Here is a 72,089-nt window from a genome sequence, read left to right as displayed (position 1 = left end):
TCGTGCGGATGTCTTCGCACCACGCTAGTGTCCCGAGGATGACAAGTTGACAGAGTTGGTAAGATTCCAGTCTGGAGCTGATGAAGCGATCTAGGTGGGTAAAAATACAAAAGCAAAAGTACATGACCTTCGATGGCATGGAGGAAGGCACCATTTGTTGCGCTGAATTGTACGAGGTGTGATTTTTTATATTACAACTCTATATCTTTTTTTTAAGCTTTGTAGCTTTAATAAATTAATAATTGTAACGAAGAAAGGTAAAGATCCGTTTTGTTTCATAAAAAATTTAGGTTTTTTAAAATCTTTAGTTTATGGTTCACCATTTTGGATTAGATATGCTTGACATGAATCAATTTTCTAGTCTCATATTTGATTAAATAATTTTTTTTTAAAATCCAAATTTAAAATCCTTGCTTTACTTGTTTCTATAATATTTTAAATATATTGCACATAATAAAATAAGTTAATAAGGAAGTCTTTTATTAATTGGCATTCTTATCTCTAGATTGTTTCTCTTTGTAGAGATAAGTTTGCTTAGGTGTCTTAGTGTTTGCATGTTTCTTTCTTTGTGATACATAGCTGTCCCATGCACTATATATATTGTGCAAGTTTTAATCATTTGAAACTTATTTTCCTTAGAATTTATTGATTTTTTAGAATATTTTATTTATAGCATTTTTTTGATGAGGTATCTTAAAATAATTACAAAAACAATTTTAATTAATTTCAAGATGTATTTGACAATCTTTTCCATGTCAAAATCTTAATATATAAGATTTCCAAAATATTAATGTAACATTTATGTCTACATGTATCAACTTAAACAAGTCATTATAAATTAAAATAAAATAACTTCAAATTGATATCTCTCAATTTTTGTTTGAATAAATGTATTTTAGATATCTATCCCACCTTTAAGAAACTGTAATTAAAAAATTTAAACAATTCTCTAGAAGCTTTGAACCAATCAGTGTGAATAGATATGAAATAGGCACATATAGTTAGCATTGGCATTTAAGAGTCTTTCACACATAAGAGATAAAAGCCAAGACAAAGTAGAAAATGTGGAGAGAGTGATTGTCTCACTTATTTAGAATGATGTAAAGTTGTGAAAACCTAGTTACTTGTTACATAAGTGTATGGATAGAGTTGAGGATGGAGCGTGGGAATAGTAGTTGCAGGGATGGATGAATAAGCGTATGGATAGAATTGAGGATGGAGCGTGGGAATGCTGGTGGCAGGGATGGATGAATAAGCGTATGGAAAAGTATGGAGTTGAGGGTAAATAGCAGGAATGGTAGTTGTGGTGGTGGTAGTGGGTGAGGGGCGATGGATTGTGGTGAGTGGAAGTGAGGTGGTGTGCAGTGAGAGAGGTGGTAAGTGGTGTGGCACTAGACCAGCACCGAGAAATGCAGTATTATGCCCCACGCCGCAATAGCTGCAGCATGATGTTGGATCTGCCTTCACCATCAGCATTCCAAAGACCAAATTGCTTCCCAAACAGACCAACATCACCAATGCTGCCACACTTGCTTTGTACTCACCCATCTTCTGTGCGCGCACACACACACACACAAACACACAATAAACTTAGTCTATGTATTATGCTTGTATGCTATAACTCAAATGAAACTGAAATGTTTATATTCCTATTCTTAGATTGGTTATACCATAGGCTGATCTATTATACACACTGCAATGCTTGCTCTTTGCTTGTTTGCTCGATTACTAATGCCCATGTCATTCATTTATAGAGAGACAGGTGCACTGCTAGCAGTAACCCTATTGTTGGCCATGTGAATAAACCTGTCTCACCATTAATTTGCATTCAAGAAGTGGCGTCATTGGAGTGACATCATCATACGGAGGATGATTGGGTCGATGCTGTAACTTACCTTTTCTTCAAGCAAGTACGTACATTTCATTATTGAAATTTACAAGCCATTTTGACCGTCGAGAGTATGGTGGGTTTGTTAGAGTCTAGACCTAAAAACAAATCAATAGCTCACCGACTTGGAGAAGAACAAAAATTTAATGCCTCTCGGTTAATACAAAAAGTTAGTTACAACATATTTAAGTGGTGAGTAGGTTATCGTGTTAAATGAGAGATCTATTGAATTATCATTCATGAAATATGTGTCCCTAAAGATTGACTTAAAAATTAATAAAATATTATACAAACAATTGTTGTTTATCATACAATGATAAATTTATATATGATGGTAAAATGGAAATAATTAGTAAATAATATTGTAGTAATTTTATTTGTGATTTTTCATGACATGCATATGGATTACAATTTTGTACCATGGTATGGTAAGTCACTTTTAAAACTTTGAAGACTTTTATAAGTGACTCACTAGTAATACTTGGGGAAAGAACAAAATATGTCATTAATTAAGACTTTGAAACTTGATTTGTTTAGTTTCCAATTTAGCTTTGGTAGTCTACATTGACTTATGTTCATTTTTGCATCTAAAGATAGTGACTCTACATACAAATTTCCCTGAGATGCATGGATGGATGGTATTTTTGCACCATTTTATGATTAATCACTTTTAGTACTTTTAAGATATTAATACTTTTAATCACTTTTAGTACTTTTAAGATATTAATACTTTTAATCACTTTTAATACTTTTAAGACATTGATACTTCTAATAGTTGTCATGATGATATTTTGTTGTTCAAAAAACTATTTAGTAATATTTTTATGGTTAATTTTATGACTAAAGTCAAATAGGTTTTGAAAGGGCTTGGAATATCATATATAAATAGAAGAGAGCTACAATAGAGAAATAGTCAAACAACAAAATTATAGTATAGAAAAGTGTAATGGCACAAGTATAGAAAAGCGTAATAAAAATATATTTTATAGAAATAAACCATCAACCAAAGCCATTATAGATGAGATAGATGGTCTAAAGTTTCATTTGTTTCTAGCTCTTGATAAAACTTGACATTTACATTGATGAACTCATCTAGTTTCTTTTTTTTTTTTTTTTACATATTTTGGTTTTCTTGATACTATTTTTGGTTTGTCAACTGGCATTTACAAAATCAAAGTTCATTTTACTTGAGCTTAAGGATGCACAATATCTTGAGAGGTCTTTTTCAAAGTTTCATTAAGCATCTTGATTCTTAAAGCACTATTTTTAATAGTGTACTTACTCAACTCTAGCACTTGGCTAGGCTTTCCTTTGATATTTTGAAGATCTTATTCAAACACATTAGTTCATTCCAATTGCTTGAAATTTTTAGCACAAAGTTTGCTAATCTTTGTCATAGTGTTGCGAACCTTTGTCATAGTGTTTTAGTAATTGAATAATACTATGTCTTCTTTAGATGTAATAAGGATCTTCCCATCATTTTTTTTGTTAGTAAAGAAGTTTTAATGTTGAGCTTGTTAATTTCCAAGAATGACCATTTTGTGAGGTTATGGTGAATTGCAGATTCTTCATGAAAAATAAAAATCAATAATTTGATCAACAGCTTCTAGAATAGCTTACATATGTTGAATTTTGCAACACAAGCTTGCAAGATCAAACAAAAATCTAGAACAACTTCCACAAATGAGAATAGGAAGAAAAATATGCCATATTCCTTGAAAGAAAATATTACAGGATGAAATTACAATGCATAATGATGTGCTTTTATAGAGAGCACAAAGAGACCCCCAGCTAAATTTAGGAGAACTAAAGTGAAAGACCGGAGAGATAAAAAAAAGTTTAGCTAAATTGGAAACACAACTAAGTGAACTTAAGAAAAAACACATGAATCTAAATGCAAAAGAAAAGCTTTAGATTAAAAAGCATAATTCTAGTTAAAATGCTCTAACACCCCCGCTTAAATCAAATTTAGGGAGAAGTTAAAAACCTCTAAATGCATGAATGCTAGAAAGGGTTCTGGTAACAAAAGGCTTGATGAGATACCCATGTACAAACCAATACAATGTAATATTTCACAAACTAAGAAAAGGAGAAAAACCCAATGGGAGAAAACTTCTCTCCAAAAGAGAAAAAAAGAATGAAGGACTATGAAGCCTTCAGTAAAATGTCCCAAAGAAGAATAGGAATATGAAGAACATTACTGAAGCATAAAGTAGTTGTAGACAACTATCGAATGATTATTGCGATGTCAAATGTTTTTTTTTTTTCCAGTTTTGGAGCAAAACGAGCCTCACCATTATGCTAATAACGTCTAAAAACCATAAGATCAATTGCCATTTTACCAAAATCTAAGAAGTTTAAATTTTGGGTCAATTTGGTGGAGGGCATAAAAATTGAGGCAAAATGATAATTGTGTTGATACCAAGTTGAATTTTTCAATACAAGCCTGTAAGATCAAATAACAAACTAGAACACCTTCCATAAAAGAGAGTCGCAAGAAAAATATGCCATATTCCTCAGAAGAAAAGATTAACTTATAGATAAGCTAAAGAGCTAATATGGTGAATGTAAATGCATGTCAATTAAGGCTTGGAAGGTTTGAAGGGTTTCTAAAAATGATTTTTTTTTTTTTTTTTTAAATTTAAAAAATATTAGGCTTCAAAAAATAGATCCGAAAATAGTATGTTTTCGAAAATAGAATTTTTTTGAAAATAGAAAGTTTCAGAAATGGAAATTTTCTAAAAAACTTTTGATGCTTGTTTTGCTCCAAAAGATAAAAAAAATTGTCCACTTCCAAATCCACACAAGAAGGAAAACTTGGTGACCTTGCAATGCTTATGGGAAAAGAAACTCTTAAAGATAGAGAAGGGGTTTACTGAATCCACGTTTTGATACCATGGCAAACTTTGTAACACAAGTCTACAAGATCAAACAACAATTTAGAACACTTTCCACAAATGAGAGTAGCAAGCAAACTATGCCATATTCCTCAAATGGAAATATAACAAGATGAAATTGCAATGCATAATGATGTTCTTTTATAGAAAGCACAAAGATTCCCGAAGGTAAAAGCATGAGGAGCTAAAACAAAAGCTCAATTCTAGCTAAACTAGAAGGACAACTAAGTGAACTTAAGCAAAAAAATATGACTCTAGATAGAAAATCATAACTCTAGATAAAAAATCATAACTCTAGCTAAATTTCTCTACCATCATAGACATTAAAGTGTAGTGGGAAAGATTTGGAACTTGAGGAGGCCCAAGATAGGGGTTCACGATTCCAAGATAAGTAACACAAATTGTAGGTTCACGGATGTTGGCAGTTAGCTGCCCCCTTGTCAGTGAAGCATTCAACATTGACCTCGGGATTCATGGCATGTGCTTCCTCCCGCCTCCTGTAGATCCTTAACTCAGGCCCCCATGGCATTCATTGCTAGCTTGAGCTTTTGGCGTAATGACAACGATGATTCCAACAAGTGGTATCAAAGAACTGGGTTATAGGTTTGAATCCTATGGATCACGTTGAGGGGGGGATTGTTGGCAGTGAGCTGCCCCCTTGTCAGTGAGGCATTCAATGATGACCTTGGTATTCACGACATGTACTTCCTCCTGCCTCCAGTGGAACCTTAACTCTGGCCCCTGTGGCATTCATCTAATTTCCCCCCATACTCCTCTTACCATGTCCAAGTTATACTCAATCACCTTCCTTTGAATATCAATATCAACACACCTTTATTTATTGAAAAATTTCACAATCTCTTTAGACACATAATTTGAGACTTAAGTATTAACATTCTCTATCTCCAACTCATGGGTATCAACATCCTACTCCTAGTACTTATTTCCATCCTTATTAGAATAAAGGCTATTATTTCTCTCCTTTTTTAGGCATATCACAATTATTCTAAAGTGTGGATTCAATGACCATAGTAGCATTTGTAATACTTATCTTGGGGACATGGGAAAGAGGATTAGATATCATATTATGAGATTAAATGAAGTTTGTTATCACTAAAATCAACCCTTACAATTTTTGAATTGTGAAGTCTTATAAGGGTTTGATGTTAATGGATTTGTCAGGAGGGGGACCCACATAGGTGCCCCATCTAATGTGGCCATTTTTATTGCAATTCTGACAAGATCTAGGAGGAATAAGGTATCATCATCTTCTGTGGCTAATGGTCTGGAAGTAGAAAGGGCTCCCACTTCTCCTCCATATGGCCTAGACTCCTTTTCTAAGGAGGATCCTATATCTTATGTTGATAAGTTGGTGGGGGCTACATCTCCAAATATGAGTAGAGATAAGGTTTTGGGTGTTGCTTTGAAGGTCTCCCATATGAAGGAAATTTTGGAGGTTGTGGTCCCATACGATCTATTAGATTGAGTGATCACAGTGTTACAATTGTCTCTAGTTTGTAAGTTTCTTGCTTTTTGATCCAATATTGATCTAAGTGAAGAAATGGGCAAATGAAATTTGGAAGCTAAATGGTAGTGTCCATATCAAAGCTATGACTAATGGCCTTTTCTTATTTAGCTTTGTGGTTCAAGAAGACTTTATGAAGGTGTTAAATGGAGGTCCTTGGTCTTTAGATAAAAATTTCAAGAATTTCCCCTCTTTATATAAATGGAAACCTAGTTTTGATCCATTGGTTGATCTTGGCTTGATATGTCCAACTTGGGTTCATTTCTTGGGGCTTCAATTGGAGTTTTGGAATTACAAGTTTTTAGGGTATTGCAAATTCTTTTGGTAATCTACTAGCTATGGATAAAGTCCCTCAACATAAATATAGATTGGTTATTTGTTAGGATCCATGTTATTGTGGCTATTAACACACTTTTGCCAACTAGTACAACCCTAAAATACCATTTTGGTTTATGGAATCAAACTATTGAGTGCAAAAATGCAAGGGCTTTTTGTTATATCTATAAAAGATATGGTCATTTGAGCGATAATTATAAGAAGGAACTTATGGCCACAAACAAAAAGGTGGTCAACCAAATTGTAGATGCTGTCCTTAAGACTCTTGCTTTTGCAATGCACATGTTTAAACATTTGAGGATATGTAGGCAAATGATTCAGTTTTGGATTCAAATTTGAATCTAGTATAGACTATGGAAAAGGTTATGAAGACGTTTTTAATGACTCCACTAAGGAGAAAGACAAGCTTGAATTACAAGGAAATCTACAAGAGTTGCCCCACTGTAGTTCCCTATCACTAAAGGAAATAGTTGCCATCTCAGGTAACTGTGTGGGTAAGGAAGAAGCTTTGATGAAGGTTTCTAAATCTTTAAGTAAAGATCCAGAGAAGGTTGATCCATGAGAATATTTCATAGAGAAGACTCATTGTGACTCTTAGCTTGAAAAGGAAGTGGTTATCGTTGGGGATGATATTGTCTCCCATTCTCCCTTGGAAGATGGATAGATCAAAACTAAAAGTAAGGAAGTTCAACAAGATGTAGATGTATCTACTTCCCTAAATCTGGATACTACAAACATGATTACCGAATTGGAAGATGTTGACTTGTTATCTTATTATTTGGAGGGTCTAAATAGAGATTTGTAGGAATATCTCTCTCTGCTTGTGTTTGGGGCTAATGCTATTCATAGCCCTCATTATTTAAACCTCATGGATGAAAATTTGGAAGAGGAATAGACTCAAGTTAATTGTAAAACTAAAAAGAAGAAAAAAAATAGATGTTCGAGGGTGGGGAGGTGGAGAAAACAAGGTAGACCTTCTTAGAGAGAAATCAAAGCTTGAGATGCTACTCATGATGTCACTTTAGGAAAGAAGAAAACCTTAGATAGCCTTTCGGGGCCTAGAAAACAAAAAATGTTATGTTGTTTAATGGGAAGGCTTTTGCTAATTGTTGTTAGTATCAAGGTTGTACTAATTATTTATAGTTCTTTTAATTTGTTTAAATGATGTTTCCTTCATGGAATATTAGAGGGCTAAATAGTCCTTTTGACTCGCATCTTATTAAGAGCTGTATTGTGGAGTTGAAGTTGACAATTCTCCTTATTCAAGAAACTAAGATATAGGGTTTAAGCTTTGCCTAGAGTTTTAAGAATATTTGGCCCTTAGTTGATTTCTTTATTTGTTTGAGTGAGGGCGCTCCTAGAGGTATTATGAATTTGTAGAATCTTGCCAAATTTAAAGGTGTGAAATGTTCTCATTGCAAGAATAGTTTAACAATTTCCTTTGAAGATTTATATAACATTGTCCAATGGAGTTTGGTTAATATTTATGCTCCTAATTTGAGAGCTTCAAGAAAAGAGTTATGAGAATTCCTTATTCTCCTTTATTTTTGCAAGACATACGGAGAAACAGATGCTTGGAGTAGATCTCAATAGACCATTGTTTCCGCTTGAAAAATTGGGTGTTTTGGATGACTGCTCAAATAATATGGTTGATTTTGTTGACTTCCTTTTGTTAGTTGGTCTTATAAATATTGAATTGCAAGAATATGTGTTCACTTGGTGTAATACAAGACAAGGAGATAATCACATTCAAGTTAAACTTGACAGGGTCCTAATTTCCCATAGTTGAAATATTCTTCCTAGAATTTCTTTGTCAAGACTTCCTAGGACTGACTCTGAGCATAAAGTTATTTCACTCAATTTGGATGTTACTACTAAGGGTTCTTTTTCTTCTAGGTATGAAATTATGTGGATTTACTACCTCAAGTTTAAAAAGCTTGTTAAAAGTGGTGGAGCTTACCTTTCCATGGTACTTTGATGTATTATTTCTCTAAGAAGTTTAAATTTGCTAAAGAGAACGTTCAATGATGAAATAAAATATATTTTGGGAATATTCCATAAAAAATAAATCACTATAACAAATTTTAAATAAGTTAAAGGGAGGATGGAGGAAGGGTTGATCTAGAAACATGTGCAAAAGAGAGAGCTACGTATTGAGTGGCTTAAACTCTCAAAGATTGAGGAGGTCTACTAGAAACAAAAATCTAGGTTTTAATATTAATAGAGAGAGATGAAAATCCAATTTTTTTCCATAAATATATGATGGGACTGTTCTCTCTATGGAGCATGATATCGCTAAAGCTATTATTTCATTTTGGTTGATTCCAATCCCGATTTCTCTGGTTTGGAAGATTTGATCGATGTAATTGACAATATGTTGACTAACCAAGACCTTGGATATAGGGAGGGTTATTTCAATAAATGAAGTTAGAATTGCTACGCTCTCCTTTAGAGCGTATAAAGCCACCAAGCCTGATTAGTTTCCGCGCTCATTTTTTCATGATTTTTGGGAGCTATAACTATTGATCCTCTCAATGTAGTTAGGGTTTTCTTTAAATCAGAAAAACTCCTATATTAGTTGAATTATGCCTTTGTTGTCCTATTCCCTAATAAAGTTGAAGCGTCCTCTATGCAAGACTACAAATCGATAATCTTATGTAATATTGTCTACAAGATTTTCTCTAAACTCATTGTCAATAGACTTAAACCTATCCTTCATTGACTGATATCCCCCAATAAAGGGTTTTTTCAAAGGTTTACAAATTTTGGATGCTTCTTTATCCACTAATGAATGCATCCATTCAATGGCGTACAGGAAAAAAACAAAAATGGTTTTAAAATTTGGGTATTTCGAAGGCCTATTATAGGGTTTCTTGACCTTTTTTTATTGTTGAGTTGTAGAAGTTTGACTTCAAATACATAATTTAGAACCCGGTAAAATGTTGTTTCACTAACCCAAAGTGCTTTATTCTATTAATGGATTTCCAAGGAGATATTTCTCTTTTGGTAGAGGGATAAGACAAGGTGATTCTTTTTCTCTTTATCTGTTCATAATTGTGGTCGAAGTCCTTGGAAGGAACCTTTTAAAGAAGCTTGCATTAATTTTTTTTAGAGGGGTTAAAGTTGCTTCATCTTTGCCTCCTCAACAACAATTTATGGATGATTGTTTGTTTTGGGAATGCTTTATCTATTGATAGCAATCATTGGAAAACTATTCTTGAGGATTATGCTAGGGCTTTTGGGCAATACACAAACTATGACAAGACTATGTTATACTTATTCAAAATGGATGTACAATTAAAAATATATAATTGTGAGGATTCTAGGGTACCAATCTACTGTCCTTGTGGCAACTTATCTAGTTTCTCATTGACTATTAAGAATCCATCTATAAAGCGGAAAATCGAACCCTCGGTGTTCCCCCACTCCAAGGAGAGAGAAAGGAGGTCACTAGGATTGACGGTTTTCACTTAGGAGAGACTTTACATTCAAAAGAGGGTTTGAAACTCACAAGATCCAATCCCACACAATGCAAGATTGAATTCTAAATGAGTTTCAAGGGTTGAGACATCAAGGATACCCTCTTTTGTAAAGAATGTAGATAGAAGGATTGAACTAGGAGTGTATGTAAAAGTAAGAAAGATTCGCTTGTAGACGGAGATAGGGACACGGGATGAAGCTACGGACCTGAAATTAACAGTAAAATGTCGAGACAATGCTGTCCTGCAAGTTTGAGCGAAAGTTGACGGGATAATGGCGCCCGGAGTGCACACGGTCCTCCGAAAAATCCGCAAAACGAAGGGGGATTTGTTCGTCTCTACACAAGGATTCCAGATCTTCAATTACAGCCACGTACCTGTAACCTACACACAGAAAAGAGAGGACGATTGGGGGGTTAGGGATTAGGGGTTTGCCTTCAGGTCAAACCCCGGTTTTGGAATTAACCAAGAAATGAGAATGCTGTAAATGTAAGTGTTTGTAATGTAATCAAGTATTGATACCTTGTTGTAAGAATGTTTGTATTCTTACATGCGAAGGTGTAATGATGTTGTATGTTGTAGGTTGTAGGTGATCTCCTCTTCAATGGTTGAATCCTTGTCTTGAATGCAACACCTAGCCTTGAATGGAGACTTAGAATGCTCAATTGCTTGAAGGAATGCTTGAATGTTTGAAAATCGCTTCCGCCTCTTACACACATATGTTTCGCCCTCCTTCCCTTTTTATGGGAGGGGAAATGTAGTTTATATACTTGTCAATTAGGGTTAGGAGACTGATTTTTTCGACCTTAGGCCGACCTAGGAGCATTATTTTCCAAATTGCAAACTTGAAGACCCGATGCCCAACAAGAGACCGGGCCCAAAATAGGGCCAGCGCCATGGTCCCACCTCCCGGGACAACAGGGTGCAAGGAGGATCAGGCCAAGGTGCATAAAGATGTAGTTTTTGATGTCGTAAACAGGTTTCGGGGTCTCCATTCAGGTTCAACGTTGGGCCGCCATCGTGAAGCCCCAAATGCAGTCGAAATTGCAAGTGTCACAATTTTACGATGCTACACCATCAAATAGTTATTGGAATGCTATAGTAGAAAGGGTTTTTTTTTTTTATTTGTTTGGTTGGATGGGTAAACTTCTATACTATGTTGAAATTTTTTAACTTCTTAAAGATTCAATTTAAAACATCCCTATGTACTACCTCTCCTTGTTCAAAATTCTTTCTTTTATTGCTGATAGGGTTGAGAAAATTAAGAGGAAATTCCTTTGGATTGGTACAAAAGATCACTCAATAATTGTTTTGGTTATTTTGGAGAAACTTTGCATGCCAAAGCTATTTGGTGGTCTAGGTATTAGGACACTCCAATTATTTAATAAGGCTATTCTTGCTAAGATTGGATTAAACCTTTTACAAGGAATTAAATACTAGGTTGCTATTCTCAAAGCTAAATATTTGAGTAATTCTGACGAAGGCTATTTCTTGAGCTGCCTAATGGGTTGGTCATGTGAAATAATTTGTTAAAAAATATAAATATCTTCAAGCAAGGTATTTTTTGGAGAGTTGGAACTAGAAAAATGATAGATTTTTGGGACAATTCTTGGAAGGAATGATCTTTGTTGTGACCCTCCTTCCATCACCTTAACCAAATTAAATATATGCCGACAAGATTAAATGAAAGAAATCTTCATGGATAAATAGATTAGAATGATGATAAGCCAAGATGGAATTTGTTTTGGGTTTGACTTAGTAGTGGCAGGTTTCTCATAGGAGGAAGACACCAAGGTTTCTACGTTGATGTATATATGGTCACCCCTATTGTGAACCTAATCACTTAGTTTTATGCTCTATTTATAAATTCATGTTTAATATGTTCTATCTAAGTGTGCATATTGTAAGCTATACTTGCATTGTTATATTTTTATCATAGGTATGATTGATCTGGTTTGTATGTTAAATTTTGAATATGAAGATTATTAAAGCACAAGAGGAGTTTTTATTAAGGTTACTCCATTTTGTGATATTGAGGATTCCAGTTATAAGAGATTAGGTTGGGGTGATTAATGATTATGAACCACTCTTATTCATTTGGAGTCTGTGTCAGAGTTGTTCAATGTCTGAAACTATGCTTGTAAATTACTGTTTCCGTTCACATTGAATGTTATAGATAATAATCAGGTTGTTGATTAAATAATGCAATTTTGCTATGCTTGATTATGATGTTCAATTATGGTGATGATATCATAATGACAACTCCATATGTTTTAGATATATGAGGGTGATGTTATTCAACTACTTCATGGTGATGATGATGAGTGTCTTATGATGATGGTTTAAATTGCATATTCATATGGATAAGATGATACAATAGTTAATGAAGTGATATGATCATTAATCCTTAGATGCAATTTGTTTGATGGTTGTTATATTTTAAATTTATATTGTTATTTCATGCAATGACTATATGGTTCATGAACACATTAGTGACACCTATTGCAAGTGTGCAAGTACATGCTAATGGGCATTCAAGGTTGAGTGACCAATCCTTGTGATTCCTCTGTACAATTGATCCTCTCTCATATGGAGGAGATTGGATCATTCGTTAATATTGTAACTATCCTTTATTTTGTAAATATGAACTTCGGTATGATTGTTCTATTGTGTTAATATGTTGTAATATTATTGTGGTTTGGAACCCTAAGAGTTCATAACGTATTGAGGGTGGTAGCGTGTGACAATGTTTCATCTTTATAAATTGTGCTTTCTAGGTCTTTATTTAACCCACGAGATCTCTTATAAAATATAATTGAAGTCCCAAGGGATATAGTATGGGTTTAGGGGTATTTTTAAAGTATTATATTATTAAAATCATGAGTTTTACCCATTTTGAAATTGGGTTAAAAGTCATGCACGAATTGGAGAAGTGGTTGGAGAGGATAAGGTTCCACTCTTAATCTCTTTCCTCCCAAGAGGTAGGAGATTTCTCCCAAGCAGCGGGAGGTCTCTCCCAAGGGGTGGGAGAGAATTGGTTGAGAGGTGAGGTGGATTATTTAGTGTGAGGAGAAGTGACACTATACTATGGAGTGGATGGATGGAATGAGGTGAGGCTACTTGGCCTAATCTCATCCATGCTCACGCTCAAACCCCTTTGTTATAAAAATAAGGTAAGAATGGTGAAGAGGGGACTTTTATGGGCCATTTTTCAAAATTTGGAGAAGAGAAGAATAGAAGGAAAGGAAGAGAGAGAAGGCGAGGATGGAGAAGGTTGGAGCAAGTTTTAGAAGACCTACTGTCAAGGTGAGTCTAACCCTTCCATCTATTGCTTGCATTTTGATTGTTATTGTAATTGTATGTGTGTGTTGATGGGATTTTTTTGGGGGTATTGTACATGTTTTTTGACATAGAGTTGCTTCTTCATTTTGTTTCACATAATTTAATTGTGTTGAGGAGATAACCCATATTTACATGGGGGAAAGAAAGAGGATCTCCTTGGGTTGTCTAGGGGTAGGGAGAGGCACTCTCGAGAAGGGGTTTGAGTACCCATAGTACTATTATGTTGTATGAGTACCTATAGTAGTACTATTATGTGGATTCCATTTAATATATGCATGTGTTATGAGATGGGTAATTGGGAGATATAATGAGTGGTTGATGTATATATTTAAAGATATTACCCTGAGAAGTGCCCCCTAGAACTTTTTGGAGGGTGAGAGACATACTCTCCTTGTGTGGGTGTGATGTGTTAATCCTGTAATGTGATTACTATGTGAATGTATAATGTTGTAAATGTGTTTTAGATGAATCAATGTACAATGTTGTGATTTGTGTTGGCTCGAGTGTATCTTGCAGTAGAGCTTCAACCCTTAGCTCGCGGGTGGAAATCATGTTTTTTTCCTATGATTGGGAGTTGGGTTCCCCATTGGATTCTTTAGCCTTTAATTTATTTTGCAGGTTAGGGTTGCAAGAGTAGAGTATCATGTTGGTTTTGTGGAGCTCATCATTGACCTATACTATTAAAAATTTATGTTGTAAAAACAAGCATGATGTAAAGTATATGGTATTTAAAAGAAAAGTTTGCATGTATTAGAGTTTGTATAAATAGTACTTGTTAAATTGAAAATTATTTATTGTCAAATAAATTTCTACCTTCTGGCTGAAAGAGAATAGAGAAAATAAAAGTGTCCAAATTTATGAAGTAAATGCTTAGTAATGAATGCGTTATATGATTTACGAAGGAATATGTAAGTTTTGGTTTGGAGTAATAAATCTCCTATGTATGTTGTGATGTTGATTGTTATAGCTAGATTGCATATAAATTTAAATGGTTTACAATCTAGTTTAATAATAGTAATAATCAAGCTAGATCATACTCTATGTTAAAGTAGAATGGGAATAGTTATCTTTCCTTATGGTTGTTGTTGGGATTGAAAGGAATTTGAAAAACAGTTTATTCTTATGATCAAATAGAAGATTAGTTATTGTTAATTGTCACTCACCTCCTATTGATGTGTTTGAAAAATGTTAATAAAGCTTGTTAACTTTATATTCCCTCTATTTAATGTGAAAGACTCTTCAGTAATGTTCATTGTTGAAAGTAGATTTCTTTGCGAGGATTATTATACTTGAATATTATGTTTCTTATAGTGAGATCTAAGTAGTGAAACATTACTTATGTATGTTCCTTTTCTTATGAAATCAAGAAATTTACGATGTTTTCTTCTATAGTTTAAAGTTTAAGATCTATATTTTAGAAATATGTTTTTGTTATCTGATATATTTTCATGTATTCATCTTTATGTATAAATGAAAATAATTTAGATATATGTTTTATTTCTTCTCTTAAAATAATATATAGGCACACACACACATATGTATGTATGTATGTATACATATATGTATATGTACATGTGCATATACATACATATAATATATATGTATGTGTATGTATATGTATATGTATATGTATACATATATGTATATGTATGTATACGTATACACATACACATACACATGCACATACACATACACATACACATACACATACACATACACATACACATACACATACACATACACATACACGTACATGTACACATACACATACACATACACATACACATACACATACACATACACATACACATACACATACACATACACATACACATACACATACATGTACATGTACACATACACATACACATACACATACATTGGTCAAAACTTGGAATCCAAGCCCTAATATAATGTCTACCTTCGAGAATGTTGTTTTAGTCCATCTCCATTTGAAAAGTAGTCTAAATAAACCTTAAATCGAAAAAAAATATTGGAGCTAAATCCATATGAATTTTTCTATAACCATCATTTTTTTAATTTATCAAACATCAAGTTATATATTTTGTAGGATAGTGATGTATGAGATATCTAAATCTACTTCCATATTAACACTGAAGACCAACATTTTACATTTCTTTTTTCTTGATTTCTACATTGACCTTTCCTTCACCAATCCTTGATATTCCTCATAATTTTTTTTTAAAGTATTAGAGAGATCCTTGTTCCCTCTAATCCCCCCCCCTGTCCTTGTTGTTTCTTTTCTTCTAGATGCCATCTCTATCACTTTATTATTACTTTTTCCCTTTTCACCCTTTTCACTATTTTTTTCCCCATTTTCTTTCTATATATTTATTTCAATTTACATTTAGTTTTATCTATTAGTTGTCATCATTTTTAAGCTTTATATTTTTTCTATTTAATTTTGAAGTTATTAACTCCTTTTTATCTATTATTTGTCATTATTTTTAAGCTCTTGTAGTGGAGGAAATTTTTTACCTCAAGGATGATGGATCCCATATAACAAACGGACCCTCCAATACCTCTTCTATATTGGTGCTAAGGGTGAGCCGAGGGATACTAAATAATAAAGCTAGGCTAATACAAGAGAGACGAGGCTCCCACACAGATTTGACAAGTCTATGTGGATAGGATGAACGTGTGTATCTGAGAGTACAATGTGTTGCACTGGCATCCTATACGAACAAAAACAGAGAGTCATACAGAAGGATGCTAAACATCCATATGGATGCATAGAAAGTAAAACAACTGAAAGATATGAAAAAAATAGATATTAGCAATAAAATAAAAGGATAGAGGGTAAGGCAAAAAATCAACACACAAGAGGTCCAAGCTATGAAGCTAAAGTTTGAAATAGATATTGATAACTGATACATTGCAAACACGCTATTTGCAGACTAAATGTCAAATGGTAAGATAAAGGATGGATTAAGATGGATGTTAGATTATATAGTATAACAAAAACGAACCTCTTTTGGAGGAAAGCCCCTTATTACAAAAAGATACAAGATAAGTGGCCCCTATGATATGAGATAAGATATGAGATGCAACAATATGGATAGAAAAGTGCATTATGTTAGATAGCCATATGATAGGGTGATGATGTTTGTGAGATCATACCAATATGGATAACCATACGATAGTGCGAGAATTTACTGGCATGGGTAGCGATACAATTGGGTGATCAAAGATAGATTTGATAAGTAGTAGATTGGCCCCCACAAAGACAAACAAAGGAAAAAATAAATAAAATGGTTTGGCCCCCATCTAGTTGAAGAAAAGATCAAGCGGTTTGGCCCCCACCTAAGAAAAACATGATAAAGAAAAAGATCAAGTGGTTTGGCCCCCACCTAAGCAAAACATGATAAAGAAAAAGATCAAGTGGTTTGGCGCCCACCTAGGCAAGCATGAAATAGTGATCGAAAAGAAACATAAATGCAAAAGGCTAAATAAAAAATGCAGATCATGCATAAATGCAAATATGATGGCCCTCCCTTAGAATGATATGCATGAAAGACATGTTATTTTAAGGACAAGAGTGGTTGTAGCACGCCAACATAGAAAGATGTTTTTGTGGAATACCATCATTAGCTGGTGACACATAAATGTCCACAACATCAATGATAGATTCATCTTCATGCAAGGGGACAGGGGGATCCGATAATTTGGTGTCAGAACCCATAGCAGTGAGAAAAAGGGGCAAGTGGATAATTTAGTGTGAGGAGAAGTGACACTATCCTATGGAGTGAACAGATGGAATGAGGAGAGGCTACTTGGCCTAATGTCATCCATGCTCACGCTCAAACCCCTTTGTTATAAAATAAGGTAGGAATGGTGAAGAAGGGACTTTTATGGGCCATTTTTCAAAATTTCGAAAAGAGAAGAATAGAAGGAAAGGAAGAGGGAGAAGGTGAGGATGGAGAAGGTTGGAGCAAGTTGTAGAAGACCTACTATCAAGGTGAGTATAACCCTTTTATATATTGCTTGCATTTTGATTGTTATTGTATGTGTGTGTTGATGGGGATTTTTTGGGGGTATTGTACATGATTTTTGACATCGAGTTGCTTCTTAATTTTGTTTCACTTAATTGAACTGTGTTGAGGAGAGAACCCATATTTACATGGGGGAAAGAAAGAGGATCATCGTAAGTTGTCTAGGGGTAGGGAGAGGCACTCTCGAGAAGGGGTATGAGTACCCATAGTAATATTATGTGGTATGAGTACCTATAGTACTATTATGTGGATTCCATTTAATATATGCATGTGTTATGAGATGGGTAATTGGGAGATATAATGAGTGGTTGATGTATGTATTTAAAGATATTACCCTGAGAGGTACCCCCTAGAACCTTTTGGAGGGTGAGAGACATACTCTCCTTGTATGGGTGTGATGTGTTAATCCAATAATGTGATTACTATGCGGATGTATAATGTTGTAAATGTGTTTTAGATGGATTAATGTACAATGTTGTGATTTGTGTTTGCTCGACTGTATCTTGGAGTAGATCTTCAACCCTTATCTCGGGGGTGGAAAGCATGTTTCTTTCCTACGATTGGGATTTGGGTTCCCCATTGGCCTCTTTAGCCTTTAATTTATTTTGCAGGTTGGGGTTGCAAGAGTAGAGTACTATGTTGGTTTGGTGGAGCTCATCATTGTGCTATACTATTAAAAACTTATGTTGTAATAACAAGCATGATGTAAAGTATATGGTATATGAAAGAAAACTATGGATGTATTATAGTTTGTATAAATAGTACTTGTTAAATTGAAAATTATTTATTGTCTAATAAATTTCTACCTTCTCACTGAAAGAGAATAAAGAAAATAAGAGTGTCCAAATTTATGAAGTAAATGCTTAGTAATGAATGTGTTATACGATTTACGAAGGACTATGTAAGTTTTGGTTTGGAGTAATAAATCTCCTACGTAAGTTGTGATGTTGATTGTTATAGCTAGATTGTGTATAAATTTAGATGGTTTAAAATCTAGTTTAATAATAGTAATAATCAAGCTAGATCATACTCTATATTAAAGTAGAATGGGAATAGTTATCTTTTCTTATGGTTGTTGTTGGGATTGAAAGGAATTTGAAAAACCGTTTATTCGTATGATCAAATAGAAGATTACTTATTGTTAATTGTCACTCACCTCCTATTGATGTGTTTAAAAAATGTTAATAAAGCTTGTTTAACTTTATATTCCTTCTATTTAATGTGAAAGATTCTTCATTAATGTTCATTGTTGAAAGTAGATTTGTTTGTGAGGATTATTATACTTCAATATTATGTTCCTTATAGTGAAATCTAAGTAAAGAAACATTACTTATGTATGTTCCTTTTTTTTAATGAAATCAACAAATTTATGATGTTTTCTTCTATAGTTTAAAGTTTCAGATCTCTATATTTTAGAAATATATTTTTGTTATCCGATATATTTTCATGTATTCATCTTTATGTATAAATGCAAATAAATTAGATATATGTTTAATTTCTTCTCTTAAATAAATATATAGGCACACACACACATGTATATATGCATTATATACATACATACATACATACATACATACATATGTATGTATGTATGTATGTATGTATGTATGCATGGATGTATGTATGTATGTATGTATGGATGTATGTATGTATGTATGTATGTATGTATGTATGTATATGTGCATAGGCATATACATACATATATGTATGTATGTATGTATGTATGTATATGTATATGTATATGTATATACATATACACATACACATACACATACACATACACACACATACACATACACATACACATGCACATACACATGCACATACACATACACATACACATACACATACACATACACATACACATACACATACACATACACATACACATACACATACACATACACATACACATACACATACATTGGTCAAAAATTGGAATCCAAGCCCTAATATAATGTCCACCTTTGAGAATGTTGTTTTAGTCCATCTCCATTTGAAAAGTAATCTAAATAAACCTTAAATCTAAAAAAAATATTGGAGCAAAATCCATAGGAACTTTTCTATAACCATCATTTTTATAATTTATCAACCATAAAGTTATATATTTTGTAGGATAGTGATGTATGAGATATCTACATCTACCTCCATAGTAACACTGAAGATCAACATTCTACAAATTTCTTTTTCCTTGATTTCTACATTGACCTTTCCTTCACCTATCCTTGATATTCCTCACAATTTTTTTCCTTTTCACCCTTTTCACTATTTTTTCCCCCATTTTCTTTCTATATATTTATTTGAATTTACATTTAATTTTATCTATTAGTTGTCATAATTTTTATGCTTTATATTTTTCCTATTTAATTTAGAAGTGTTTAACTCCTTTTTATCTATTATTTATCATTATTTTTAAGGTCTTGTAGTGGAGGAAATTTGTTACCTCAAGGATGATGGATCCTATAGAACAAATTGACCCTCCAATACCTCCTCTATACTAACACTAAGGGTGAGCCAGGGGATACTAAATAATAAAGCTAGGCTAATACAAGAAAGACGAGGCCCCCAGGCAGCTTTGAGAAGTATCTATGTATAGGATGAACTTGCGTATCTGAGACTATAGTGCGATGCACTGGCATCCTGTACGAACAAAAATAGAGAGTCATACAAAAGGATGCTAAATGTACATACAAATGAATAGAAAGTAAAACAACTGAAATATATGAAAAATATAGATATTAACAATAAAATAAAAGGATAGAGGGTAAGGAAAAAAATGAACACACAAGAGGTCCAAGCTATGGAGCCTCCCACTAAGTGAGTCCTTGCGAACATGAACTTGCACACATGCAAAAGAGGAAATTGTTGGGGGTTGTATTTTGGAGTCTACCTCAGTTAGATCTCCGTTTTAGTGTGACCATAGACAACCCATTAGATTCAATGAGAAAAAGGAAGATAAAGAAGGATAGAAAAGAAATAATAAAAGATGAACGGAATATAGATTCAAGGAGAATGTATAAAAAAATATATGAGAGAGAGAGAACTCCCCTATGAAGCTCCAAAGAAGATGCTTTGAAAATGTTGCGTGCTCTTCAAGCTTGCAATAATGGCAGACTTATGAAAACCTTTGAATATTTCTTAAGAAGATCACCAAGTTCTTCAAGCTACAAGAGATGATCCAGAATCCTCCAAAATGCCTTGAAATGGGAGAGATATAGGCCGTAGAAGGAAAACCAACATCGATGGATGCATGTAGAGGCATTACGATTTCTTTCAAGTGCAAGCATAATGCTCAAGTGGCCACTTGTGGATTGTCAGATTCGTAGGATGCTATCATTTCACATAGACATCTTTGTACCACGCTAGTGTCAAGAGGATAGAAAGTTGACAAAGTTGGTAAGATTCCAGTTTGGAGCCGATGAAGTGATCTAGGTGGGCAAAAAGACAAAAGAGGCAGTACACGACCTCCGATGACGTGGAGGAAGGTGTCATTCATTGCGTTGAATTGTACAAGGTGTGATTTTTGATATTACATTTTGCCCCCACTTTAGCAAGAATGTCTTTGTTAAGAGATGTCAAGCTAAAGTAGAGGAAGATTAAGAAAAGAGTCATGATGGGGAGGAAATTTTTTTTTGATCAGACGAGGTTGCCCCTAGTGTGATGAGGCTGAAGTTTGAAATAGATATTGGTAACCGATACATCACAAACACGCTAGCTGCAGACTAAATGTCAAATGATAAGATAAAGGATATATTAAGAGGGATGATAGATAAGATAGCATAAGAGAAACAAACCTCTCTTGGAGGAAAGCCCCTTATTACAAAAAGATACAAGATAAGTGGCCACTGTGATATGAGATAAGATATGAGATGCACCAATATGGATAGAAAAGTGGGTTATGCTAGATAGCCATATGATAGGGTGATGATGTTTGTGATATCATGCCAATATGGATAACCATACAATAGTGTAATATTCTTCCAGCATGGGTAGCGATACACTAGGTAGCCATGCAATTGGGCGATCAAAGATAGATTTGATAAGTAGTAGATTGGCCCCACAAAGGCAAACAAAGGAAATAAATCAAATGGTTTGGCCCCCATCTAGGAAAAAAAAGATCAAGTGGTTTTGCCTTCACCTAAGCAAAACATGATAAAGAAAAAGATCAAGTGGTTTGGCTCCCACCTAGGCAAGCATGAAAGAGCGATCAACAAGAAACATAAATGCAAAAGGATAAATAACAAATGCAGATCATGCATAAATGAAAATATGATGGCCCTCCCTTATAATGATATGCATGAAAGACATGTTATTTTAAGAAGAGCAGTTGTGGCACGTCAACATAGCAAAATGTTTTTGTGGAATGCCATCATTAGCTGGTGACATATAAATGTCCACAACATCAATGATACATTCATATTCATGCAAGGGGATAGGGGGATTCGATAGTTTGGTGTCAGAACCCATAGCAGTGAGAAAAAAAATGCAATACAGTTGCGAGGTGGGTATATCATCATAGTGCCAAAGTTCCTAGATTTGAAGAAGAGAACATGAAGACAAAGATAAAATAAAAATTTGGGTCAACATGGAAGAATGCCAAAGATGCCCCCAATGCATCATTCTCGAATATCATAAAGCAAGATACGACAGATGGAAGAAGTAGATAGACAAATAGAAGAAGGTGCACAACAAAAAAATCTCCCATATCCAAGCACCTATGGAATAACTTAGGTCCTTTAGGAGGGAATGAACATATAAACCAAGCGCGAGGGAACACAATCAAACTTACATGCAAAAAGATTGAGATAAAAGATACATATCCTAAAGGTTATCCCTTAGGAGATCATCATCCTCCCAATCTAGATCATATGGAGAAGGATGACAAGCTTGAAGAGGGACTACCACAAGAGAATCACTAGGAACCTCACCAACAACGAGGGCAACAGACAAAGAAACAACAATGTCTACGTCCACAAGCTCCGAAGAGGAAAGGGTCAATAAATGCGAAAAGATCATAGACAATGACATTATGTCTTCCAAGGAGCCGAACAAGCAAGCCTCCATAGAGGAAGCAAGTGACTCAATCAGAGGAGATGAAACAAGAATAGAACTAAATACCTCTGGAAGAGGGGTAGTGAAAAATGTGGGAGAAGGTAGAGCCTTCTCAACCATACACACAAAAATAGGCAAAGAATTAGACACTAAAACCAATAGAGAAAGGGACAAGGCACATACTTGTGAGGATTTCCACTGTCGAAACATCGGGACGAGGCCTTGCTCAAACTTGCATTTGGGTTGGATAGGAGAAATAAGTCTCCTATCAACTGTAGCAGGATGAAGGACCCTAGGAAAACTCTTATGCAAAAAAAACTACAAAATAGAGGGAGCAGACAAAGATGCACTGGACACCACCTATGTATGCAACATATCAACGGGATGAGACAACAAAGATATATTCAGCCAGGAGGTAATGAAGGGTGTCGCTAAAGAAGGAGAAATGAAAACCTACACCCATTTAGGGGGAGGTTCATCAATAGGCCTCGAAGCAGCTGTAAGTAAAACTGGAGATGATGCAGAAATAGAAGCAACCAACAAAATAGGATCCAATGCGATAGAACTGGGTGCTGAAGATACACCAACAAACTTTAGAGCAGCATTGTGCTCTCGAGCCATGGCCCATCGATAGCACTTATGCTCATGCGCACGTTGATTATGACAGAGATGAGTTCTAGCAATTTCAGCTCAAGAAGACTTTGGAGCATCATGCGCCATGGGAGAGGCCTCCAAAATAATGTTACAGACATGGGAAGTCCTAGCAAATGCGATCGGTATGACATTCACATCGAGAGGCACCCTACCTAGCTTCACCCGAGGAACGACCAAAGGAATAGGGGGTGTTGACGTGGTCTATGAAGATGAATCCAATGGAAATGAACCGAAGAGAATGCCTCCTCCTAGGATAATGAGAAGGCTGAGGGATATCAACCAAGATTGGGAGCTCAAAGGGACAGTGGGTTGCAAATTTGGATGTTGCGTGTGCCTTTCCCCTTTTTGCATTAGGGATGGAAGTGGGAACAAAAGACACCACTCGAGGCCACATAGTCCGAAATGGATGAGGAGGTCTACTCAAGGGAATGGGTTTTACCTCAACCCCCGATGATGAAGGAGCAGAAGATACCACCCGCTCGATCACCAGAATGGGTGAAGGTGAAGTTGATGCAAGAAGCAGTAACGAATAACTAGGCTACATGGGCTTAGAGGCCGAGTCCCCTATCTTATATTGATAATAAGCATTAAATCACCATTGGGAAGCATGGCCCGCACCAGAGCAGGCCATAAATGATCCAACAAAAAATCTCCCTGATCTATGAGGGGTCGGTATCTCTAGTGTCTTGGATGAAATCATGGACCAAACCCTCGTGGGAGAACTTTGGACATTTATGCACAACTGAGGAGGCCACGTCGACGGCTATGAGCTAGAGAATGCCCAATTTAACACGAAAAATATCTCAGTCAAGAATGATAAAAAAGGCTGGCGAAATAGCCTTGGGTCGGATGAGGACCATCAAGGTGATGCTTCCCAAAGGAGGGATAGAGAAACCGTCATGCATCCTTAGGTTTTCTCAAGATTTTTCATATGCAAAATGATGCCAACCGTTCATGAATAGAGTCTCGTCTGTGATGACAACTACTTTACATGATGGTTCAAACATCACACCTATGACAGTTTGACCATTCAAGTTAGGAGGGATGTATAAAGAAGTAGAATCTCCATAATACGGGGCATCTAGAAGGATGAATGATAATGACGTGTTAGACACCCTCCCCTTCTGGCTAGGAGGCAAACAAATAGGAGTGATGGTGACCATGCTCACAAATGGACCATCATCCGAAGGAGAATCTGATGCAAAAATAAAATTTGCTGAATGTGGGGATTGATCGATGTAGATCTACAAATCATTGTTAGTCTTGTCAACAGACTTGTTTGACTTATGCTTCTGCTCATCAACTTTAATCGCACCACTTTCGTTGTGGTCTTGGACAATATTCCAAAGAAGATAACACCTCTCAATGTCATGACTAGGTACACAATCGTAATGACAAAATTTTGACACATCGTACCAATGTGGATAGGGTCTATTATCAGATAGTGGTCTAACCTTGGGAAGGGTAATAAGATTATCTTTTAGCAATTATTGCATTATACTTAAGTAGGATTCATTAAATTTAGTGAAGGCTCTATTATGTTGTGATCCCTGTGTAGCCACCATTAGAGGAACAACCACACCATTAGCTACAACTTTTTTCTTTCTAGACCCTTCCATGGACATGCCTGCAAAAGAACCACCATGAGGGTTTGAAGTAGAATCTTTGAATTGCGTCATGGTGTGCTAGTAGTCTGCGAGTGCTAAACACATATTGGAAAAGTTTTGATAATGATTAAGAGGTAACTTCTCCCTTAGTGCTAGTTTCAGGTTGCCAATGAACATCCTCTCTAAATCTCTATCTGATAGGGCAAAGGGGATCCTGGTATAGATTGACTGATATCTCAAGATAAAGTCTATGACTTTTTTATTGGTTTTTTGCTTCCAGTGAATAAAGTTAGTGATAGTTACTCTGCTGCCAATGTTAGCCTGAAATATTTTAAGGAACAAATCCATAAGTTGATCAAAGTTATATATGGAATGATCTGGCAAGGAGCTATACCACTCTAATGCGGTACCCTTAGGGGAATTCGATAACATTTTTAGCAATACAAAGTCCAGGTTGTGGTAATAACTCCACATGGTCATAAAAGAGTTAATGTGTGCATTAGGGTCCCCATCACAGTTGAACATGTCACACTTCAATAATTCAGCCGCAGAAGGAAGGATTGTGTTCAGGATATTCATGTCAAGGGCACTCTTCCTATAGTATGCAGGCATAGATGATTGACCAGAACTGGAAGTCAGGTTTGTAAGTTGTAATTGTAATTGCCCCATGTTCTATATGTTAGTGTTCAAGACAAGATTAGAGGGTGGAGGATGTGGAGGTCCTCCATCTATGCCACCACCTCCATTGGTACCTCCAAGAGGACCAATGCCACCAACAGATGTAGTACTAGTGCTAACCATAGATATATGAGCTGCAACAAAGGTAGAGGTTGAGCTACTAGACATATTCATGTAACTCAAGGGAGTGGATGTGACATTGATGCTAAGAAAAGTAGAATCCATCATATGCACATTCAATCTCGGTATGTCAACATCAATCTGAGAATTAGAGGCGTTAAACAGGTTATTCTGAGGGGGTGCATTTTCCAAGGGTACATGGATTTAAACAATCATGGACAAAGCCATCAACACCTCTAAACCTTTCTTATCTAAGATGAGAATGTCTCTTAGAGTGTTAATCACATTCCATCCTAAGGGAGGACATTCTCCCAATTAAGGAACCCTTCGAAATGTCACAGGTTCTCCTCTAGAGACTGAATCCGGTCAAATTCAGTAGTGACAGCGGAGTCGTGGTCAATGTGTTAGTCCTCCCTACATTCATTAAGAAATTTCAAATTCTAAGGTCTCCTTTTAAATGTTTACTTTCATTTTGGTCATGTACTTCTTCTCTTTGAACCCGAGTCATTGAACCTTTTCTAAGTTCAAAGTTCAAAGTTCAAAGCACAGTTTAAAGAATTTTCTTTGCGGCTTTGTTTATGGTAAAAGCGAGTGCTTTGTTAGAATTTATATTGAACTTGAACCTTTGAATCCTTTTGGTTCTTGGTTCAAGGTTCAATGTTCGAATTCATAAAGTCTAAAGTTCCATGAAGAATTGACACATGCATCATGAAGTGAATGTGGTCGTAGGAAAGGAGAATATTCTGAGGATTTCAAAATGCTAGTTTCTAAATTATTGCAAGCAATCATGATAATATGTGAGTTGTATGATGGAATGACTCGAAATTAAATGCATGTCGATTATATATCAAATTAGGCATCAAATCACATGAGATTACTTAATTAGTACAACTACCTAAAATTTGAGTGTGTTTTTGTCCATTTTTGTTGTAAAAGGTAGCAATTGTTTCTAGAACCTTCTCAATTGCTGCAAAAGCGAGGAAAGTTGGAGGTATTGTATCTGCATTCAAGAATATTTTTAAGAATTTGCTGTCAAGACTAGGTTAGTTTGAATTGTTCTCTCTTCTACAGTATTTACTTGTTCTGGAAGCTAGTTGTTGTTCGTTCCCTTTCTTGTGTAGAAGAGTTCATTTCGTTCCTAAAATTGTCTGATAAATATGAGAGGGGCCCTCATGAGGCCAACTCTGCTAAAATTAGGGCGCGCTTCTTGTTTAGTTAGATCACTTCCAGATATGGGGGATACTTCATTAGCACAGGCAGACCTCTCTGATTTTCTTGAGAGAGTTAAATACCCAGCTCAAAATTCTATGATGGAGAAAATTGTGAAGAGCGGTTTGGTTGAGGCCGCTGCATTTCGCATCACTGCACCATGCCCAGAGTTAGTATTGGAATGTATGAACTGGTATGATGTGGAGCACAGGTATCAGGAACATTAATGGTGAAGTACTGTTAAAAATAGACAGGGAGACCGTAATGCCAGCTATGGGTATTCCTCATAAGGAGCCATATGAAGACTGGACAATTGGCACTTCATATTCCTTCTTTTCTGAGAAAAAGAGCACTTATAAAAGTGTGATTGCTCGAAATTAGTTATTGAAAATTCAAAAGGGAGGTTCTATATTAACAAGGCCACTTACCAGAGAGCACTCCACAATAGAGGTACGAGATATTGTTGTCTTGTTGAATAGGTTGAAAGGAAATGCTCATGCCTTTTACTGGGAAGATTGGATGTATTTCTATATCGAAGTTATGTTGAACAAAAGTGCCTATCTGGATTGCGGGCAATTTGTTACAGAGAGATTGCATGAGAGTCTAAATAGGTTTGCGGGAATGAGTGGTTTCTATATGTCTTCATATTTGTTTTATATTCTTGCTTGTACCCGGGATTGGATTGGCTTGCATCATGAAGCCTAGATTGATGGAATAAGGGTATATGAATATCACCCTCACCTATAGGAACAAAGATATGCACAAAATTTCATGAGATGGAATGACATTTTTGCAGGGAGATTGGTTTATGAATCATAGGGAAACACAAATAGGTGGTTGTCAATGGAAGCAATGAAATTTATTGGTATTTGGGGTTTCTTCTTTATCCAATATGATTAGTTCACATATCTTAGAGTTGGTGGCTTTAAGGGTGAACCTTTTAGGTCACCCAGATGTGTTTTGGATAGCTATGTTTTAATCGAAGTCAGTTGAAAGTTAGCTTATATTGATTAGAAAAGTGGAGGGAAGTCTGGGGTGGTCTTTCTAGTAGAACTTGGACACTATAGTTGTGCATTGATTTCAGATGCCTTGAACCTTCAACTTGAACTCAAGAAGTTCAATCTGCGGTTTGTTGCAAGATATAAATTTGATAGTCAAGGGTTTTCTATAGAGAATTTAAATGTTGATAATTATTTTAGGCATGAACCTCAGTTGGAGGATTATTAGAATAACCATGGTGATGAATTTGAAGTTAGGAGAAGGTTGTGCTCGAGATTCACGGTTCAACAAATTGTGACAATGGGTTTATCCATGAATGTTTTTGATGTGCAAGAAGATGAAAGTGAGGAAGTTGTTGATCCTGAGTTCGACAAGAGAATAAAAGGGAAGCCTATTCTAGAGGTTGATTGGGATACGAAAGGGGATGATAACATTCAGGCCAGAACCTTCAATGTGATCAGAGGAAGATAAATATGGTTGAAAGTGTAGACACCTAAGAGTTGCACAATGAATTAAGTGAATTTTATTCATTTAATTATTCTTAATTCTTCCTATTAATTAAATTAAGATTTAATTAATATACCCTTTTTCTATCTAAGCCATTTAACTAAATACCCTCCCTCTAGCCCTTTTAATTAAATTTACATTTAATTAAAGATATCAATTTATCCCCTTTCCCATTTTAATTAAATCTACATTTAATTAAAATCTCATTTGCATTTAAATAAATCTAAATTTATTTATAAATCCCCCCACTTGCAAAATCCTACAAATGCAAGTTGCAACCAAATTAAAATAAAGCAATTTATTTTAATTAATTCTATTTTCCCTCACCCGCTTGCATTTTCCTACATCTCCCACTTGCATCCTAAATCCTATTCCTAATTTCTTCTAGACCCTTCTAATCACTTCTAAATGAACCTAACCCATCTTCTAAACTTTGTCACATCCTTAAACAAAGGGAAGTCACTTCTCCAACCCTTAAAGTCTTTGATAACCATTAAAGGCTTCAAGTCTTCAACCACTTAATTTTCCAAAGTCTCCCGAACCATTAATGGTTAACTCAACCCTCTTACATGGTTAGAGACTTTTTGCCTAACTTAACCTTCATCCAACCCAAGGGTCTCATCAAGCCTTTAATGCTTTGACCATGATTATCTCTTAATCATTTGCACAAGAGTTTATCCTTGGATTAACTCTTAATCCAATGGGTAATCTTAACTTAAGCTTGACCCTTACCCTCTAGATAACCATGAGGTCTTCTCAGGCATTTAATGTCTCCAACCCCTTTTCTCAACCAATCTTATGTTGACATTTGTCACCATTTCATTGGTGCCAAATGCAAACATGGATTCCCAACTTTCAATCTTGGCCCTTGTTAAGATTATCCAATCTTGACCATCCATTGCCCTATTTTCCCTATAAATAGAGCCCATTCCTTCTTCAAAAAGATCAAGTCTTTGTGCATCAAACTTATAGTCTCATAATATTAAGCATATTATCTCTCTTTGATAGAATAGCATGTTAGATCATTTTGATAGTATTCCAATCTTAGATATATCATGTTAGCTTCATCTTAGTATCATTTTCATACTAGTTCAAGCTTCATATCAATATCTTGCATCCTGTCATCATCTAGCTTCATCTCTAAATCATCACTAGGATCTTGGTTGCATTCCATTTAGATCTTAGAATCATTTTAATCTCGTTCTTTAGGTTGTCATCTTAAAGAATCAAGTGCTCTTCCAAGCTAAGAGCCACCTTGAATCTTGAAGATCCTTGGAGATAGAGGAGCATGGAATGATATTAAAGAGTTTAGATTCTTTTTAACTTGCTTTGTTTGGATTTCTAACCTCTAATGCAATGTTTCATGTGTGTGTTTGAATTGTTTTCTCCTCTTGCAGGTTGATACCATATTTTTGACATACATTTCTAGCGCCCACCGTGGGGCTAGACCCCATATATCAAATCGGTTTTTGAATTTAACCACTTTTGCAGGTCTGCAAGAAACAAGAATCAGCGCATGGGGTCTATACTCTAGCGCATGAAGTCCTTTCTTTAGCGCATGACTCCCACTAATCTTTTCCTGTAGGTATAAACGCAAGAGAAAAATAGAGTAGCGCATCTGAAAAATAGTTTGGTGCGTCGAGTCTGTTAGATAGCACATCCAGCTCACTGTTTAGTGCGTGCAGTCTATTCTATGGTGCGTAAAGTCTTTTCCTTAGCGCAACATATTTCTAACAATTTTCTGTAGGTATCAATGCGAGAGAAAAACATAATAGCGCATCGGGAAAACAACTTAGCGCATTGGGGGCACATAGTAGCGCGTAGGTGCTTTTTCTTAGCGCATAGACATCATTTCTTAGCGCATAGAGTTGGCAGAGCCAAAAATTTATGACAGAGTCAAAAATTAGGCTTGTGGGAGGCATAATATATATGGAATATAACGTTTAAGTATAAGTGACATCATTTCTTAGCGCATAGAGTTGGCAGAGCCAAAAATTTATGACAGAGTCAAAAATTAGGCTTGTCGGAGTCATAATTTATGACAGAAAAAATGTCACTTATACTTTAAGTTATATTCCATATATATTGTCAGGATGTTTGAGAGGGGTTTCAGACCTCTAGGAGTTATAATGCAAAATCTAGTTTTTGGAAGATCTTCCAAATTTCAAACTTAGTCAAATTTCAGGGCATTTTAGGATCAGGATTGTAAAATTTGTAACCAAGATCAGAATTTAGGCTTGTGTAAGCCCACACTAACATTTGATCACTAATTGTGTGCAGGTTCTAATATTTTTTGTGCAGGGGAAGGAGTTAGTTTAGAGGCTTTAATTTCTTTTTAAACTTTCTTTCAACAAAAGTTGGTTAAAAAGAACCCACTCTCCTTTTTGCAAAAGTTAAAATAAACCTCATCATTTCATTTGGATGCATAAAATGAACTTCATGCCTTCCTTTTTGGTGTTTTAAAATAAAACTTCATCTTTTCTTTATTGCAAGGTAAAAAGAACAACAAACTTCATATTTGCTTTCTTGCAATATTAGAGGAAAAACACTTCATTTTGGAAGCTGTAAAAAGAACCAACAATCTTTACTTTGGCAAATTTTTTAAAAAGAACCTCACTATCCTTTGGTGTTTAAAAGGATTCATTTTATTTAGCAAAGGAAAAAGAATCTCATCTTCATTTTGTGCAAAGCAAAGAGGGAAATTCTTCCCCTCTCAACTTTAATTTTGTTGACCAAATCACGATTTTCATTTTGTTGACCAAATCACGATTTACTTTGTTGACCAGACTTGTTTTACAAAAGTTTTGGAAATACACACTTTGCTATGAAAGGTTAAAAAGAACATCATGCTTGTTGGAGCAACATCTCCAAATAGAAGTTAGCAAATCATTGTCTTGAAAGCTAAAAAGAACAACTTGATTGCCTTGTCTCAAAAGTGGAAGGTATATGCTCTCCCCATAACTGGGTGACCAAAAAGCCAAACCACTCTTAAGCTTTCTGTACTTCAAGCATTTACATCTTTTAGCAGGCCTGCCTTCCCGAGGGGTTGAAAAACTCTTAAAGCCATTCTTTGGCCTGTGTGAAGGGAACGACCTAAGTGGGAAATGACTTTGATGCCAAGTGTTCCAACCCACTATAATCAAAAGTGGAAAGTGACGAAAGTCCTTTTCAACGGTTGCGCGCAGCGATTAGCCTTCCCCCAGTATCCTCAAGATATGTAAAGCTTTTGTTCTAAAGGTTGGGAAGCCTCCTGAGGGAGTTTATTACTGACGGTCGAACAGGAAGCCTGATTACGAACCATAGAATTAGAAACTTTGAACCGAGTCAGTTGCCAAACATTGGCAATATCATAGTGCAAGGGTGGGGAAGAATCCGCCCCCAAGATCACTCACCATATATCTCCCAAGATAACTACTCAATTGTGAAGCAATTCACTTTGAGTTAATTTCTGGCAAAAGGCAAAAAAACGGGCGCCTTCTAGGGGGTGACAAGGTTGTTTGAGATGACATAGTATCGGGACTAGTGGGCTATGATATTGTCAATGACCTTTGAATAAAGAGTCTATCTGATGTGTCTTTTGTTGTAGATCAAACCAGTGATAACATCAGGGATTTGAACACATCCTCAAAAGAATATACACTCAATGTTTAGCATTAGGATGATCATTGTCTTCATGTGTGCTATGTATTCTTGTCACAAATGTTAAAATATCTTGCAAAGTATCCAACAATCAAACTCAAAAGTCAATTCAAACAAGGAAAAATCATAAAGTGGAGAAGATTTCCATATCCAACAAAACATCTTTTGAGATGGTTATCAACATTTCAACTATCTTTAGGAAAAACTTTCATCCAACAAGATTAGGGGAATACCAAACCAAGTAATCAAGATTTTATCTATTCGACTTAGTAAGCTTGAGTACCCAAAAAAAAATCATCCATCAAAATCACAAGTGTTAAAAATTCCAAAAATCAATGAAAAACAACCAAGTCAAAATATATCAGAGTAGTTTAACGCGTGAGAGCAACTTCTTAGTGCGTGGGGACCATCTTTTAGCGCATTAAACCTTCACCTTAGCGCATTAAGTCTTAACATTAGTGTTTCATAGAAATCCAATTCTAGCAGTTTCAAGTAGCGCGTTTTGAAAATAGTTTAGCGCGTTGAAGCATCAGCTTAGCGCATGGAAGCCAAACTTTAGCGCATAGGGTTTAACAGTTAGTGCTTGGTGGCCCATATTGGCACTTGACCTTTTTGAACCAAGGCAAAAGAAAAATAAACCAGTTAGCACGTATCAGGGAGCAGTGTAGTGCATGGAGTCTTTTCTCTAGCACGTTGAGAATTTTTTTAGTGCATCTAGTCTCTGGCTTAGCGCATGGTCAAAACTCAGAACACCAGAGAGAAAAACAAGCCTTTCTAGAAAAAGTTTTCAAACTTCTTGAGTATCCTTTCAGGTCCAATATCAAATGCGATCACAAGAAATCAAATCAAAACACCAAAGAAATCATTTCCAAATCAAACAAATCAATCTTAGAACAAAAGTTGTCAAATCCAAAACTAGCTAAAGATAAGACTTTATCCTATCAAAATCAGGTATTATCATCACCTTGATCAAAAGGTCCATCATCTAAAGGATTCTATCAAACAACATACCAAGTTTAAAACTTAAGTTGTCAAATCAAGTTTCCATATCGGGAGACTTTATCCATATCATTTGACACAATTTGTCATGAGGGGGCATCTAAACCTTCATTTGATAAAAGTAGACTTAAGTTTCCAAACAAAGTATCTCAATCCAAACATCGAAGGAAGCCATTGATCATTCGTGTATGACCACTCCTCATATTTTGAGACGAGCAAGTCTTCATCACAAAACTAAGTTAAAGAAGAGACAACCTAGTCCTAAGACGCTTACCAAAAGGAGTAAATTTCTCTACATCAACCTATCAAAAACATCAACTTTGATCATTCGTATGACCATTCATCATCAAATCGAGAAAAAGGAAACTCAGTCAAAGGAAATGAGTCCTAACATAAATCAAGATCACAATATCATGACTTCCCAATCTGATCCCATCTTCGATCAAGATCCCACCTGTCAAGAATCTTATGATGATCCCCTAAATTTTTGGTATTCCATCCATGATGATCCCCTTTCATCTCAAAAGCAGAGTCCCATTCAACATCCACCTCCTAAGAAAAAGCATGATATCCCTTCCATATCGTCCACTAATCTAATTCAAAATCAAGAGGAAAGCACAAACTCAAATGATCCTACTCCAAGTCAAGATCAAGATCAAGTAATCTCTTCATCCTCCAAATCTATCTTAGGTCCTTTCATTCCAAAGTCAATCTCTTCTTCCAAATCTATCTTAGGTCCTTTTATTCCAAACTCAATTTCTTCATCCTCTAAATATTTCATTCCAAAGTCAAACTCTTCTTCTTCTAAATCTATCTTAGGTCCTTTCATTCCACAATCAAACTCTCCATCCCTTTCATCCATCTTGGGTCCTTACCTTCCTCCATCCACCAATCCATCACCTCAAATGATCCATAAGAAAGATCAACGAGAGCACATCTTTGAAATTCTTTCAACCCTCTATCTAAACATCTTTCCAAAACTATTCTTCTATCATTTCCTCTATTTATTTTGGGTCCTTCTGTCCCAAAATTCAATTTTCCTCCATCTCTTCATCACTTCTCAAGTACCAACACTCATCCTAAAAACATTTCTATCTATCCTTGCACAAATCTTCAAACATTCTATCTATTATCCAACACCTCTTTTCTATCTTTCCATCCCTATCATTCAATCCTTCGCATAAAATCTTTCATCTGTGAGATAGGTGTTTGTGTCATTTTGTCACATACTTGCCCATGCTCGAATCTAATGTTTAGTCCTTTTCCTAGATATCTATTCATGAAATGCTTGAGAATCCGAGGTTGTTCCTCTTTAACATTTTCTTTTGGTTAGGATACACACTCAATCCAGAAAAGAACCACTTATCGTATCTTGGTATTGACATCTTTTGATTACTATATCTCATACACTTAATCGACTTCTCTAAAAATCTATGTGATCTCTTAAATTGAAGACATGGCTAGTGAAAAATCTAAAATCTTGCTTCAGCGCCACTATAATTATTAGACCCATGTAAGTTTCATCACTTACAAGCCAATGCAAGACAAATAAAGAAAAAAAAAAAAAAATATCAAAAGCATGAGCAAGAAAATGAATATCAAGAAAAGAAAAATACAATGAAATGCAATATCAAAATGATTGGCTATGGGAACATGCAAGTAACTCCATCAGGGCTATGGACGCCTGGCTGGCAATGGAGCAATATTTGTGAGATTACAGCGATAACCTCGTCAGGGCTATGGACGCTCGTAGGCAGCGAGGCTCTATCCAGGATGCTTTTGAAGTTAAGGTAACTCATGTAGCTAGCCATGCTGGATTCTGAAGATTACAATGATCATATGAGCCAAAATGAACCCACTTGCACACACATGGGTAATCAAAGAACTAAGTACCTTGATCCAATTTGGGATTCTTCTTCCCTTTTGAGTCTACTTCCTAGTTGCTAGAAATGTTCAGTTGAATTTTCCAGAGGTTCCAAGTGTGGGTTGGGTCTCTATCTTTGAAAAGTTTAGAAACACTTATTCAGATGGTGCTAAATACTATGACAATCTTACATATCACCTTTTTGCAAATGGAAACCTCTATGCTTGGGGGCAAAGTTCATCCACTCTATTCTTCCTACCATATCTCCCATGTCCTCTAATCCATATCCCTTATCCTATCTATTCATTTCTTCTATCATCCAATTCTTTCTACAATCTTGCTTCACTCTAATTCATATCTATCTATCCTATCTATTTATTGCTTCCATCATCCAGTGCTATCTATATCCTATCTCTATCCATATCCCCTTTTTCATCCTCGATCTTGATCAAAACTATGGACAACAAATCTATTTCCACCTCAATGGGTCAGTCATCCATACATCCATTCCTTGTCTTGATATACATTGGGGCAACCAAATACATCTTTCTTCTAATCCAAAAACTCAAAAAAATCAAAATATCCAAAAACTCAAAAAAATCAAAATATCCAAAAACTCAAAAAAATCAAAATATCCAAAAACTCAAAAATATCAAAATATCTAAAAAACTCAAAAAAATCAAAATATCCAAAAACTAAAAATCGACAAAAAAATAAAAAATTCAAAGCATGAACACATCGACCATCCATCAAATCAAATCAACAACAGGAAAACTCTCAAAGTCTTGAATCAAACTTATCACATGTCTTGTTAATCAATTCATTACTTGAAATAAACATCAACATCAAACATGTCTTATACAGGGATAGGTACACTCGAAACCAGACAAATCAGTCTTATACGAGGTACTCACTCTTTGAAACCAGACATTCCTATCGATCATCAAGTCTTGATAATCAATCGATCTATCAACATCAACATCAAACATGTCTTATACAGGGATAGGTACACTCGAAACCAGACAGAACGGTCTTATATGGGGTACTCACTCTTTGAAACCAGACATTCCTATCAATCATTGAACAAATCAAAACAATGACATAGATCAATATGAATGTTGGATTTTATTCTAGTTAGCCTTATCTTTATCAATTGATGGTAGTACATGTTTCACAAATCATATTGTACATATCATATCCACCCATCTGAGGCATCGCCAGAAATTCACAAATGCTTATCAATCTTGGACATACTTAGTGTAGTCACTGTCATTGATTTATCTGAATTAGCTATCCAAATCATATACCACCATGGCTTGGTGATCAGTGTACATATCCATATCAATAACAAGGGGCAAAATCTTGACCTCGCTAGGGGCATTTCGCCTTCAAGATTTTCAACATCAGACCAAAAACGTAGCAAGACAACAAGGATCAAAACAACTAACAAATGCCAAACGACAATGCGAGAAGGCTAAACATCATAGACTTGAACTAATTTCAACTAAACAAAGATCTATTTGCAAGATGTTTTAATTGACAAGAATACATCCCAAATAGCATGCATGCTTACTTATGGTTGTTAATTTTTGCTTATCATATCTCCTAAGTGACTCAAGGATGTCTTACGACTAGAGAAGCAAGGAAGGAATGTGATGTTTTATTTGTCTTCTATCTATGAGTGAAGTCTTTTACCATGCAAATTTGTCCTACGAAGCGATCAGGTGGCATATCGCTGAGGGCATTTTGGATTTGTATGAGACAAAGGTTAACTCTTGTCTGTTTACGCAAGAAACACTCAGGTCATCTTGGTTCAATTATACCTCGATGCTTGTGTCATCTTGCAATATCAAAATCCATGTAAGCTATACTCAGGTCATTATGGTTCAATTATACCATGATGCTTGTATCAAATTTCAACAAATCAAGGCTCGATGATGAAAACAAAGGAAGCACTGGCACTTTGATCACAATAGATGGCAACATTGAGAACGAGAATGCATATTAAGATTTGCATTAGCTGCACATCATTATCATCTTAATCTTGCATTAAGTTGCATATCATTTTAATCTTTTATTTATTTTCACATCATTATCATTATCATACATCTCATTTTCAAGATACATCTCACATCTCATAAATCAAAGCAATGCATCATCACATTTTTCTTATCATGAATCATACATTCACAACACAATCAAAATCAAGAGCATTATTATCTAAGCATCAAATCATCCTCATAAAATCTCAGATCAAAACATAATCCATATCATTCATCATTCATCATTGCATCCCCCACATGCATATCTATCGCACCATCATGGAATCTTTCTTCACTTTCATATCTTCTATCATTCTTCTAAACTATCTTCATCATTCTTCTAAACTATCTTCATCATTCTTCCAACCTATCTTCTATCATTCTTCTAAACTATCTTCATCATTCTTCCAACCTATCTTCTATCATTCTTCTAAACTATCTTCATCATTCTTCCAACCTATCTTCTATCATTCTTCTAAACTATCTTCTATCATTCTTCTAACCTATCTTCATCATTCTTCCAAACTATCTTCTATCATTCTTCCAAACTATCTTCTATCATGTCTTATATAGGATATATTGTTCCTGAAACCAGATGTTTTGATCAGCTCTTATACAGGATATATCCTTCCTGAAACTAGATTTTTTGATCAGCTCTTATACAGGATATATCATTCCTGAAACCAGATGTTTTGATCAGCTCTTATACAGGATATATCATTCCTGAAACCAGATGTTTTGATCAGCTCTTATATAGGATATATCATTCCTAAAACCAGATGTTTTGATCAGCTCTTATATAGGCTATATCATTCCTGAAACCAGGCATTTTGATCGGTCTTATACAGGATATATCGTTCCTGAAACCAGACACTCGATCATTCATGTCTTATACAGGCGGTATCATTCCTGAAACCAAATGCTCAATCATCCATATCTTATACAGGCGGTATCATTCTTGAAACCAGACGCTTGATCATCCATATCTTATACAGGTGGTATCATTCCTGAAACCAGACGCTCGATCATCCATGTCTTATACAGGAGGTGTCATACCTGAAGCCAGACTTGATCTTAATCCGATCAATCTTAATCTCAATCCAATCAATCTAATCAATCTTATCAAACCCATGCATGCCATCACTATCTACTCTTGTATCTTTCAAACAACATTCTTCTTCTTTCGAGAGATCATTCATGCCTTGTGTGCACGAACGATCTCCCAAGGGGGCGTTATCATATCAAATATTGACATCAATTTCATATCAATTTCATATCAATATCATTCATCAAATCTGAGGCATCATATCGACTTTTCATATCAAATCAATTCTTCATATCTAGAGCATCATCAATATCTTCATCAAATCTAGGGCATCATATCGGCTTTTCATATCAAATCAATATTTTCATAACCACAACATCATATCAATCAAATTTTGACATCATATCCAATAGATTTTCTTTGAATCAACATGTGATCACACGTTAACTCAAAGAGGGGCAAAATGTAGACACCTAAAAGTTGCACAATGAATTAAGTGAATTTTATTCATTTAAATATTCTTAATTCTTCCTATTAATTAAATTAAGATTTAATTAATATACCCTTTTTCTATCTAAGCCATTTAACTAAATAACCTCCCTCTAGCCATTTTAATTAAATTTACATTTAATTAAAGATATCAATTTATCCCCTTTCCCATTTTAATTAAATCTACATTTAATTAAAATCTCATTTGCATTTAAATAAATCTAAATTTATTTATAAATCCCCCCACTTGCAAAATCCTACAAATGCAAGTTGGAACCAAATTAAAATAAAGCAATTTATTTTAATTAATTCTATTTTCCCTCACCCGCTTGCATTTTCCTACATCTCCCACTTGCATCCTAAATCCTATTCCCAATTTCTTCTAGACCCTTCTAATCACTTCTAAATTAACCTAACCCATCTTCTAAACTTTGTCACATCCCTAAACAAAGGGAAGTCACTTCTCAAACCCTTAAAGTCTTTGATAACCATTAAAGGCTTCAAGTCTTCAACCACTTAATTTTCCAAAGTCTCCCGAACCATTAATGGTTAATTCAACCCTCTTACATGGTTAGAGACTTTTTGCCTAACTTAACCTTCATCCAACCCAAGGGCCTCATCAAGCCTTTAATGCTTTGACCATGATTATCTCTTAATCATTTGCACAAGAGTTTATCCTTGGATTAACTCTTAATCCAATGGGTAATCTTAACTTAAGCTTGACCCTTACCCTCTAGATAACCATGAGGTCTTCTCAGGCATTTAATGTCTCCAACCCCTTTTCTCAACCAATCTTATGTTGACATTTGTCACCATTTCATTGGTGCCAAATGCAAACATGGATTCCCAACTTTCAATCTTGGCCCTTGTTAAGATTATCCAATCTTGACCATCCATTGCCCCATTTTCCCTATAAATAGAGACCATTCCTTCTTCAAAAAGATCAAGTCTTTTTGCATCAAACTTATAGTCTCATAATATTAAGCATATTATCTCTCTTTGATAGAATAGCATGTTAGATCATTTTGATAGCATTCCAATCTTAGATATGTCATGTTAGCTTCATCTTAGTATCATTTTCATACTAGTTCAAGCTTCATATCAATATCTTGCATCCTATCATCATCTAGTTTCATATCTAAATCATCACTAGGATCTTGGTTGCATTCCATTTAGATCTTAGAATCATTTAAATCTCGTTCTTTAGGTTGTCATCTTAAAGAATCAAGTGCTTTTCCAAGCTGAGAGCCACCTTGAATCTTGAAGATCCTTGGAGATAGAGGAGCATGGAACGATATTAAAGAGTTTAGATTCTTTTTAACTTGATTTGTTTGGATTTCTAACCTCTAATGCAATGTTTCATGTGTGTGTTTGAATTGTTTTCTCGTCTTGCAGGTTGATACCACATTTTTGACATACAGAAAGATTGTTGTTTTAGACAAAGGCCTATATCTGCACTTAAAGATAAAAAAGGTGGACGTACTCGTGCAACTTTTCAAATATCTCTTTCTTATTTTGACAATGCTATTGATATTGCAGGTGATGAGAAATAGAGGATGGATAAAGCCAAAATTGCAAATTTATTATAGTCTTCTATGAGTTCCACCTCTGCCCATGTTATCAGATCACGTAGTAGGAAGTGCAGTCAGAAACCCCTTGCAAGTTTACTTTCAGTAGAGTTGGATTCTAAGGGAGAAACTCAAGGAGCAATGGATACTGAGATGTAGGATGAGCCCATCACAAATCCTACAGATAAAGGAAAGGAAATCCAATAACCTAAGGATTCTTGGAACACCATGACCGTTGTCACCATTAACCAACAATCATCATGACCAAGGGAAACATCTACTACTCCTAAGTGGCTGAGTGCATCACTTACTAAGAAAAGGAATGTAATCCCTATTTCATTCCTAATGGAGGATATGGTCAGCAAATGTCTGGGAAGAACATCAAAGTCCAAGAAACTTAAAATGGAAACAATAATGGATGTGGATGATCAAACAAGACATTGGATTGCAGAAGTAGCTAGACCACTAATAGATAAGGAGGTTGACAATATCACTGAGAAAGAGTTCATCATTGAAAATAATGATCTAGGCATAACTTCCTGAGCTGCCAATGCTAAACATTTGGAGACTTCAACTAAAAGGATCCTCACTAGGACTTGGAAAGATGAAAAAGACAAAAATGAGATGAAGCAGATTATAATGCAAATGGCTCAATATATCAATGCTATATAGGATCCAAATCCTCGGCCTCTTTCCCAAGTTTCTTTGTTGTTTGATCCAAAATCGCCAATGAACCAAAGGTTACTTCATCAGGTTCAAATAAGCTGAATAATTACAGATGTCTTTAGTGAATGACTTGAATCAATTTCCTAGCAGGGAACTAGTTATATTTCTGATCTGGTCAAGGTGTTAAAAAATACAGTCTGTGGGTAAAGAGTTGCTAACAAAAATAGTTACTTGGGAAAAAGAAAAGAGTAAATGGCTGGCTGTATTGAAGTAGATGAGAGATACTCAATGATATGGAGTGATGAGCTTCCTAGCTAAAAAGATAGTGCACGACCTTGATGATAATGTACTCTTCATCTGCAAAGAGAATATTGATTGGAGAAACTTAATTATTGAGCAAGGGCATGATGAATCCATCAAGCTTCTAAAAGAATTAAAAGAATTGACTAATACTATGCAGAAAGACATGAAATGCATAGATCTTCAACTTCTAAAAGAGGATAAGAAGATAGTTGAGGACTCATCAAATATGATCCAAGTTTCCAAAAATTGAGTACAACAAATTCAAGAAGCAAAGTCCTTGACAATTGAATATTTATCAAAGATTGCAAGAATTGAATCTATGTTGGCTGTCTACTTTGATCATCTTGAAACACATAAGGGTAAGGTCATACAGGTAAGCAAAAAGAAAGAAGTATGGAAGCAGCGAATCCTACATATTGGTCTCCCACGTTACCAGCTCATTCTGAACTTCTCCTCAACCCACCTGGAATGGCGAAATATTTGAAGCACCCCTACATTGCAAGATAAAAGGTTGAAGCCACGTCATTTGCAGGAATCTGATCGTGTCTTTGTTGCTCGTGACTTATGCCACTTTTCGAGTTTAGTTATTGTTTTTCAGTTTTAAAAACTAAACTTCTTTAACTCTCAAGTGGAGTTAATCATTTGACTTTGGTTTATTTTTAACAGCCTATCATAGCCTGACGACTTTTTTATATTATTTTAGAAGTCTTTTTAAAGGTCCGTAAAACTTTGATTTGGAGGAGTAGACTTAATTTTCATTGAATTTCAATGTAGACATTTTGGGTACATGGATGGAATGATATTTTGATACGATCTTCAAATCTTTGTGTTTGAATGATAGAGCAATATTTGTTGGGATGTATGCTTATGTGCAGAATATTTTATTTCATTACTAGTTCTTTGTAAGTCTGTGAATTCATTGATCTTTCAAAAAAAAAGTGCTACATTGTCATTTAAATGATTTTGATCCCCCTTGTCCTGTGAGGCATGAGCGAGTATCAATCATCATTTATGATACATTGAGTATACTTGGTGGAATAAGTTTTATATTGAATGGATATATGCATGAGTAAAGTTTGTGATCTTTACATTTATTGATAATCACATTGTAGTGTTCTTTTGTGTTGACAAATGAATGTGAAAGCCTTTCTCGCTTTCTGGTGAAAAGTGTGTTTCTTTTTGAGTTATTTGCATTAAAATTCATTGAAAATCTTACGAGGAGTTGCACTCTTATGCAGAGGGTAAACTGAAGTTCGGTTCACCCAATTGTTGGTTCATTTTCTTTTTCATGAAGTGTATGAATGAGTCATCATTTAAAAAAATATATAAATATTAAAGGAAAGGAAAATCTGTTAACCAACATATTTGTGGCGACTCTGCTTGGGAGTCAAATAATAAGATTGGTTGCCTGGTTATAGGATACAAAGAACTATCTTGTCAATATTTAAAGTCTATTCGGTGCCATTAAAATTTTGCATTGTAAACAAGCTAGAGCCAAGAAGATACACTAGGTCTCAGAGGCGTGAAGGAATAGTTGATTGTGTCTTTCAAGAATTGTAAAACCTAAATTTTCAGCCATCCTTTTCACCTAAGAGATGAGCAAGAATTAGACCTCCTTCTCCATCCCCTTCACTCCCTGTATCCTCAGTTTGTCAAGCCCTAACCTTGCATGGTGCTTCCTTACCCAATGTAATCAATCCAACACCTCTTAATATCATTCTTCTAGTCGCAACCAACAATCCTTAGGGGGGCGCAGTAGGTTCGTTGAATCTTGGTCTAAATTTGAATGCTTTACCCAAAGGATAGAGAGATGACTTTCCTAAGTTCAATGGTGATGGGAAGGTCACAGTTGATGAAAATTTGAATGCATTTAATGTTTCATGTGGTGTAATAGTTGTCCAACATGAAGAAGTTGTAGTAAGGTTGTTTGTACAAACATTAACTGAAGCAGATGCAGATTGGTTTTATCATTTGCCAAATAGTGTAATAACAAATTGGCGAGATTTGAAAACTAGGTTTGAGGCTAGGTTCAAGGTAGCAGAGGATTAGCATTCCATTTTGTCTCAGTTATCTCAATTAAAAAAGAAATCCTTGAATCTATGAGAGATTTCATGGCTAAATATGATAAAATTGTTCATAAAATTCTTGTAAATCGAAAACCCTCAGATGATAACTTGAAACATTTTTTTTACAAACTCTATGCCCTCATAGATAAGTTTCTTGATTCGCAGACAAAGAGTTGCAACTCTAAATGATGTTAAAAACTTGTTGTTGAATTAGAAGATGACTTGATTACTGCGGGAAAATGGAAGAGAGAAGTGCAAGTGGCTAATGCGCAACCCTCTACTTCTTCAGACCCAGTAATTCAAACGCTGATGAATGATGTAATAATGCTCAAAAGAAAGTTACCCAAGGCTAGAACATCTTATTCATAGTGCTACCAAGACATACCAAGGAGGATTACAAATCAGTCTATGGGAACTGGGAATAAAGACTTACAACTGCCCTCGACTCAACAAAGATTAGCAATTGAAGCTCCACCACTAAAGGGGAATATGTGTGTTTTTCATCTCACTGATGATCATGATGGTAATTCTTGTCCATAGATGGTGTGTTATGCTTAGCTGATTGGTTCTAAAGAAGTTTTAAATGAAACAAGTGAAGAAGATTCTTTTAGGCAACCTGGCGACTCTAAAATCCACTTCCTGGAGTACGAGGCAGATTCAAAAAGAGGAGGTGATATTTTGGTTACCTTGGAGGAACCTTCCTATGTTGTACTGACAAGAAATCAACAGAATGTAAAACCTTAGGGTGCTCCCTCATCTTCTATTGTGAGTCCTAAAGGTAAGGACATTGTTTCTAGGCTTCATAATAATGATTATAGACTTCAAGAACCCTAGTTATTGAAATCTGTAGAGACTGAAGGTTCATTTGAAGAACACCAGCAGAATACCTTAAATTAAATCCCAAAGAACTTGATAGGCTAGTTAAGTTTGTAAAAGGAAATAATGCATATGTACAAGCCAACATGGTACAATAGTCAGTTAATGCTACATTGTCTTCTCAAGGTGATGTGTCAACTCATCTTGCTAATCATGAAGTCATTCCTAAAATAATACCCCATCAAACTGATGATATGCTATATGTTATTGAATCAAATCCTGGGCCTTTTTATATATCTTTGTTCATAAATGGTCATAAATTGAAATACTATATTATAGACTCAGGTGCCTTGGATAATATTATGCCATATGCAGTAGCTAAAGCTTTGGGTTTATCCTTAACAACAACCTTTGGTAGATGTTATTCAGTGGACTCCAAACAAATACCCTTATTAGGACAAATCAAAGATGCTCAAGTGGTCCTTGCTGCTCATCTAAGATAAAGAATTAAGTTAATCATTTTAATAGCTGATATCCCTGCTAGTTACTACATGTTATTAAGTCGCACATTTTGTAGAGACTTAGGGGACGAGATAAAGATGGATTGGTCTCAAGCCACCATTCCCATAGGGAAACAATGAGTCATTTTGCAACCTGAAACCAAATCTAAGTTCACCATTTTTCCCTTTGATGATCCAAAGGCTCAAATTTTGTACCATGAATGCCAATTTGGAAATTATATGATCTTATCTGATAATGAAGCTGCAGGGAATTTGTCACAACTGGAGGCAAAAGAGAATTTATGTTTGATGGAAGTTGTGCAGCATCAGGTTCTGGGGCTGGTGTAGCTCTCATACCTCCCTCTGCAGACACATTCCTTTTTCTTTTAAATTGGAATTCAAGAACACAAATAATATCGCCGAGTATGAGGCCTTGTTGTTAAGATTAGCTGAAGAAAAGAAATTGGGAGTAAAGCTTCTGCAAGTTAAGGGAGATGCAGAGTTGATTGTGAAATAGGTTAGAGGATTGTTCAGTGTGAAGAATAAGAGATTGAAGCATTACCAAAATAGAGTCTGGGATGAAATTGAAGGTTTTGATGCATTTTCTATTGAAGTTATCCCTAGAGAACAAAACTCTAAACTTGATTCTATAGCAGTTTCGGCTTCTCTATTGGATCCTCAAGCTGAGTTTACAAATGATACCTATCGAGTGGAATTGATATACCAACCTAGTGTGTCTAATAATTCCAATTTTTTGCAGGTGTTCGAGAATGACAAACAAATTAACAACTTCTTGCATTGCATAGAAATGTTCACTGCCACCTTCTTTGAAGGATCAGATGTTGAATGTAAGGAGTTTTTACCAGAGCAGGGTCGAGAAATGAATGATGGGGTAATACAATTAAAATGGAATAATATTCCTAAAGGGTTGGTCTCTTTAGAACATCTCTTTGATTGTCATGATGCCTATAAGAAGAGAAAAAATAAATAGATTCCTGCAGTCCAAGATGCTTGTGGTTATGAAAGAGTTAATATTGGAACCGAGGAAGATCCTAAGTATGTAAATCTAGGAAAATGTTGCACACCTACAGAGAAATAAAGGTTCATCACTCTCCTATTAGAATACAAAGATGTATTTGTTTGGTCTTATGATGACCTAAAGAACTTCAGGGAAGGAAAATTTCAACATCACATTCCTCTGAAGCCTAGAACAAGCCCTTTTTCGGAAAAAACTTAGAAACTTTAATCCCAAAGTTGCTGGAGCTATTTTTCAAGAGGTAGATAAAATGTTAAAAGCTAGGATTATATACCCTATTCACCATTCTACCTGGATAGCCAACATTGTCCCTGTTCATAAGAAAAATGGAGAGATAAGGATTTGTGTGGACTTTAGGAATTTGAATCAGGCCAGTCTCAAAGATAATTATCCATTACCTACTATGGATCATATTTTGCAAACAGTCTCTGGTTCATAAATGATGTCTATGCTTGATGGTTTTTCTGGTTATAATCAGATTAGTGTTTCAGAAAGTGACCAGCATAAAACTACTTTCATCACTCTTTGGGGTAATTTCGCCTATAATAGGATGCCATTTGGTCTGATAAATGCAGGGGTGACTTTCCAGCGGGCTATGGACTTATCTTTTAGTCATCTAAAAGATAAGATAATGGTTTTATATCTTGATGACCTAACCATCTTCTCGAAGAGGAGAAATCATCACCTAAGAGATTTAAGAAAATTATTGCAAAGGTGTCGGGAACATGGATGCCGTTGAACCCAAAGAAGTTAGTGTTTGGGGTTACAAAAGGTAAATTACTTGGCCACATTGTCTCTAAAGAAGGAGTTAGAGTGGATCCTGAGAGAGTAAAGGAAATTCAGCAGTTAAGTTTACCATCGAAAAGAAATGCAGTCAGGTCCTTCTTTGGGAAGGTAAATTTTCCGAGGAGATTTGTTCCAGATTTTGCATGAATCACAAGGTACATTGTAAACCTGATGAGTGAAAAATAAGTATTCAAATGGAATGAAGAGGGAAAGAAAGCATTTGAATCAGTAAAAGAAGCTATTGCTCAAGCACCTATTCTTGTTAATCCATATTTTAAGAAAGATTTTATCGTTTATTGTTATGCCTCGAAACATACCATGTCAGGGATTTTTCTACAAAGGAATGAAGAAAATGAAGAAGTTCCAATATCCTTCATGAGTGTTCCTCTTAAGAAGCATGGATTGAAATATTCCCTAATTGAAAAGAAAGCGTATGTAGTCGTGAAAGCTATAAAATAGTTCAGGTACTATATTCTTCATTCTCATGCAGTAGTCTATGTGCCACATTCTTCTTTTAAGAGCATTTTAACACAACAGGATATTGGAATGAATAATAGGGCCTCATGGATGTCTAAGATACATGATTTTAATTTGAACATTAAACCAACAAAATTGGTAAGAGGACAAGGCTTGTGTAAGTTAATTGCAGAAAGTAAGAATGAAGTGACTGAGGAACTACCCTTAGTCTTGTTTGTTGGACTTCAAGATTTGTGGTTTGCAGACGTTGCATATTACCTAACCTACGGGGACTACCCAGCGCATCTCTCTCCAAGAGAAATTTTTTGAGACTAAAGGCTGCTAAATATGTTATTTTTGATGATGTATTGTACAAAAAGGGTTTGGAAGGAACTATCTTATGCTACGTGGACAAGTCACTTCAAGAGTCACTGTTGAAAACCGTGATCATTTTTCATCAACAATAATTGCCTATAAAATCTTGATAAATTTCTATTATTGGCCAGGTATGCTCAAAGATGCATACGCCTGGGTAGATAAGTGTGAAAAATGTAAGTTATTCATAGGGAAGCCACAACTTGCAACATTACCTCTTAGACTGGTAGTTATTGACGAACCGTTCAAATAGAGGGGTTTAGATTTTATAGGCCCATTGTCACCTACCTCAAGTGCTAGACATACACACATACTGATGAGCACAGATTACTTCACCAAATGGGTTGAATCTATTCCAATGCGGAAGACAACTTCTAAGGTTGTTTGTAATTTTCTTAAAGAAAATATTCTGGTTCGATTTGGAGCTCCTCAGAACATTGTGGCTAATAATGCAACCAACTTCTCTTCTGTTGAGATTTCATTATTTTGTTATGATCATGTGATATCTCTTGCCTACTCTTCAGATTATTATCCTCAGGGTAATGACCAGGCAGAGTCAAGTAATAAAAATCTTATAAATATTATGAAGAAGTTGGTGAGTGAAAATTTTAAAGACTGGCACAAAAGACTGTATGAAGCTCTCTGGGAAGATCTCACATCTCCAAAAAGAGCTATAGGGATGTCACCTTTTGAACTAGTATATGGAATGGGGGTTCAAGTGTCACTTCCCTTAGAACTTGTAGCTTCAAAGTTACAGACTGTTATTGATGATGTACATTTTCAAGATTCTCTGAAGAAGAGGATTATGCATTTGATGAGGATTGATGAAGAAAGAGATAAATTGGTTGATCGGATTATAGAACATCAAATGAGGGTCAAGAAAATATTTGATAGGAGACCCAGACCACAAAAATTCATGTTGGGTCATTAGGTTCTTCTTTGGGACAGAAGAAGAGAACCAAAAGGTGCACATGCAAAGTTCAAATAATTATGGAAAGGACCGTTTTCAATTCAAGAGGTAAAATGCCCTAATTATTTCAAGCTAGCATATCAGGATAGTACTATTCTTCCCCTGACCTATAATGGGAAGGATTTGAAGTTATATCAATTGTAAAAAGGAGTCCCCTACAATTCTTGTACATAAGTTTTGTTGTGTTTGGGTTGTTGTTTTAGTTCTATTTTTGTGTTTGTTTTGGTCATTTTGATTTAAGGATCATTTGTGAAACCAGAGATCCTAAGGTTCATGTCTTGGTCCCTTAATGTCCTAGTCCCCAGTCAGAGCCAATGTTAGTCCTCCCTACTTTCATTAAGAAATTTCAAATTTGAAGGTCGCCTTTTAAATGTTTACTTTCTTTTCGGTCATGTATTTCTTCTCTTTGAACCCGAGTCATTGAACCTTTTCTAAGTTTAAAGTTCAATGCACGCTTTAAAGAATTTTCTTTGTGGCTTTGTTTTATGGTAAAACTGAGCGCTTTGTTGCAATTTGTATTGCACTTGAACCTTTGAACCTTTTTGGTTATGGGTTCAAGGTTCAAAGTTCAAATTCTTAAAGTCTGAAGTTCCATGTAGAATTGACACATGCATCATGAAGTGAATGTCATGGCAGGAAAAGAGAATATTTTGGGGATTTCAAAATGTTAGTTTCTAAATTATGACAAGCAATCATGATAATTCGTGAGTCATTTGATGGAATGACCCAAAATTAAATTCATGTTGGTTATACATCAAATCAGGCGTCAGCTCACACAAGCTTACTTAATTAGTACAACTAGCTAAGAATTGAGTGTGATTTTTTTCCATTTTTGTTGTAAAAGCTAGCAATTGTTTCTAGAACCTTCTCAGTAGCTGCAAAAGCGAGGAAAGTTGGAGGTATTGTATCTGCATTCAAGAAGATTTTCGAGAATTTGTTGTCTAGATCAGGTCAGTTTCAATTGTTCTCTCTTCTGCTGTATTTACTTGTTCTGGAAGCTAGCTTTTGTTTGTTCCCTTTGTTGTGTAGAAGAGTTTATTTCGTTCCTAAAATTGTCTGATAAATATGAGAGGGGCCATCATGAGGCCAACTCTGTCGAAATTAGGGCACACTTCTTGTTTAGTTAGCTCGCTTCCAGAGATGGGGGATACTTCATTAGCACAGGGGGACCTCTCCGATTTTCTTGAGAGAGCTAAAAACCCAGCTCAAAATTTTATGATGGAGAAAATTGTGAATAGTGGTTTGATTGAGGCCGCTACATTTCCCATCGCTGCACCATGCCCATGGTTAGTATTGGAATGTATGAACCGATATGATGCAAAGCATAGGTATCAGGAACATTAATGGTGAAGTGCTATTAAAAATATACAGGGAGACCGTAATGGCAGCTATGGGTATTCCTCATAAGGAGCCATCTTTAGACTGGACAATTGGCACTTCATATTCCTTCTTTTATGAGAACAAGAGCACTTATAAAAGTGTGATTGCCCAGAATTGGTTATTGAAAATTCAAAAGGGAGGTTCCAGATTACCAAGGCCACTTACTAGAGAGCACTTCATAACAAAGGTACGGGATATTGTTGTCCTGTTGAATAGGTTGAAAGGAAATGCTCATGCATTTTACTGGGAAGACAAGATGTATTTGTGCATCCAGTTTATGTTGAACAAAAGTGCCTATCTGGATTGGGGGAAAGTTGTTGCAGAGAGATTACATGAGAGTCTAAATAGGTTTGTAGGAATGAGTGGTTTTTATATGTATTTAGATTTGTTATATATGCTTGCTTGTACCCGGGATTGGAGTGGCTTGCATCATGAACCCTGGAATGATGGAATAAGGATATATGAATATTACCCTCACCTACAACAACAAAGATATTCAAAAAATTTCATGAGATGGAATGACATTTTTGCAGGAAGATTGGTTTATGAATTGCAAGGAAACACAAATAGGAGGTTGTCAACGAAAGCAATGGAATTTATTGGTATTTATGGTAGCTTCTTTATCTAATTTGATTAGTTCACATATATTAGAGTTGGCAGATTTTAGGGTGAACCTTTCAGGTTACCCAAATAGGTTTTGGATAGCTATGTTTTAATCAAAGTTAGTCGACAGTTAGCTTATATGGATAAGAAAAGTGGAGGGAAGTTCAGGGTGGTCTTTCTAGTATAATTTGGATAGTATAGTTGTGCATCGATTTTAGATGCCTTGAACCTTAAACTTGAACTCAAGAAGTTCAATCTGTAGTTGTATGTTGCAAGATATAAATTTGACAATCGAGGGTTTGTTATAGATAATTAAAATGTTGATAATGGTTTGAGTAATGAAACTTAGTTGGAGGATTATTGGGGGAATTGTGGTGATGAATTTGAAGTTAGAAGAAGGCTGTGGTAGAGATTCATGGTTCAACAAATTGTGACAATGTGTTTATCTATGAATGTTTCTCATGTGCAAGAAGACGAAGGTGAGGAAGTTGTTGATCCTGAGTTTGACGAGAGAATACAAGGGAATCCTATTCCAGAGGTTGATTGGGATAGGAAAGGGGACGATAACATTTAGGCTAGAACCTTCAATGTGACTAGAAGAATAGAAAGATGGTTGAAAGATCATCATTTTAGACAAAGACCTTAAATCTACACCTAAAGATAAAAGAGTTGGAAAAAATCGTACAACTTCTCAAACATCTCTTTCTTCTTTTGACATTGTTGTTGATATTGCAGGTGATGAGAAGCAGAGGACAGAGAAAGCCAAAATTGCAAATTTAGGAGAGTCTTCTTTGAGTTTTTCCTCTGCCCGTGTTACCATATCACGTAGTAGGAAGAGCAGTCAGAAAACCCTTACAAGTTCACTTGTAGTAGACTTGGATTCTGGGGGAGAAACTCAAGGAGAAATGGATACTCAGATGCGGGATCAGCCCACCATAGATGCTGTTGTTTATGGTGAAAATGGATACAATAATAACAATATTGAAAGGCTATAATGAATTCAACCACCAAACCCTAGCCTAGCAATGAACAAAGATCCACCATAACATATGAAGATTACCTAAGACAATGCAAATAACTCAAAATCACAAAGATTATACCATCACATGTCCAATAGGGTTTTGATCTCCATTCTTCCTATCTCCATTGATCTTGCTTGATATATTTGCTCTCAGATTTTTATATGCACAAGAGCTCAACAAAGAACGGAATGTGGTTGCAAGCAGGATCGTAGTGTAGCCAAGTACTCCAAAAATCAGTCATTAGGGTTTGACAATGAAGAAAGCATCTCCTTAAATAGAAGACACAATATGAAATGGAGGGATAAGATTGAGAGGTGTAAAAAGAGAGGTCGGCTAGGATTAGAGGGTAGGTATAAGAAATACCAAAATAATGAAAGAGGTAGGTAGTGTATGAATTAAGAGATGAATGACATGTGTCATGGGTAGAAAAAGCTAATGAATTAATTAAATAAATAAAGATTTATTTAATTAATAGAAGAAGTAGGACAATTAAATAAATAAAATATTTATTTAATTTAGGAAAGGGATAATTTAAATAAATAAATGTATTTATTTAAATGAGAAATAAGGCTAGAAGAGGATAAATGAATTAATTAAATAAATAAAGATTTATTTAATTAATAGAAGAATTAGGCTTAGATAATTAAATAAATAAAATATTTATTTAATTAGACATGACAATTTTGAGTGTCTACATTTTGCCCCTCTTTGAGACAATGCGGCTTGTCGCGTTGTTTCAAAGAAGATAAGATGAACTGATACAGAGTTGCCCCAGAATGGGAATGATATGCCCCCTCGAGAGATTGGATGAAAATGTCTGAAAAGATTGTAGACAATCTCTCGATAAGAAAGAAAGGCTAGAATGGACTGATCGGATAGAGTGACAAAGCCACGGGATGAGAAAGACTGACTTGGGAAATGAAGACGAGGGCTAGGCTAGGCTATAAGATAGACCACGGGCAAAAGACATCCTCATTGTCATCCACACCCTTAGAAGATCACAATGCAGAGCGAGAAAAGAGCAGCAGCAGTCAGCAGCGATGGCTTTCATTCATAGATTCGACCGTGTTCGCCAATTCTAGCGACCAGCAGATGCAGGAGAGCCGGTAAGTACCCAAAAACCTCCTCGTACTTTCACGCATTTCAAGTTTTGTCATTAATGCATGCTAAGTAGCAATAAATGCGCTAGGAATAGGGTAGTTGAAAAGTGCAAAAACGCACAACCGCGTCTGTGTCAGTGCCAGGCGCGTCTGTGTCGGACAGGCGCGTCTGTGTCGGGTCCAGGCGCGTCTGTGCCTGGAACCGCGTTTGTGCTGAATACGGACGCGTTTGTGAAATGTAGAGGCGTCTGTGCCCTGTAGGGGCGTTTATGTCATGTAGGGACGTCTGTGTTCCCTGGTCGCGTTTGTGCATGGTATAGGCACGTTTGTGTTCAGAAAATGCGTCTGTGTTGCAGAAGCGCGTTTGTGCAGTCTATAAGCACGTTTAGGAGTTTAAAGCGCGTTTGTGTGTCAAAATGCATGGTTTTAGTCTTCTAGGTCAAATCGGCAGTTCTGTGATGAACATACGCTGTCGATTGGATAAGCTACTGAGAGGATACACTCAAGCAGGTCCTCTAGGAAGATTAGGATAGATCAAGGCACTTTGTGATGAACAGGGAGCACCAAGATAGGCAGCACTTTGTGATGAACAGGGAGTGCGAATGTGAGTGACACTTTGTGATGAACAGGGAATGTCACACACGTAGTACTTTGTGATGAACAGGGAGCACTATTAGGATAATCAGCAACACTTTGTGATGAACAGTGAGTGTCACTAGGATAGGTAACCAAATGCATTTAGATAGCAAGTAGCATTTTGTGATAAACAGTGAATGCCACGATAACTGACAAGATTGATTGGTTGACTGCAGGAGTATTTGCCTATGTTGGAGTCACGGGAGAGATTCCCATCGACTCAGAGGTTGCGACCAGAGTTGTCGATCCAGGATAGGATTTCCATTGAGGAGATGGGTCTTACACATGTGCTATTTGTGCCTGAGTTTCGGGCAAACATGGGTTTGCTGACTGCCGATGGGTGAGATGACAGTGACACTGGAGGATGTTTACAGGATTTTGCATATTCCGATTGATGGAGAGTTGATTCCATACGATCGAGATGGTGATAGGGAGGCACTGAGACGGGTATTCCAGGATCCCGGGTTGGAGATGCGAGCAGGTCACGTAGCCTGGGATACCATGACCGCCACAGGTTTAGCTTTGCCAGTGGTTATTGGAGGAGCCATTAGTGGTTACTTGTGTCCGGACAGAGCCACACGGGGATTGGCAGTTGGCTGGGGAGGGGCATTGGAGACGCTGATGATAGAGCACACCAGATATGCATGGGGGCCATGTGTCTTGGCACATTTATACTATGAGCTGCATCAGTTTGTGTATCACGGATCAGTGGGCTTGGGCTGCGGAGTGACTCTCCTTCAGGTGTGGGCATATGAGCACCTGCCGATCACACGGCCGATCCACTTCAGGGGCAGAGGGCATGGACGGAGTTTCATGCATTTGTATGATATGATTACATCACAACCTCGGATTGGTCGACTGGAGCATTGGAGACGCGTCATAGATGACATTGACATGGTTATCTGGAGGCCGTACCTGGGGTGCGAGGAGTGGGATGACGACGCATTGGAGCTACCCTATACATTCAGGAGTAGGTATCTGATTGGGCGAACGCCCTATATTCTGGAGAGGCAGCTTGTTGACAGGGTATGCAAGCAGTTTGGCCGTATTCAGCGGATGCCACGAGGCTCAGGCATGTATGCCCGTACAGTCAGAGATCAGGTACAATTCGGGCCGCTTCTATCATATGATCAGGCCGTGACATAGCTGGCAGAGATGATGCCATTACCATGGGACATGTGGCCGGAGGTAGAGGATGCAGGGATGGACGCAGAGTACTCTACGTAATGGGCAGAGCATCCATTTCCGAGATTGACAGATCCGGGAGAGCTGCTGGAGGGAGAGGCCGGGGGGGATGATGATGATGATGATGGTGGAGGAGATGGAGGCAGGGGCAGACGGAGGCGGAGAGGAGCAGTGGGGGAGAGGAGGGTGGCACCTCAGAGGGAGGGGGGACAGGAGGGACCAGCACAGGTGGTGAGGGGTCGCGGTGGAGTGCCCCTGCAGGTACCAGCAGCACAGGGTCCTAGACAGGGACCTAGACAGGTGCAGGGACAGGGACAGATACAGGCACAGGTACCTATTCAAGCACCTAGACAAGTGCAGGCAGAGGCACAGGGACAGGCACCTGTAGAGGAGGAGCCACAGGGAGAGGCTGAGGGCGGAGATCCTAAGGAGGATGAGCTGTTGGAGCTGCGAGAGATCTGCCAGGGCCAGGCAGATGAGATTGAGGATTTGGTGCGGGAGAGGGAGCGCCTCAGGATCAGGCTCAGGGACACAGAGCGGGAGAGAGACCAGGCCATCCAGAGATATACTGAGGCCGAGACAGCTCTGAGGGCAGGGAGGCGGGCAGCAGAGGATACAGGGGCAGGCTACGCATATGTGCTGCGAGCCGGAGAGGAGATCGCCTATTGGAGGGATCTGCACTATGGTGCCATGCCAGCGGATCAGCGGGCGAGGAGCTTCCATAGATCGTCGCGCACAGCGACGGCTACGGGAGGGAGTCGTAGGAGGCAGGCATCCAGCGGTGGGGTCATGGGTCCTTCACCACCACCAGACAGGCAGGGGGATCCTGGAGCGGGACCATCTAGAGCTCAGACTCTGTCGAGGCCAGGCGGCTCCGAGGGAGGGAGTTCATCATAGCCATAGAGGGCTCCCCTTTGTATCAGTATATGTACCATTTTTGTATTGTAGACACCTGCGGGTGATTTTGTAGCCATATGATTCTTTTGACATCATTGTATCATGACACATTTTGATTATATATGAGAGATGATCCATTTTTGCGGCAGCTATATGCATGTGTACCTTATGCAATGAGATGTTCTTATGTAATACATGTTTTATGATATGGATGCTTATATGATGCAATGCAATATTTTTGTTCTTTTATGTTGTATATGTGATTCATGATGCAAATGTGAATGTATGTAATGCAAATGAATATGATAATGCAAATGATTATTTACATAATGAGAATGTGGGATGTGCTAACATGTGTTGTATGCAGGATGTGATGCAATTGTGATATCTATATGTATGTATGAAATGCTTATATGTGGTGATGCAGGTGTAACTATATGAAATGCAAATGTTTTTGGTGTGTCATCATACTCAGTCATGTGATAGCGGGCTACGCAGACTCGAGAAGGACGATGGAAGTCAATCAAGAAAGGGGGATGGAAGATAGAAGATATGAAAGTGAAAGAGCTTCTTGTGCGTTATCATCATTGAGCTTTATTATGGCAAAATAGGTTATGACAATTGAGGCATATGTTTGACCCAGAAAGTCATTGTACCTATTTGCATGGAGATAAGACAGTCACAAACAAGGAATGCCCCAGTTCATACTAGACTCACAGTGTCCTCATATCCTTGGACAAGTCATAGCATTACTAAGAGACAATCCACAGACAACAAATGCAAATAGGTGACGATACCCCATCCTCGCCTTTCTAGTCAAAGACATCCTGGAGATAGAATCTCTAGTCAGAGACATCCTGGAAAAGCTAAAAGACATGTCACCAAAAGATAAAATCAAAAGAAAACCAAGACTCGACACCAACATCCACTGTAGTCCTCAAGTTTAGTGTCTCTTGTCACTTGTATAAGTCTTATTTGATTGTGGTCACAATGTTTACTTTCACAGAAAGGATAGATAGCAATGAACCATAATGTTGTCTGAGTCTGTTGAAAGATTTGATTTGTTGAAGCCCATTGTTGTTGCTGTGTCTCATCTGAAACTGACTGAATCCATGAAACTATTACTTTATTACGGAGAAGATGAAACTTTATTGCAGATCTGTGATGCAAATGTTGCTTTATTGTGGATTGTGCGCGGATAGACTTGAAGGAAGCTGGAAGAAACTGTACTCCTCGAAACATGTGATGTTCTCAGTTCCACACCCATCACTAGACGTAGGATTTTTGCCTTAGCCACAGATAGGATCGGATTTATTATGGATGGAAAGGGATGTTTATTATGAATGGCTAACCAATCTTAGGTAGATCAATAACAAGCCATGATGGGAATGGGTAAGTTTATTATGGATGAATAGGTTGTGAGTGTGTGCGAAGTGAAAGGATGAAAGTGAATCCTGAAGGAGGGAGGAGCAAAGTCTCTACGCATGGCGCTGGTGACCCAGTTTTCACCATGGTACTTGCCCAGGGCGCCACCGAAGTGGTTTTCACCGTTGGACGAAATTATTTCTCTTTACTTTTTTCGATTTTTCAATTTTTTTGTTGTCACAAGGCGCCCGTTTGCCAGGTTTTCACCAAGTGACGATTTTTTATTTTTTATTTTTTTTTTGTATTTTTTAATTAGGATGCTCTGAAAAGCTATGTGTAGAACCTGCGAAGGTGCATGCTGTTGATAGGATCCTCCAAAGATTCCCCTTCTGTAGTTGAGAGCTGATATGCCCCAGATCCATATACCGCTGTAATGATGTAAGGACCAAGCCAGTTTGGTTCAAACTTGCCCTTCTTATCTCTGTCTTGCTGATTCTTGGGGTTCTCTCTGAGTACTAAGTCACCTACCTCAAATGTGCAAGGCTTGACTTTGTGATTGTAACTGCAACTCATTCTTTGTTGATAAGCCTTGAGATGATTAAAAGCAGTGTGCCTTCGTTCCTCCAGCAGTTCTAGTTCTTGTAAGCGAGAGACCCTGTAGTCTTCATCGTTGATTATGTTTCTCAAGGAGACCCGTAGAGAAGGTAGCTCAACCTCAATAGGCAAGATGGCTTCAGTGCCATAGACAAGCGAGTAGGGTGTAGCTCTTGTAGGTGTGCGGACACTTGTGCGATAGGCCCAGAGTGCAGGATTGAGTTGGATATGCCAGTTACGGCCAACGTCGTCGACTGTCTTTTGAAGGATTTTGAGAATTGTTTTATTAGACGCCTTAGCTTGGCCATTACCTTGGGGGTAATATGGTGTGGAGAAACGGTGAGAGATATGGAAGCGGTCACAAAGTTCACGAACATCCTGATTTTTGAAGGGACGCCCGTTATCAGTAATAATGGAAGTAGGAATCCCATACCGGCAAATGATGTAGTTCAGGATGAAGGTAGCGATTTGTTTCCCAGTAACTTGTGTGAGAGGCACGGCTTCAATCCACTTTGTAAAATACTCTGTGGCTGTGATAATGAATTTATGTCCATTGGAAGAAGGAGGGTGAATCTTGCCTATGAGATCGAGTCCCCACTGACAAAAGGGCCAAGGAGACGCAAGTGGTTGTAGTTCCTGTGCTGGTGCATGTATGAGGTCTCCATGAATTTGACACTGCTTACACTTCTTGACAAACTGATATGCATCTTTTTCCATAGTAGGCCAGTAGTATCCAGTCCTGATGAGTTTCTTGGCCAAGGTAGGACCACTAGTATGCGGACCACATATCCCTTCATGCACTTCTCGTAACGCAATCTGAGCTTCGTCATTCTCTAAACATCTAAGAAGGGTGCCATCTAGACCTCGTCGGTATAGGATATCAGCTAAAATGAGGTATCGAGAGGATTGGCGAATGAAAGTGCGGCGTTGATTGTTTGATAGATCGAGAGGTAAGATATTGTCGCGAAGGTATGTGAATATGGGACCATATAACTGGGATTCAGGACTAACAACACATATCATTTCCATAGGAGTGATCTCATATGACGGAATCAGCAGATTGTCTACCAGAAATTCATAGCAGGTCTCATTTTGCGGTAGATCAATGAGCGAAGCAATTGTAGCCATGGCATCAGCAGCGCGATTCTGTTCTCTTGGTATCTGCTCAAACTCTATCTTTGCAAAAGTGCTGTTTCAGATCATCTACCAGTTGTTTGTAAGGCATTAGCTTTTCGTCTTTTGTTTGATAATCATCAGTTGCTTGACGGATGACAAGTTGAGAATCCCCAAAAACACGAAGTTCTTGGATCTTCCATTGAACTGCAATTCTTAGCCCAGTTGTTAATGCCTCGTATTCCGCTATATTGTTAGTGCAAGGAAATGATAAGCGGTATGACTTTGGTATAGAATCGCCTTGGGGAGTTATAAAGAGTATACCTGCTCCTGCCCCGTGCTGTGTGTAAGAGCCGTCAAAATATAATTGCCATGGCTTTGCAGGTGATATTGTTAGAATGGACTCATCTGGAAATTCTGACTGTAGAGGAGCATCATCTATCATGGGAGCATCTGCCAGTTGATCTGCAATTTCTTGTCCTTTTATAGCTTTTCTGTCCACATATTCAATGTCGAATTCACTCAAAATCATTACCCACTTGGCCAGCCGCCCAGTAAGTGTAGCTTTGCTGAGAAGATATTTTAGTGGATCAATTCTGGCAATCAACTTAGTCTTGTGAGTGAGCATATAATGTCATAACTTTTGTGAAGCAAAAACCACAGCGAGACATGCACGCTCGATTGGTGTGTAGTTTAGCTCATATCCCACCAATGTGCGACTGATATAATAGACTGCTTTTTCCTTGCCGTCAGGTATTTGCTGTGCTAGGAGTGCCCCCAGTGTTGTGGGAGTAGCTGATATGTAAAGTAGCAATGGTTGATCTGGAATTGGTGGCATCAAAACTGGTGGGTTCAAAAGATAATCTTTGAGCGTCTGAAAAGCTTGTTGACAGTTCTCATCCCATTTGAACTTGATGTTTTTGTGTAGCAGGTGCTGGAAAGGGTTACACTTATCTGCAAGTTGTGCTATGAATCTTCGTATGGACTGGAGTCTCCCTTGTAAAGATCGAAGTTGACTGATATTCTTGGGTGGCGACATGTCCAAGATAGCCTTGACCTTTGCTGGATCAGCTTCTATTCCTCTTTTAGACACAATGAATCCTAGGAGCTTCCCGGAGGTTACTCCAAAGACACATTTCTTTGGATTTAATCTTACCTTGTATTTTTCCAGTCTATCAAAGACAACTGAAAGTATGTCCAAGTGTGTGTCTCTGTCTATTGATTTTCCCAAAAGATCGTCAACATAATCTTCCACGGTTATGTGCATGAGATCATGAAAGATAGTCGTCATCGCTCGTTGATACGTGGCGCCTGCATTTTTCAGCCCAAAGGGCATGACATTCCAACAGAAGGTTCCTCATGGACAAGTGAATGATGTTTTATGTTGATCTTCAGGTGCAATCCTGATCTGATTATATCCAGAAAATCCGTCCATTAAAGATAACATTTCATGGCCTGCTGTGAGATCAACGATCAAGTCAATGTTTGGTAATGGGAAATCGTCCTTTGGACAAGCCTTGTTGATATCTCTGAAGTCTGTACATATTCGGATGCTGCGATCCGGTTTGCTGACAGGTACTAAATTAGAAATCCATTCAGGATAATCAATTGGGCGTATGAATCCGACATCCAATAATTTCTCTAGCTCTGCCTTGACTAGCAATGCCACTTGTGGATGCATTTTCCTTAATTTCTGCTTTACTGGTTTTGCCCCCGGTTTGACTGTTAAATGATGCATCACCAAATCCGGGTCTAGCCCAGGCATATCCGCATAAGACCATGCGAAGTTGATTTGTCGTCCCTTAAGGAAGTTTATAAATTTTGCTCTCTCGGCCTCTGTCAATGATTGAGCCAAAAATATGTTGTGTGGAACCTCTGCTGTACCAATGTTTGTCTTTATAGTCTCCTCTACCAACATGGATGATTTTTCCTCGTATGATGCTGGGAGAATGTCGAGCCTTCCATCTTCGGGCGCCTCAAAGAGATTTTCACCCTCAGATACGTCCTTTCTTTTTACTTTTTTGGGGTCAGATAGCGCCACAGTGTGGTTTTCGCCATAAGACCCTTGTTTTGTTTTTATTTTCACATTTTTGCGACTAGAAGGCCCGACACCTCCACCAAAGTATGCTATGTGGTTGAGCTCTATGGCGTATCCTTCTTTGTGGTCTCCAGGGGGAAGATCATCTCGAATGCCAAGGTAGTCGATAATAGCTTCATCATTTTGAAATGTATCAAATTGTGCTGGTCCTTCATGATCCCAGTCAATGAGTTGGGGGTGAACAAGGGGAAGGTCATTAGTGTTTTCAGAGTTTGCAGAACTAATAGTGAAGATGTGGTTATATTCAGGTATGTCAAGGCAATCGTCGAGGTCATCGATGGCACTCTCCTCATCCGTTTCGATCGTGAGCGAATCCAAATTGTCATCACTAGTAGAGCCTTCTAGGACAGGTGTCCTCATCCTATGTGATTTTGACCTAGGACCTTGAAACGAAGCTTGTGCGGGATCCTTATGGGTTGGTTCTTGACCAACTCTGAACTTTTTGTAAAATTCCTCCTCCTCTGTGGGTTCATCTGGCTCTCTGAATGTTTCAGTGATCTCATAGTCACTGGAGGATTTGTCTGAACCCCATTCCCACTCATTGGAGTCTGTGGAATAGTAATCCTCTTGTTGAACTTCAGCAACTTTGATTCGCCATACCTCTTTTGTTCTTTTATTATGTAGTCTGGGATTCAGAAAACCAAGCCCCTTGGAGCGTTCCCTTCTTGTAGTTAGCTCAGGTTGTAAGGGCTCCATGACACCTTCTTTGCGTAGTCCGAGAGGGCTTTTTCCATCATACCCGAATCTTTGCAAAATTTTGAAGCCTTTGCCATAGTTCTCACAGGGTATAATAATCTGATCATGTGTGTCCTCTTCAACGTCCTTATAGAGCATTTTATATAAATTTTCTTCTTCTAGTTCACCCCATTTTTGAAAGATGGTAGGATCCCATTTGAGCATCATGATGGAGATTTGCTTGTTAGGATGTGGCCTCCCATATTCCTTGGGAGAGTTCATGACTTGTCGCAAAAACATTGTTTGATTCAAAGTGTATCCTCCCATGCCTTTGTCTTGAAACTTGGCTCTAAGTTCACCTTGTTTGGATGTCGAGGGCTTTAATGACTCAGGATCAATATATGCTGAAGAAGGAGTAGCCTCACGATTGCTAGGGATGATAGTCTCAGTATGTGATCTCAAGTTATTACAATATATGAATGGATTTGGATCACCATTGACCGTTACCTCGACTCCATTGTGAAGAAACTTAATGCACTGATGGTATGTTAATGGGACTGCCCTCATTTCATGAATCCACGGATGTCCTAGCAATATGTTATACGTGAGATCTAGATCTAGGACTTGACAAACCACATCCTTTGTGACTGGCCCTATTCTTAGCGGTAAGGTGACCGTGCCCTTGGACGAGCGCTCTTCATCATCATAAGCCTTAATGGTGATTTGGTTTGTAGCATTCACAGCCTTGTCAGAATATCCCAATTGTCTTATGGTACTCAAGGTACAAATATTAAGACCTGCTCCTCCATCTATCAGGACTCGCTTTATTCAGTGTTTATGTATGAAGGCTTCAACATGTAGAGGTGCATTATGTGGCTGACTTATGGAGGCGTCATCGGCTTCTGTAAATGTGAGGGAGTGTGGAACGGATAGGTATCCCACCATGGCTTGAAACTGGTCCACGTTCAGATCAGTAGGGACGGCAGTATCTCTCAAGATTTTGTCAAGGATAGCTTTATGTGCAGGAGATATACGTAAGAGCTCAAGAATAGAGATAAGTGCAGGTGTCTTCCCTAGTTGTTCTACAAGGTCGTACTCAGGCTTGATTGATGAAAGATTGGTATTCTTAGTGGAGGCACCTGGCAACGTGATCTTACCTCGACGGGTTGTAACATGACATTCAGAGGTAGATTTGGATGAAGATCCCACACCCTTTAGGACAATTTTGGGTCTCTGAGAAGGATTCTCAAGATTTTTGTTTTTGATAGTAATAGTAGAGATATGATTGTCCATTGAGATGTGATTGATAGTAGAATCATAATTGTAAGGTGCTCTAGTATGATTGGCTTGATCATCTGTGACTTTGCCTTTTCCTTTGTCATGTTTTGGGAATGGTTCCTTAAACACCTCATGCTCTTGATTAGATGAATGTCCCTCAATCTCTATATCTCCTCTGTCAATGAGATCTTGCACAATGTTTTTCAATCGATGGCAATTACTTGTCTTATGACCCTTGCTCTTATGAAACTCACAATACTCATCATCATTCCACCAATTTGGTTTTACCTTTGGTTCATAAGGAGGAAAATCTGGAACTGTAATTACTTTGTTTGCTACAAGCTTTTTGAATACTGATTCAAGTGGTTCTCCCAATGGAGTGTACTTCCTTCGTGGTCTAGAAGTTGTTTGAGTGTTCACCTGATTGTTGGTAGAACTTGATCCAGAAAAGACGAACTTGGGTCTCACTGTGTTGGCATCAACAACACCATCATTAACTGTGTTCTTGTTCTTATTCCAAAATTTTGGTTTGTCCTTTCCTTTGAAGTCCTCTTTGTTTTCTTTGAATAGTTTAATGACTCCTTGTTCAATTAAGACCTTTTCTGTTGCTAGGCCCTTTTCAATGACATCCTTGAATGTAGACAAACAAGCTTTTCTGAGATCATAGCCAATAGCCTTGTTAACATTTTGTGTGAACATTTCTACCATTTGTTTTTGCTGGATTTCACAAGAGCATCTGCTAGCTAAGTTTCTCCATCTCTGTAAAAATGTTGCGAAAGATTCTCCTTCCTTTTGTTTAGTATTGCACAAGGTAGTAACTGAGACATCTGTTTCAATGTTGTAAGAGAAATGCTGAATGAATGCCTTTGCTAAGTCGCCCCATGACTTAATACCAGGAGGTAATTGAGAAAACCATTCCATAGCTTGATCTCCTAAGCTCTGTGGGAACAACCTCATCAAGTATGTTTCTTCTGCCGCTACCTCAATGCAAGCTGTGAAGAATTGTCTTATGTGTGCCTTGGGGTCTCCTCTCCCTCTATATTTGTCGAATTTTGGCATTACAAAGTGTGGAGGAAATGGAGGCATTGGAATGCTCTTATCGAAGGGATAAGGACATATATCTCTCATAGTGTATGTAGGTTTTGATGTAGTCATGTCCTCCACTTTCTTTTGTAAATCTCTTATTTGTTGCTCCAAATTATTTTTGGGAGGAGATTGATTTCTTGTAGCATACCCCATGTTTGAAACACCCATTTGAGGAGGGACTTGTTGCATGTATGGATGATACTAATCATAGACATGTCCATATGGAGGTCTATATTGTTGCGACATGTATGGAGCACTTGGCATAACTTCTTGTTGGGGAACTCCATATCTGTTTTGTGTGTATAAACCATATTCAATAGGCCTTTCATTTTCCATTGTGTTGCCCCCAATTTTGACATGAGGTCTCGTTGTGTCAAAATTTTGAGGATGTCCTTGAGTATCCACTTGTTTTGATTGATTCATACCTTGAGCATGTGATTGAGCATAAGGCCTCCATGATGGTCCTTGAGTGTAAGTATCATATGTTTGAGCTTGTGTATGTGGGATTGCTGGTTTTTGAAGCAAAACTGATGGTGACTCAGGCATCATATTCGGTCCTCTATTTCCTCCACTATTTGGTCTCCTTTGATCCATGTTGGATTGAGTTTGTTGTGAGGGTCGACTTTCCATAACTTGAGATAAGTCAAAATCATGCGGTATTTTAGCTCCACTTTGTGCCATCATGTTTAAAAAGTATTGACGATCTCTCCTCATTATCTCTTCAACCAATCTATTGAATTGAGGGTCCATTATGGATTCTTGTATGTCTGCTGATAGTATTGAAGAGTTGTCCACTGTGTCATTGTGTGTAGCATTGTTGTTTATAGTGTTTGCGCTTTCCACATTTGGATTGTTTCTATAAACATTTATGTCTGGTAATGTAGTGTGCTCAGGATTGTAGAATAGATCATTGTCATACTCATAAGAACTCATATTTACGGATTCTTGAGCTTCTTTAGCTATTCTCCTAGATTTTTGAAGGCGGGTTTCAACCATGAACTAGGTGTTAGACCAAGATGTGAGAAACTAGATGAAGAATGAAAAGAGTATGGAAGACCAAGAGTTGTATGAAGTGTAAATGAATCTTGGGGTGTACTTGCAATATCCAAAGTGTAAGACCAAGTATGTAAGTAGTAGAGTAGGTGTGACTTCCAAAGAGAGGATAGTTTCTCTTGATGAGGTAAGCTGACCTTGACTCTAAGTAAGACCAAATGAGACCCAAAGGTAAGAAACCTTGATGAGGGACCACTTAGCAAAGTGTAGTTGTATGTAGTGTGTTGAAAAAGTATAGTGAGGACAAGCAAGTGACCTTTTGACTCAAGTTTAGACAAATGTGAATGTAAAACGAGGTATGAAGCAATGATGGACTGTATGAAACCTTAGAACAGGCTGAATGCTAGATGAAATCTGAAGAGACAACCTAAGAAGCTCAATTATGCCGAAACTGATTTTCTTTGTTTTGCTTGACTGTTAAAGTTTTCAAATCCTGACACAGACGCCTCTGTATACTTCACAGACGCATTTTCCAGACACAGACGCCTCTCTGTTTGACACAGACGCTGACAAAAACACAGACGCTATTATGTACTTCACAGACGCGCTTATCCGACATAGACGCGGTTTGAACTGACACAGACGCGTTTCTGTAACCTTAGTGCAATTTTTCCTATCTGTGAAGTTGTTTTGTTGTGACCAAATCTGATTTTTCGACTGTTTTTCGTGACAAGAGGACACAATGTTGATGACTCAATGTTTGCAAACTGTTTAGACTCCAAAAGTGTGTTGTTTGATGTAAAAAGTTTTTGCATACACTTGAAGACACAAAAGACACAATGTTTTGTTGTTTTGTCTTGAATGTTTGAGTGTTTAGCATAAGACAAGCACAAATCTTAGGGCTGGCCAAGACAATAGTTGTTGATCCCACATAGGGTTTTACCCCCGAGGCTACGCTATTTAGAGCGGATACTTAGATGCTTGACCTCACTGGCTCCACCCTCAGCACTCACTTCTCGGGTCAGCCAAGCATCAGTCCCCATGAAAACTCCCCATGGCGAACTTTGTATCTCTACTAAGAACCGTATGTATGTGGGCCGCTACCATAGGTCCGACCTCCTGCCTCAACAACTAGAAGGATTTGGGCATCTAAAACAAAGAGGTGCTAGTAAGGGCATCCGCTCGTGTGGCCATACATGCGGCACTTTCAGCTCTGTAAATACAGAAGGCTCCCAGCCGGTAGGGGTTACGCCCTACAAATGATCAAATAAATTTGATCAAACGGGTTTATGGGGAGACATAGTGTCGGTATGAACTAATCAGCACACGTTATCCATAGTTTTCACCATGAATACATTTGATTATAGTGGTTCGGATGAGGTGGGTTTTCCTTGCTACCACTTGGGTCGTTCTCTTCTCACTAGTAGTCCTAATGACCACACGGGAAGACAGGCCCTCTAAAGATTAAACAAAAAGAGCCTATTGCTCAAGACACAAAAGACAATGATTCAATTTTAGTGCACCAATGGAAGTGTTTGCTAATCTATGAAAACAAGGCACACAACAAAACTACAAAACCCTAGCTAAGGCCCTGCAACAAAATTGTTAGTAGTTTGGGTTGTTTCAAATGATAACTCCTTCCTGCAAGCACACAAGTTAGGTAAATTTTAGAAAACCCAAAAGACTTTGTGAAAAGGGGCCTTCAACAAAAACGTTTTTGCCTCCAAAGCAAGCTGCACAAACTAGGTTAGCTAGATCTGCAAGGGTTAGCCGAAAATAAACCAGATCTGAAACCCTAAGTACAAAATCCGAAAACCTGAATCAAAGAAAATTGACAAACTTGCAAAACAGAAAACACAGACGCAATTATACCAGACACAGATGCATCTGTACGACACAGACGCGGTTCTGTAGTTCACAGACGCGCTCAGAGATCACAGATGCTGTTGAATTACGCAGACGCGATATGATGCATCGCAGACGTGGTTATGAATCACAGACGCACCTTTCGGAAACCTGCAAAATAAAAACTGACAGAAACACAGACGCGATTCCCGATATCGCAGACGCTTCTGAAACACAAAAACGCGATCCGAACACTCGCAGACGCGGAAAAACCTAAATATCGTCGAAATTGTCCGATCTGCAACTTCAAAAATGCAAAATCTGCAACAAAATTGTTAAATGCAAAGGACAAGAGTCCCACCGGGCGTGCCAAAATGTTTATGGTGAAAATGGATACAATAATAACAATATTGAAAGGCTATAATGAATTCAACCACCAAACCCTAGCCTAGCAATGAACAAAGATCCACCATAACATATGAAGATTACCTAAGACAATGCAAATAACTCAAAATCACAAAGATTATACCATCACATGTCCAATAGGGTTTTGATCTCCATTCTTCCTATCTCCATTGATCTTACTTGATATATTTGCTCTCAGATTTTTATATGCACAAGAGCTCAACAAAGAACGGAATGTGGTTGCAAGTAGGATCGTAGTGTAGCCAAGTACTCCAAAAATCAGTCATTAGGGTTTGACAATGAAGAAAGCATCTCCTTAAATAGAAGACACAATATGAAATGGAGGGATAAGATTGAGAGGTGTAAAAAGAGAGGTCGGCTAGGATTAGAGGGTAGGTATAAGAAATACCAAAATAATGAAAGAGGTAGGTAGTGTATGAATTAAGAGATGAATGACATGTGTCATGGGTAGAAAAAGCTAATGAATTAATTAAATAAATAAAGATTTATTTAATTAATAGAAGAAGTAGGACAATTAAATAAATAAAATATTTATTTAATTTAGGAAAGGGATAATTTAAATAAATAAATGTATTTATTTAAATGAGAAATAAGGCTAGAAGAGGATAAATGAATTAATTAAATAAATAAAGATTTATTTAATTAATAGAAGAATTAGGCTTAGATAATTAAATAAATAAAATATTTATTTAATTAGACATGACAATTTTGAGTGTCTATAGCTGCAGATAAAGGAAAGGAAATTCAGCAACCTGAGGATTCTGGGAACACCATGGCCGTTGTCACCATTAACCAGCAATCACCATAACTAAGGGAAACATCTACTACTTCTAAGTGGATGAGTGCATCTCTTACTAAGAAAAGGAATGTAATTCCTATTTCAATCCTAATGGAGGATATGGTCAACAAATGTCTCAGAAGAACATCAAAGTCTAAGAGACTTAAAACAGAAACAATGATTGATGTGGATGAGCAAACAGGACATTGGATTGCAGAAGTAGCTAGACCACTAGCAGATAAGGAGGTTGAGAATATCACTGAGAAATATTTCATCATTGAAAAGATTGATCTAGGGGTAACTTCCCGAGCTGTCGATGCTAAACATCTGGAGACTTCAACTAAAAGGATCCTCACTAGGACTTGAAAAGATGAAAAAGACAAAAATGAGATGAAGTAGATCATAATGAAAATGGCTCAATATATCAATGATATACAAGATCGAAATCCTTAGCCACTTTCCCAAGTTTCTTTATCGTTTGATCCAAAATTGCCAATGAACCAGAGGTTACTTGATCAGGTTCAAAGAAGCCGAATGATTACAGATGTCTTTAGTGAATGGATTGAATCAATTTCCCAGCAAGGAACTAGCTATATTTCTGATTTGGTCAAGGTGTTCGAAAATGCAGAGTCTATGGGTAAAGAGTTAGAAACATAAATAGTTGCTTGAGAAAAAGAAAAGAGTAAATGGCTGGTTGTATTGAAGCAGATGAGAGATACTCAAAGATATGGAGTGATGAACTTCCTAGCTGAAAAGTCAGTGCACGACCTTGATTATAATGTACTCTTCGTCTGTATAGAGAATATTGAGTGAAGAATCTCAAAATTATTGAGCAAGGACATGATGAATCCATCAAGCTTCTTAAAGAATTAAAAGAATTAACTAATACTATGCAGAAAGACATGAAATGCATAGATCTTCAGCTTCTAAAAGAGGATAAGTAGATGCTTGAGGACTCATTAGATATGATCCAAGTTTTCAAAGATTGAGTACAACAGATTAAAGAAGCAAAGTCCTTGACAATTGAAGATTTCTCAAAGATTGCAAGAATTGAATCTATGTTGGTTGTCTACTTCGATCATCTTGAAACACGTAAGGGTAAGGTCGTACAGGTAAGAAAAAAGAAAGAAGTATGGAAGCAGCGAATCCTACATATTGACCTCCCACATTACCAGCTCATTCTAAACTTCTCCTCAGCCCACCTGGAATAGCCAAATATTCGAAGCAGCCCTACATCGCAAGACAAACAGATTGAAGCCATGCCATCTGCAGGATTTTGATCGTGTCTCTGTTTCTCGTGGCTTATGTCGCTTTTCTAGTTTAGTTATTGTTTTTCAGTTTTAAAAACTAAACTTCTTTAACTATCATGTGAAGTTAATTGTTTCACTCTGGTTTATTTGTAACAGACTATCATAGCCTGGTGGCTATTTATATTGTTTTAGAAGTCTTTTTAAAGGTTCGAAAAACTTTGATTTGGAGGAACAAACTTAATTTTATTTGAATTTCAATGTAGACATTTTGGGTACATGAATGGAATGATATTTTGATACGATCTTCAAATCTATGTGTTTGAATGATAGAGAAATTTCTGGTAGGATGTATGCTTACATGCAGGATACTTTATTTCATTACCAGTTCTTTATAAGTTTGTGAATTCATTGATCTTTAAAAAAAAAGTGCTACATTGTCATTTAAATGATTTTGATCCCCCTTGTTCTGTGAGGCATTAGCGAGTATCGATCAACATTTATGCTACAATGAGTATACTTGGTGGAACAAGGTTTATATTGAATGGATATGTGTAGGAGTAAAGTCTGTGAGCTTTACATTTATTGATAATCATCTTGTAGCTTTCTTTTGTGTTGACAACTGAATGGGAAAGCCTTTCTCGCTTTCTGGTGAAAAGTGTGTTTCTTTCTGAGTTATTTGCATAAAAATTCATTGAAAATATTACGAGGAGTTGCACTCTTATGCAGAGGGTAAACTGAAGCTCGGTTCACCCAACTGTTGGTTCATTTGTTTTTTCATCAAGGGTATGCATGGGTCATCATTTAAAAAAATATATAAATATTAAAGAAAAGGCAAATCTGTTAACCAACACAATGAAAGGAGGATAAGGCAATAGAAATTTTTTCAGGTAGTTAATCTACGAGCTAGCCACTGATGAGCCTCCCATGAAAAGAATTTCAAGAGGATGAGAGATGAAAATCTCATTTGGGTCAGACAAAGGATCTCTGATAATTGCGTTAGGTAGAGGATGGTAACGATCGAGAGGGAAACTTCGTCTAGATGTCCTCCTGACTATGACTCCTATGACAGTCTGGGTCATAAAGCTCATAAACAAGCCTCACGATGCTAAGACCACACTACAGGGACACAAAGGGTTTGGTCTTCTAATGAAGCTGGCCAAATGGAAAGATAAAGAAAACAAATGCAAATGCTAAAATGGAGATACAAGCTACACCAATTTTTTTTTTTCTATATTTTAGATTTTAGATATATGTAATGAACTAAAAGATAAATACACGATACAAAAAGAGAACTGGCTTCACGTCAAGTTCACCAAAATGTATTGAAGGAAATTTGTTACCTCAAGGATGATGGATCCTAGAGAACAAATTGACCCTCTAGTACCTCTTCTATATTGGTGCCAAGGTTTAGCCATGGTATACTAAATAAAAAAGATAGGTTAATAAAGGATTGACGGGGCCCCCAGATAGCTCTGACAAGTCTCTGTGGATAGGACAAGCATGGGTATTTAAGACTATAGTGCGATGCGTTGGTGTCCTATACAGACATAAACATAGAGCCGTATAGAAACGTCCGTATGGATGCACAATAAGTAAAAAACTGAAAGACATGAACACACAAGAGGTCCAAGCTATCAAGCCTCCTGCTAAGTGAGCTCCTCATGAACATAAACTTGCACACATGCAAAGGAGGAAAATTTTGGGGGTTCTGTTTTGGAGTTTGTCTCAGTTAGACCTTTGTTTTAGTGTTTCCACCTCCACAAACAACCCAGTAGATTCAACGAGAAAAGGAAGCTAAAGAAGGATAAAAAATAAATAATAAAACATGAACAGACTATAGATTCAAGGAGAATGTATAAAACAATATGAGAGAGAGAGAGAGAGCAAAAGAAATAACTACCCTATGAAGTTCCAAATAAGATGCTTTAAAAATGTTGTGTTCTCCAAGATTGCAACAATGACGTACTTATGAAAGCCTATGAATATTGCTTAAGAATATCGCCAAGAGCTTCAACTTGCAAGAAATGCTCCCGAATCCCCCCAAATGCCTTCAAATGGGAGAGATAGAGGCCCTGGAAGGAAAATCAACATCAGTGGGTGCATACATAGGCATTACGATTTCTTCCAGGTGTAGGTGTAACGCTCAAATGACCACCTATGGATTTTTCAGATTCGTGGGACACTAGCGCATCATGCGGACATCTCCGCACCGCGCTAGTGTCCCGAGGATGACAAGTCGACAGAGTTGGTAAGATTCCAGTCTGGAGCCAACGAAGTGATCTAGGTGGGTAAAAGATAAGCGGAAGTACATGACCTCTGATGACATGGAGGAAGGCACCATTTGTTGTGTTGAATTGTACGAGGTGTGATTTTTGATATTACAACTCTATATCTTTGTTTTTTATATTTGTAGCTTTAATAAATTAATAATTGTAATGAAGAAAGGTAAAGACCCATTTTGTTTCACAAAAAAAATTAGGTTTTTTTAAATCTTTAGTTTGTGGTTCACCATTTTGGATTAGATATGCTTGACATGAATCAATTTTCTAGTCTCATATTTGATCAAATAATTTTTTAAAACAATCAAAATTTAAAATCCTTTCTTAATTTGTTTCTATAATATTTTAAATATATTGCACATAATAAAATAAGTTAATAAGGAAGTCTTTTATTAATTGGCATTCTTATCTCTAGATTGTTTCTCTTCATAGAGATAAATTTGCTTAGGTATCTTAGTGCTTGCATGTTGCTTTCTTTGTGATACATAGTTTTCCTATGCACTATATATATTGTGCAAGTTTTAATCATTTCAAACTCATTGTTGTTAGAATTTATTGATTTTTTAAAATATTTTATTTATAGCATTTTTTTTATGAGGTATCTTAAAATAATTACAAAAACAATTTTAATTAATGTCGAGATGTATTTGACAATCATTTCCATGTCAAAATCTCAATATATAAGATTTCCAAAATATTAATGTAACATTTATGTCTACATGTATTAACTTAAACAAAAGTCATTATAAATTAAAATAATATAAATTTTGAATAAATAAAATAACTTCAAATTGATATCTCTCAATTTTTTTTTAATAGATGTATTTTAGATATCTATCCTTACTGTAATTAAAAAGTTTAAACAATTCCCTAGAAGCTTTGAACCAATCAGTGTGAATAGATATGAAATAGGCACATATAGTTAGCATTGGCATTTAAGAGTCTTTCACACATAAGAGATAAAAGCCAAGACAAAGTAGAAAATGTGGAGAGAGTGATCGTCTCACTTATTTAGAATGAAGTAAGGTTGTGAAAACCTAGCTACTTGTTACATAAGTGTATGGATAGAGTTGAGGATGGAGCGTGGGAATAGTAGTTGCAGGGATGGATGAATAAGCGTATGGATAGAATTAAGGATGGAGCGTGGGAATGGTGGTGGCAGGGATGGATGAATAAGCGTATGGAAAAGTATGGAGTTGAGGGTAAACAGCAGGAATGGTGGTGGTGGTGGTGGTGGTGGTGGTGGGTGATGAATAAGCGTATGGAAAAGTATGGAGTTGAGGGTAAACAGCAGGAATGGTAGTTGTGGTGGTGGTGGTGGTGGTGGTGGTGGGTGAGGGGTGAAGGATTGTGGTGAGTGAAAGTGAGGTGGTGTGCAGTGAGAGAGGTGGTAAGTGGTGTGGCACTAGACCAGCACCGAGAAATACAGTATTATGCCCCACGCCGCAATAGCTGCAGCATGATGTTGGATCTGCCTTCACCATCACCATTCCAAAGCCCACATTGCTTCCCAAACAGACCAACATCACCAACGCTGCGACACTTGCTTTGTACTCACCC

At 36.9% G+C, this 72,089-nt stretch overlaps 2 protein-coding genes across 2 annotated transcripts in view; one reads left to right on the top strand and one right to left on the bottom strand.

Moving 5' to 3' along the window:
* Positions 1–47,314: 47,314 nt before the first annotated feature.
* Positions 47,315–47,887, top strand: LOC131043288 (uncharacterized). The gene has a single exon (XM_057976483.2). It carries the CDS (start codon positions 47,315–47,317, stop codon positions 47,885–47,887), a length of 573 nt encoding a protein of 190 aa, XP_057832466.2.
* Positions 47,888–71,503: 23,616 nt separating this feature from the next.
* The window catches only part of LOC131043291 (uncharacterized), a 786-nt gene continuing 200 nt past the window's right edge, over positions 71,504–72,089 (bottom strand). The window contains exon 2 of the mRNA XM_057976485.2: positions 71,504–72,089. This exon is cut by the window's right edge and continues 5 nt beyond it. Within this exon, the coding sequence (XP_057832468.2) occupies positions 71,660–72,089 (430 nt within the window). The 3' untranslated portion in view covers positions 71,504–71,659.

Source organism: Cryptomeria japonica, chromosome 5, assembly GCF_030272615.1.
Source record: "Cryptomeria japonica chromosome 5, Sugi_1.0, whole genome shotgun sequence".
NCBI classification, from domain to species: domain Eukaryota; kingdom Viridiplantae; phylum Streptophyta; class Pinopsida; order Cupressales; family Cupressaceae; genus Cryptomeria; species Cryptomeria japonica.
The sequence above is the reverse complement of the archived record's forward strand: the minus strand, read 5'-3'. Positions and strand labels throughout refer to the sequence as shown.

Coding starts and splice junctions, on each gene's coding strand:
- LOC131043288 (XM_057976483.2), top strand. CDS start 47,315: ATGCGGAAGACAACTTCTAAGGTTGTTTGTAATTTTCTTAAAGAAAAT.